Genomic DNA, 72,089 nt, shown 5'->3' on the forward strand with positions numbered 1-72,089 from the left:
GCTTTATTTGAAGGAGAGTATAATGGAAGTAGTATTACTATCATGGGGAGGAATCCTGTTTTTGATAAGGTTAGAGAGATGCCTGTTGTTGGTGGGAGTGGACTCTTCAGATTTGCTAGAGGCTATGCTCAACTTACTACTTATTCGTATGATCCCAAAAATGCAATTGCTGTTGTTGAGTACAATGTTTATGTTTCTCACTAATGATTTCATGTTTAATTTTAGGATTTGTGTTTGTGTTGGTTTTACTATGTTTATGGTTCTTATGTGTTGTTGGATTTGGATTTGCTGCAATTTAAGGATTTGTGTGCCTATTGTTTGTAAAGCTTAGCTTGGCTTGGTTTTATTTTATTTTGAAACAATGGTTAAATTCAAATGTTTCATTGTTGTTGTTTTATGGACTAGTATTTATTATGCTTTCTTTTTGCCCTTTGTCAATGTTAATAATAGAGCATTGCTATTCTAACACCAACATTCTAACAATATCTACACCTACTAAAATACAACAAGGACATATGAATTTTTCAATCACTGAACTTTTAAGGTAATTTAGTGAGGGAGATGAGCAATGGTTTAATTTGAGAAAAGAAGTTGGATCCACATTATTACTAGTAAACTATTTTTTAAACAATAAGGTATTAAAACTCTAACAATATCTACACCTACTAAAATACAACAAGGACATATGTTAATTTGCATTAGAAAAAGTAAAAAATGATAATTAAATATAATAAAGAAACAAAACCGTATGAAAGTACAGTATAACTGTCAAGTTTAGTGTAGGAATATCATTCCTCTAATAATATTAATATAATGTTTGAGGTAAGAACCAAATCTTCTACTACCTTCTTATTGCTTTATCTTTTAATAATTTCGTGGTTTGAGGTCGTGGTGGCCAGAAAAATAGGAGATGGAAATACGACGGTGATATCGTGAAATCACAATTAATTTAGTTCTTTAGAAAGGCTATGAGATGAAAAATATGTATAAAATTTGTTTCTTATTGGAAGAGGTGGTGGCCAGATCAGTTAGGTTCAGAGAAGATGTGGCGTCTAGAGTTTTGAAGAAAAGGAGAAGTGAGAGTTGGTTTACGTCTGACAAAAAAGAAAAAATTGAAGAATATTTTATATTTTATTATAAAAAAATATTTTTCACCAAAAAAATTATATTTTAAATTATATTATAAAAAAATAATTAATGAATTCTTATTACTTATTGACTAATTTAAGTTATTTATAAACTATCTATATATATGCAAGAAATAAAATATCTAGATATATAGTGCCTATACCTACGGTTATTAACATTGTCACAAAATATGGACGTCACTATATGGCAAATTTTTTTATGGTATATCTAGGGCTTTTAATTGTAACTATGAATAAGAGAGTGTCGATATTAGGGGTGGCAAACGGGCATGTCCGCCCCATTTAGGCTCGTCCTTAAAAAGCTCGAAAAAAAAGGGTGAGGCAGGGTAAGCATAGCTGGGGGTGTGGGCCTAAAATCTTGACCCATCCCGCAAGGCGGGAAGGTGGGGCGGGATAAGCCTGTGACCATTGCATTTTTTAAGCCTAAAAATACAATGTGCCCGTAAAAGTCTGCATAAAAAATAGAACAGAGCGGGACGGTAGTATTAGAGGGTGGGAGCATAAAACCTTGACTCACCCCACACTAAAGTGTAAGCAAAACGGGCATACTCAACGGACCGGACCCATTTTGCATCCCTAGTCGATATCATGTTATTAGAATTCATGAGATATATATAATTTTAATAGATCTTAGAGAAAGTAAGTGTAATTTCTCAAAATTTTATGAGTTAAATAGGCATTATAGACATTACAATTGTTTTAAGAATTAAATCCACAACCATTGCAATTTCAGTATCATTATTGTCATTTCAAAACAAAATGTACCAATGATATTGTTGGAAGCGTTTGGTATGTTGTTGGGAGCGTTTTACCAAAAAAATAAAGACATGTTGGTAGCGTTTTACCAAAAAAATAAAGACATGTTGCAATACCTTTAAAGTTCATAAAATGTTTTTGGCGTGTTTTGTTAAATTGATCAATAATTGTGTAAAATTATGGATGCGTTTGCTATGATGTCACATTCTGTTAAATAGAACTAGTGTGATACCCGTGGGTTTGCACTAGGGGTGTTCGCGGTGCGGTTTGGGCGGTTTTGACGAAAAAAATCATCCGAACCGCAAGAGAAAAAATCGTGCGGTTTGGTTTGGTTCGGTTGGCTTTTAAAAAAAATCCGAACCAAACCAAACCAACCTAATGCGGTTTGGTTCGGTGCGGTTGGTTCGGTTTTTTAGAAATATTTTATTGAACCATTCATATACATATAGATGATAACATAACTTTGTATTTAGACATTCATACACTATCAAATAACAACAAAACCCGTCATATATTTTGACAATAACTTTCTATTTAATATGTAAAAATTAAATTAGACAAAAGTGAAATAATAAACATAAAATAATAGTATAAAACAATATAAAAATTATTAGAATGAAACAAAAAATAGAAGATACGAGAGATTAGTGAAGGTGAAAAAGAAAAAACAAAAGAGTTGAGAGATTAGAGAAGAAGATGTGCGATAAAGACGAAACTGAAATAGGGAACATTTGCATAAAAATGAGAAGGTGAAAAAGAAAGAATATAAGATAGTAGAGATTATAGAAAAAGAGGGAAGATGTATGTGGCAAAGAAGACGCGATAATGCTATTAGAGATTTGAGAAGATCGGGACTAAAATCATGTGTAAGGATGAGAAAATTGTTCGTAATCATAAGGTTAAGGTATTATAGATTTAAGTTTGGGTTGGATGTGAGTTAAGTAAAAGTTAGGTTGTAACATAATGCGGTTTGATTCGGTTTGGTTCGGTTTATAAAATACAAACCGCAAACCAAACCGAACCATGCGGTTTTGTTAAAAGATGACCCAAACTAATCCGAACCAAATGCGGTTTTTTGCGGTTTCGGTTTGGTTTGGTTTGGTTTACGGTTTTCTATTGGGTTGGTTTGGTTTTGATCACCCCTAGTTTGCACGGGTATCCATTTTCGAATGTTTATTTTGTTCAATATTGTATTTTTTTATAGAAAAAAATGTGTTTTGTTCAATTGATCAATAATTTTATGTGGTCGTTAATATTTAATATTTTGATCAACAATTTTAGATTACCGTTAATATTCAATATTTCGATCAGTAACTTCAGGTTCCCGTTAATATTCAATATTTTGATCAGTAATTCATGTTCTCGTTAATAATCAATATTTTATTCAGTAACTTCTTATTCCCGTTAATATTCAATATTTTGATCATTAACTTTGTAATTCCCGTTAGTATTCCAAATTTGTTCTCGATAATATTTAATATTTTAATCAGTAACTTCATGTTCCCGTTAATATTCATTATTTTGATCAGTAACTCCGTGTTCTTCTTAATATTTATTATTTTGATCATTAACTTCGTGTTCCGTTGATATTCCAAATTTGTTTCCGTTAATATTCAAAAAAATTATTAGTAACTTAATGTTTTTGTTAATATCCAAAAAAATTATTAGTAACTTCGTGTTCTCGTTAATATTCAATATTTTGTCAATAACTCTGTGTTCCTGTTAATACTTATTATTTTGATCAATAACTTCATGTTTCCGTTAATATTCAAAATTTGTTCACGTTAATATTCAAAATTTGGATCAGTAACTTATGTTTCCGATAATATTCAAAATTTTGATCAGTAAGTGCTCCCGTTAATATTCAATATTTTAATCAATAACTCCGTGCTCCCGTTAATATTCAATATTTTGAATATTAACGGGATACCCGTGCATTCTCACGTGTACCAGTGTGGTACGCTCATTTATTTTAAATGTTTTATTTTACATAGAAAATTAAATAGGATAGTTAAATTAAAATTATATAAAAAAATAAATATGAAGATATAAAGGAAAATTGATACGCTCATTTGTTAAAAAAATATAATAAAAATAAAATGAGATTTTTTTAAAAGATATAATAAATCGGTGCATATAATTCTCTCAATATATAAAAATATTTGAATCATTAATATATATATATATATATATATATATATATATATATATATATATATATATATATATATATATATATATATATATATATATATTGAAATTATTGTCAAAAATATTTAAACCAATAGTAAAATTGTTCTATTATTATTCAATATTTTTATGGAATAGTTAAAAAACAATAAATTTTTTTCGTGTTTGAATTCATACATTTTTTGAATATTTTTATTATTTTTAATTTTTCAAGAAAATGTAATAACTTGTCGATTCGCAGAAATTCTGATCTAGACACTCGTGCGTTCGTATGGGTGGTGACCCATTACACTCATATGTTTCTAAATTGTAAAAAAAACGTAATAACCCGTCAATTCACACGAATTTTAATAGGAAGAGAGAGATTTATATTTTATCAAAATGTAAAAAATAAAATTAGATATACTATAAACTTCATAGTTTAGAAACAAAACAAAACCAAAAAATTGAATGGAGAAATAAAATAAAATAGATTTTAAATGAGAATAAAATAATCAAGCAAAACATATGATCTAGTGATGGTGAATCCAAGTATCCAACTAAGAAGATTTAGTTTCTCTTCAACTTTAGCATGCAGTCCTACAATCGTATGTTTGCATTTTTAATTGCTTAAACATGTCTTTTCGTGAGGATGTGGTAATGTTGGAGAGTGAATTTTAATTTTTCTACATCATTACTTTTTTTAGGGTCTCTTTGTATCTATCTCTTTATCTCTTTTTGTTATGCAAATAGAAAATGAATTTGTATCACATACAATAAAGTTTTTTAGAAAATAGAATTTAAAACTTATAAGAAAAAATATTAATATTAAAAACGGTAATTAAAAAAAGTAAAACACTAAACATAATAGTAGCGACAAACTAAAGTACACAAAGGTTACTAACGGGATGACATCTCACTCTCCACATATTTTGTTTTAAACTAAAACTAAAAAGAATTGTACTAATAAAGTGTTTAAGTTACTTTTGAATAGAAAATTTCTTTATCCACCTCCCTATGGGGTCACCCCCAGCGAAAAACCAAAACTGCCGCTGCTTCGGAGATGCATCTCCGAAGTTATTTTTTTTTTTTGAATTTTCATACATTTCGGAAATGAATCTCCGAAGTTAAAAAAATTTAAAAACGTGAATATTTTCGGAAGTTCATTTCCGAAAATATTCCTACATATACAAATTTCCCTCCTTCACTATTTCATCATTTTTCTCCAAAACATCTCAAAACCCTCTCCAAAACCCAATCAATCTCCATCCATTTTTCGCCCTAAAATCAAGTTTCAAACCGTTGATCACGTTAAAGGGAGCATAGAAAGCTACAATTTCAGGTAAACATCACTCATTTCATCCCCTATTTCACTACATTGATTGATAAATTTTATGCTGAAACTGATATGGTTCGGAAGTGCATTTCCGAAATATATTACCTAATAAATTTCATAAATGAACTTCCGAAATATGCCATGGCAGTTAAAAAAAACAGTTTTGGCCAATTTTGCTAATTTATTCATTTGTTAGGTATGGTGCATCCGGACAACATTGTGCGAGACGATGGAGTATTAGTTCCGGAAATTGTCAACGTTAATAACGATCCGGTTATTGACGTTACTCCTATGATCAATGCGGTCGATGTTCTGCAACATTTTACAAATGATCGGAGCTTCGGTAGTCGCGAACAATTGATTGATTGGGTTCGGAAGGAAGCTAACAAACATGGATTTGGAATTGTTACTTTAAGGTCGGACAACGGAAATAGTAGGCGGAAAGCTTTCGTTGTTTTGAATTGCGAACGGGGTGGTAGTTATGTACAATCAAACCGGGTGCTAAAACACGAGGACACGGGATTGAGAAAGTGCGGGTGTCCGTTTAAGTTGCGTGCTACTCGGAGGGTTGATGATTTGTGGCGGTTAACCGTAATTTGTGGAATTCATAATCATGCCTTGGATGTCAAGTTACACAGACATCCAATGGCGTGTCGTTTGTCCCGCGAAGAGAGGAATGTGATATCAGACCTAACGATAGTCAAAGTGGCGCCTCGCAACATACTTGCCGATTTGAAGCGTAAGAATCCGGATAGCGTTTCAAATATCAAGCAAGTTTACAATGAACGGCACAATCTCAAAGTATTGAATATGGGCCCTCGGTCGGAAATGCAACAACTTTTGAAACTACTAGACGATAACAAATATGTTTCAAGCTTCCGAACCTCCGAGGATAAAGTTACGGTGCGTGATATTTTTTGGACTCATCCCGAAAGTGTCAAATTATTCAACACATTTCCAACCGTTCTAGTCATGGATTCGACGTACAAGACAAACAAATATAGGCTTCCGCTTCTAGAGATAGTCGGTGTGACCTCGACGGACAAAACTTATTCGGTGGGGTTTGCTTTTTTGGAGTGTGAAAAAGAAGACAACTTTACGTGGGCCTTGGGAATTTGCAAGTCTTTGTTAGTTGATCAAGAGGTTATGCCAAACGTCATTGTCACCGATCGGGACAATGCTTTGATGAATGCGGTCGATACCGTCTTCCCGACATCTACCGCTTTACTTTGCCGGTATCACATAACTTGCAACGTGAGAAGCAAGTTGAAACCCGCGGTTGGGACAAAAGATAGGCCGGATGAAAATGGTAAAGTTGTCAAAGCCGGTGTTGTGGTTGATAGGATAATGGCGGCATGGAGGAAAATTTTGAATGCATACTCCGAAGAGGTGTATACCGAGAAATTGGTACACTTTAGGTCTTTGTGTGGTTCCATTAAGACTTTTTGTCATTACGTCGAATCCACCATTCTTGACAAAGTTAGAGAAAAAGTCGTGTGCGCTTGGACAAATCGGGTTAGACATCTTGGTTGCACCACGACTAACCGAGTTGAATCCGCACATGCGGTCTTCAAGAGGTGGTTGGGTGATAGCAAGGGAGATTTGTGTCGGGGATGGGACACCGTCAACCAAATGCTCCAAAATCAACACAATGAAATTCAAACATCGTTCGGTCGGAGCAAGACGGTTATGGAACACCGGTATAAGGGCCAAATTCTATTCTCCCAATTGATTTACAACATATCTCGAACGGGTTTGAATTTTTTGTTTCATGAAGCTAAGCGGTCGGAGACCACGGGGACGGATAGTTCATTATGTGGGTGCACCATTAGAAAGACATAAGGTCTTCCATGTGCTTGTATACTTGCAAAAAAGAAAAAGTTGAATTCACCCATACGCATGGATGAGGTAGCCGACCATTGGAAGAAACTTCGTTTTGATGATTTTAACCCGCCGAAAGAAAATGACTCCAAAATCACCATCTCCGACGAGTTGGAAGTGATAATGGAGAAGTTTGCTAAAGCGGATGACACAACAAAAATGCATATAAAAGAACAATTGCGAAAGATCGCATTTCCGGAGACCACCGATTTGAAATCGCCATCTCAACCGGTTAAGACGAAAGGTGCACCGAAAAAGTCCAAAATTACACAAGATGACACGTCAACAAAACGATCTCCTTCCTACTTTAAACATGTTGATGCATCGTTCCCGGAAATTCATGAGACACCTAAGTCCAAGTGTAGTGGTAACAAAGGTGCCCGGATTTCGAAGCCACCTCGCACACCGCCGATAAAAAAATCACCCATTGTCTACATTAATGAGATGCCACTTTTTATGCACAAATATATCGATAACATCGTTGATGTTGGAGGCGACGACAATTGTGGATATCGGGCCGTTGCGGGTTTGCTCGGTAAAGGGGAAAATAATCACACTTTAGTCCGACGGGAACTTATTGCGGAGTTGACTTCGTAACGGGACATCTACGGCCGACTATATGAAAATCCAGAAAAGTTTGCGAAAATTCATGATTCACTTGTTCCATCACTTACCGGTATCGCTCCGGTCTCGAAGTGGATGTCATTCCCCGATATGGGTCATCTAATAGTAAGTGCATATGATATTGTATGCGTCGATTTGACGAGGTTTGGACTAAGTGAGACTTTCTTTCCACTTCATAGTCGACCGCCATTGGACTCGTCAGGCCGGATCATATGCATCGGGTATCTACGATCGCGGCACTTCGTCCAAGTGTTTTTGAAACCGGGGTGTCCTATACCGGCTACTTGTTGTCGATGGACCGCACATCCTTCAAATGAGGCGGAGACTTGGCCGGATCCTTTCGTTTCAAGAATGGCGGAGTTTGAAGAAATGATGAGCCAAGAGCGCGGGCAAAATAGAGAGCGGTCGAAGAACGTGCCTATTTTGGACTTAGGATCCACCGATTGGTTCGGTGAATTTTAGTTCGTTCCGGATCGTTTTTGGTTTGTAATGACCATTTTTGTATGTATTGTTGTTTATCATGTAAAATCGGACCGATTCAATACATATATAATATAAGTATGTTTTATGTCATCTTTGTCTAATTTATGTTTAATGTACCTTCCATTTGTTCAATTTACACAACACACTAAGCAATCAACAAAATGCAAAATTTATGTCTGTTTCTGCATAATTCGGAAATGAACTTCCGAAATATACATCTCTGCCTCCTATTTTCGGAAGTTCATTTCCGAAAAGTCCCCTGAGGCAGGATAAGGTTTGTTGGGCCATCAATGCTCCAATAAGTCTATAAATACCACACACTCTTCTTCATCCTCTTCACACCACAAAACACAAATGACACAAACCTACCCCCACCTAGCATTCGTCTACTTTGAAACCGGCTACCCGATGCCGTTCCAATTTCGCTTCTCGCGCGACACGCCGTTTGCGGAGTTGATAACGTCGCTTAACACGCTTTTGCACTATCCCGAGAATCGAAAGGTTGTCAAGCTCGAGTACCGCTCGCGATCGCTTAACGACGAGGGAGGCATTAAGTTCACACCTTTTGAGACAAGAACGACGAAGATTTAGCGGTTTTGTGGACAACGTTCGACCGATTTTCTTCGAAAGGCCCGATCGAGTTGGACGCGAAACTTCAAAGATCGGCGGACGACGTTATCAAAATGTTGACTCATCCCCACCTACCCGTGTTCAACAATATGTAACTTTAATTTTCAGTAATATTATCGTTGTAATCTTCACTCGATTAAATAAAGCGAATCGTTGTTGTTTTTCATTTTTCTTCTGTCCAGACATAAATTCGGAGGTTCATTTCCGAATTCCCTCAAGGGGGGTGCGTTCGGAGATGAACTTCCGAAAACACCACATTTTCTGAAAAGTAACTTTATTTCGGAGATGCATCTCCGAAATCAATATTTTATATTAAAAAAAACACGTTTTCGGAGATACATTTCCGAAAACACCTTTTTTTACAAAAAAAAGTACCTTTTCGAAAATGAACTTCCGAAACAAAGGATAGTGTGGTAAATTCACCAGGAGTGGGCAGGAAGGTTAGAAGGTGGGTGAAGAAATTTTCTATGAATATTGGCCCCTTATCCAATATTCACAATGCTAATTGTGTTAGTAATGAGATAGGTAAATATGGTGGTATTTCTTTGTTGGGAGCAAATATCTAAACCTTGATTCTAATTGAAATTTGATTGATTTCTATATCAAGTATGTTGATTCTAATTTTGTGAGGAGAGGTAATAATATATATGGTTATCCTAGAAGTAACCTAAAAATTCTTACTTGCAAATTTATTAATAATCTAGCCCAAATGCATGGTTATCTTATATGGATTACTTATGGTGATCCGAATTTTGTCACTTGTGATGAAGAGAAAATTGGGGGCAACCATATTCATACTAATCTTACTTATTTGATTAACGATATGCTTTCTGCCTGTCAGTTGTTTGATTTATGTTTTACTGATAATATCATAATTTGGTGGAATAATAAAAAATAAAAAAAGGAATATTATATCACATCCTTAATGGATCAATTTTTGGCCATAAAAGACTGGACATCTATGTTCCCTCTCTACAACAATATCCATCTCCTTAGAATCAAATCAAGTCACAACCCAATCCCCTTGGAAATTAATTATATGATGCTCAAGTGCATTAGGAGAAATTCTAAAGATACACCAAAAAAACTTGAAAAGCTTTGGATGGAAAACACTTAGATTGCACATATTATCAAAGAAATTGGAGAATTAACCAGAACAAATACCCTAAATGCAAACTTTATCTTACTCTTGCGACCTTATCGGCTTGTGGAAGCAAACTTTTGGCTAGTGGGCACAAAGGGCTAAAATTTATTGGCTTAGATATGGTGATAGAAATATCAAGTTCTTTCATCTTAAAGATAACCACAGAAGGAGTAACAATAGGATCAGATTCATCTCTAAATGAAATAGAGACATCAACTATAATGAAGATGAAATTCAGGAGCCTGTAATTCAATTCTATAAGGTGCAATTGATGTTCCTTTTGTGATTGGCTGCTTTATGTAAAATAACATGGAGTTTGTTCAATCTAGTTCTGGTGCAGAGCGACACATGTGGAACCCGATGTTCCAATATGTGTGTTGCAACATCTAGTCTCTTACAACAGACAGATGGTATTGAAGTATGATACTAATTTATTCTATCCAATATTTACTCTACAAAGAAGATCTACATATTCATGATGAAGAGTAAATTTGGATGTATTGGTGCAACATGTTGAGCATGATGCTTCAACATGTGTGCAGTGCAACATCTGACCTTGACAGCAGGCCATAATGTTTGTTTGATTTGTTTGATGGATGTAGATGTTAATATCAAATTTAAATAGAGATTTAAATTTGAATTTGAAATATAACAAATCATATCTTAATGTTGAAGAAAAATATGAAGAAGATCATATCCAATAGAATCTGCTATTTTCTAGACTAAATCAAATCAAATATCCAAAGAAAAAAAATCCTGTGAAACATTGCTATATAAGGAGGCTCTAGTCTCATGCTTGAGACATGAATTTTGTGCGCAAGAGTTAGAATCTCTGTGCTAGGGAAATTACAATTTTTCAAGAATAACTATTTGTTAATAAATGGAAGAATATTTGTGTTAAGCAAAACATATTTAGTATGCATACACGTTTGATGAGAAAATTATCATTTTCTACTATAGTAAAGTATTGATATGAAAATTATCATTTTCTACTATAATAAAGTTTTGATTAATTGTTAACTTGGTATCCTATTAAGCTCTTTCTCATGTATATAGAATGTTTGTTCTATCTTGGAATGTAGTTGGAAGATCTCTTCGAAGTTATTTGAATATTGAAGATTGACAATGACATCATGCCTTTTCCTCTTGGTTTTAAATTGCAGTCCGCAACTGTAATTACGGCCGCAATATTGCTGATGTGGTGGCTTCCGCATCCGCATCGGGCCGCAATTGCGGTGTGATTTGTAATCACACATCCAACATTACTAGAATTCACATCAAACAACTTCACTCATGTTTATTCACATATTTTCATCATAACTCAACATTTGAGTACCCATAAACTCAATTTACAGATTTATAATGTAAGATATTAACATTAAGTGTTTTTCAATGGTGTATTTCAAATATTTTCCAATTTAAATTCACGCCGCAATATACATCGCAGCAACCGCAATAGCCGCAACCGCGACCGCATCCGCGATCGCAACTGCAATTTAAAACCATGATATATATGTTTTTTGATAAATTTCTAACTATGTAAATTGCAATCTATATATTCTTCTTTAGATATATAATAATGGTCCGGTAAGAAAGTGGCTAGCTCTTATTAGAAGACACTGAACATTCTTCCCAAAACAAGTTGTGAGTGCTACACTATGAGTGAGACTTTGAAATTGGTCATAGATGAACTATCTAATTCAGTCTGCGATAGTTATCTGTGTACATGCTTGTTTCCCTAGTGCAGAAAACACATGTTATATAGGTTAAAAAGGTCTTCTTAGGTCCATTTTGTAACTAATTTAAGAGTTGTCATTGTAAGAAATTATGAGTTTTTAAGTCAGAATATTAACCGATTTTATAAGTTATTTGTTAAATCTGTTATTTTTAACCGACCTATGATGTCATATTTTTTTGTTCATATAATTTTTCCAGGTTTAATTTTATACTTTCACAAAATTCTATAATATCATACTAAATTTTTTATTAATTTGGCTACTTTAAGCTTTGAGTTTCAAAGTCTAAAAAACCCAATGATAGGAAGCTTGAATCTGTAGTTCCTTTAATCTGTAGTTTTTTGTACGACATATTTCTCTGAAAATTTTTCTTGTGTTGTTTTGAAGGAATCACAAAGAGTTTGAATTTGTTCTTTACAAGCAAGCTGTGATGCTTTGAAAGAGTCACTCAAACGTTGAATCTGTTCCTTCAAATCTTCTCTAGATTTGTTTTCTATTTTTTGAGTTTCAATTTGAGAGCTTCTATTTGTGAATAGAAATCTTGAGGTTTGGGTTGGTAGTTAGGGTAGCTTGAATGTGAAGGGTATGAGTTTATGGGTGGTGGATATGGGTTAGATGATATAAGTGGTGGATATGGGTTAGATGGTATAGGTGTAGTTGTAACAATGGAGTAATAAGGAGAAATGGAGGAATGATAAAATGGTGATGTAGCAACATATGGAGGGATGAAAGAGTGATAATATGGATATGCCATGGGAGAGATTGAGTGCAAGAATGAAAGCACCAATTGATAGGAAGCTATCCTACCAAAACTATAAAATTAGGGTTCAACAATAAAAAGAGAAAGACATTAAAAATAAACAAAAAATAGAGATAAAAATAACTTTGATTTCTTTTTTATTGCTTTTCAAGTGTCAAAGACACTACATATATATAATAATACTAATGGATAATAAACTAAAGGCCCAATACTAATTAAAGCCCAATTCAACAATATCTTAAGAACATTCTAGAGAACATTACAAAATATAATCCTAATATAAATTCTTCTCCTAATTTAATATCTAAAATATTTATTTAATCATAATTCTTACTCTATCACCCAAGGATCATCAGGACTTCAAAAACAATCACAATAATTTTAATTAAAAATAATTTGTAGTTCTTGTACTCGTTTGATATAACACATTTAGAGAGGGAATATTTCTGTCACTAAAATATATAACATATTTCCGTTCAACATCATCATCATTGTCACAAAATGATGACAACACTTTTGATTTTGTTCGTACTATGAACCGCAACTTAAACTTAAACTGAAAATTAAAGTTAAAGTTAGGTCATCTAGATTCTCCTGGCATGACATAAAGAGTGAAAAAAGCCCATAATTAACATTCCTTTAAACATGTTGGAAAAGTTCTAGGGTTATATGCATCTGCCACTAAAGATGAGTTTGATTTGATAGAGGCCAGGGAGATGCCTGTTGTTAGTGGTAGTGGACTTTTTAGATTTGCTAGAGGATTTGTGTTTGTGTTAGGTTTTACTATATCTTTGGTCTTAGATTTGGATTAACAGAGGTTATTAATTTGATAAATTTGCAGTTTTTGTACTCGTTTGATATATTTATGGATTTGCGATAATGTGGTTTTTTCAACAAAACTAAGTAGAATTGAAAGCAGCTAGTAAGTCAAAGTGATAAAAATCTAAATTTTAAAAAACCGTCGTGATCGCATTACGGACGCGTTAAGGCTTTTGCGATTTCGGTCGGGACAAGTGTGACGACCATGATTGCGGTCGTCGCGATATGTATTAATCAAAATTTATTCAGTAACATATAAAATGGAGATAACGATATCGGTATTAACAATTACCGATATCATTTTGTCGCAGCTGTTTTCGCGGTCGAAAACTTATTAAAAAATCCTAATAAAAACTACAACAAAAAGAGAGAAAAATACTAACAAACTCCCATATGTTTCTCATTTCTGACAACAAGAGTTATTCTTAAACTTAATTTTGTCAATCCAATAGGGAACATATAATATTTGTGATCCGCTCTTATAGTTTGGAAAATCTCTCAATATCTCTATATATCCTTAATCATGTATGACAACTATTTACATGTAAAATACCACAAAGAAACTATGTTTGATCTGAGACAAGAAATCGCACACAATATTAAATAATTGTGAGATTACATAATCTAAAATACTAGATGAATGTTGAAACAAAGTAGTAAATAAACCATTAAAAAAACCTGTTAAGCTAGTTTGATGCAATTGTCACATAAGTCTGAAGGGCAGTAGTCCACTAATAATTAATAGTTAATATAGTCGATTTTCCTAGATTAAGACTTTTTTTCTTAATATTACATATGAATTTCAACCCAGCCTCCCGTGATTTTGAAATTCTCTCACATCCACTCAAACATTCTTCCAAGTGTTTATAAGTCTTCAACAATTAAAATATTATAAACTTCACGAATGAAAATGACAACTCTATCTTTCACATAATGCACTACGCCAAATTTTGCTATTAGCAGCACAGCTACGAAAACGCTTTTAGGCAAAAGCGCTGCTATAGGTTTCGCTAAAAACAAAACTAAAAAACAAAAGAAAAAAACGCTGGTATAGGGTATCCTACGAAAGCCCAAGCGCTTTCTAAGGCTATCTTAAGAAAGCGTTTTATAAAAACGCTGTTATAGGTAAGATATGAAAGCGCTTTGAAAAGCGCTGCTATAGGGAAAATGATGTTATTGACCAAAATATTGAAGATTAATGGGAACATGAAGTTAGTGATCAAAATATTGAATATTAACGATAATCTGAAATTATTAATCAAAATATTAAATATTAACGGGAACATAAAGTTATTAATCAATTGATCAAAATATCTTTTTTCTATAAAGAATATAATATAATATTGAAACAAATAAGCGTGTCAGAACGGGTACCCGTGCGTTCGCACGGGTATCACACTAATTGTATTTAAGGGTGTATGTAATAGGTCATATGTGATATGAAATAAAATTCACAAATTGAAGGCCATAATTTTGTACATTCCCACTCCATAAATATTGTCCTTTGTCTCTTCACTTTACGCAAACAAACGAACTACAATCACAGCACCCGCCACAATGCTTTCCCAACATTTCCTCACTTTCTTCTTCTCTCGTACAACACCATCACTTCAACATCACGATATCATTGTCACAAAATGATGACAACACTTTTGATTGTTCGTACTATGAACCGCAACTTAAACAGAAAGTTAAAGTTAAGTCATTTTATTAGATTCTACTGGCATGACATAGTGAGTGGAAAAAAAAACCTATCTTTAACAGCCCTTTAAGCATGTTTCAAAAGAGTCTAGAGAGATTCATGTACTTGGTGGCAGGCAGTGGTCTTTTCAGATTTGTTTAATTTTCTCATTGCAATAGGCACATGCAGTCATGCACATGTAATCTTTGTGTTCCATTCTTATAGTTTGGAAATTCTCTCAAATCTTAATATCTCGTATATATATCCTTAATCAAGAATGACAACCATAAGACTTGTAAAATACCACCATGAAATTTTGTTTGATGACAATATATAAGACACAATATTAGATCGATAAGTTGGACGATGAAGCATAGTAATAAATAAAAGAAATGAGAAATTGTTAATTCATTTCGTTGTAAGAGTCACCGACATCTAAAGAGCATTAGTCTAGTAGAAGAGAAATTTACTAATAATTAATAGTTAATAGTACGCGACGATCTTATCGAATCCTAAATTTAAAGTCATTTTTATAATATTACTCGTGAATTTCAACTCAAACTTTTCTTGAATCGGTGGTCCACTCACTTTCACTCAGATATTATCCCAAATGTTTTAAAGTCTTCAGCAATAAGAATGTGATAAACTTCGCCAAAAAAAACCACAACTCTTTCTCGAAAAGAACACATTTAATCAACAAAATATCTAGTACAAATCATATTGATGAGTGTATGTTTCCTCTCTTTATATAGAGCTAATTCGGCTAGAAGATTCATTACGTTTTTACAAAAGTATCTATTACATATTCAATCTTTAACAAAATAAATATTTTCAAATGAAATTTTTCTAGAATATCTCATCCAGATTCTAGAACAAAATTAATTCTTTCCAAAATGAATCCCTCAAAATAAATTATGCATATATTGCTACAAAATAACATAAAATTCAAATATAATTCATTCTAAAAAAACGCACAGAACTCGAAAGAAAATAAAATCTTTTAAAAAAAAGCACCAATAGATAATAGAGCCAAGATGTCTCATATGTAATAACAAACTCTCATTTGAATATTTTTAAGAAAAATAAGAGTTTTAGTGCTTCTAGCACGACAATCAACATATAAGGCTAGCAACAACAAAAATTAACCAAAACACAATCCATACATTCAATTAACATAACCAAAAAAACTCATAAACAAAATTGTCTCTTCTTCCCCTAATTTCCTCAAAAGGGATAAGGGCAAATAAGTAATCAACATTCAAAATAGAAAGAGGGTACAAAACTTACAAACCAACCGAACAAATATTCAACCAACCCAAAAAAAAAAGCAACAATAAAAAAATATAAACAAACTAAATCATAGTGAATGAGTAGAAAAGTCATTGTCAGAGGCGTCCTCATCCATAGCAACATCCACTTCTTTATTTTTAGAGTTTGACACATCTTTAGGGCAAGGCTGTTCAAAACGAGTTGTATCATTTTCTTTGCTAGAAACACTAGGCCGAGAATAAGAAGCTACAACAAATTGTGGAGTCAGAATCTTGAAAATCCCTTCACTCGAAATCTTCCTTGTAGAGAACGTGGTGATGATCTCTTGTAAATTCGTTGCCATATGAATCAAAGCTTTGAGAATGTGTCATTCACGGGCTCTAAAACATGAGCAATATCTAACATGTCATCATCAAAATTCAAATTAGTTTCATTAGTAGTCACAATGTTATTCTTTTGGTCAACAAAATACCACAAATCAAATAAGTAAAACCAATGGACAATTTCACAGCTTAAGACTCGATGTGCTTCACAAATTTTTCAAAAACATACACTCTAAAATAAAAAGATGCACGAGTTCCTACTTGATACAAAAACCCAGCAAGACTATAATTGATATGTGAAAGACTAGAGATTTACTTAGGGAACAGAAGCGAAAAATTAAAATGAGTACACTTTGGAGATATAAATCGAATGACATATCCTAGTTAGGATGTAAAAAGAAAGTGACGTAGACATTGTGATGCGTGGATTAATAAAAAAACCAATGGTCCCAAAAAATACATCTAAGACAAAAAAAGTTATTAATGTCTAAAAATTGATGATACGAAGACCCAAAGTAGATAAGAGATTCTCAAATTGAACCAAATCAAGGATTTTTGTAAATATATTAACATATTGTTTGTCCATTTGAACATGATCAATTGCGATCTTTTTACCTTTAACAAGCTCTCTAACGAATTGATGGCGTATATCAATATGCTTGGTCCTATTGTGTTGGACATGATTCTTAGAGATATTGATATCTATCATGTTCTCACATTATGATGTCATGACATCTTATGTGACATCATACTCTTGAAGTATTTTCTTAATCCACAACAATTGAGTCCAAATTCTTCCGCCAATAATATATTTTTCTTCTAGGGCATAAAGGGAAACACAATTATGTTTCTTTCTAAACCATGAAATCAAATTGTTTCCAAAAACGAAACATCCACCAGATGAGTTTGTTCTATCATCAGCCTTCTCGGCCCACTAAACATCATAACAACCCTCAAACAAGGAGTTTGTATCAAAAGAATACAAGATGATGTATTTATAGGTTCCATTTATGTATTTTATAACACATTTGACTTACAGAAGATGGCTAACTTTTAAATTGGTTTGATAGCGAGAACACACTCCCACAGAAAATGTAATATTAGGGCGGATGGTGGTGAAATACAAAAGAATACCAATCATAATCCTTTAGTGGCTTTGATAAACATAAAATCCTTTTTCATCATTTGACAACTTTACATGAGTGGCATCAGACATGCGTTTGTAGCAAGCATTCTTTAAGCCAAAATTCTTCACAATGTTCTTGATATATTTACTTAAGGAAATAAAAAATATAATCTTCCATTTGATTCACCTGAAAGCCAAGGAAAATGTAAGCTTATTGGCCATGCTAATTTCAAAATTCACCTGCTTTTTTTTGAACAAAATGATCTACCATCTTGCTTGAAATCCCTCCAAAGAAAATATCATTAAATTATATTTATAAATTAATTAACTCACAAATGAAATTGTGAATTAAGCATGAATTTCTAAGAGTAAATTACATGTACCTTGATATTTTGACGAACTAAGAGAAACAATGTCCTTTTCAAGATCATCATGCCATAAATAGAGATGAATATGTGATATTTTATTCATCAATTTCATCCAAAAAAACCAAGTTATCTCCTTATCTTGTAAATTGGATCCTTGGGTAGAGATTTCATGAAAATATCCGTCAATTGATTATGAGTGCACACAAATGTAACTTCATCATCTTCTATAGGAACATGATTTCTTAGGAAATGATATCGGATGTCTATGTATTTAGTTCGAAAATGCATGATCAAATTCTTTGTCAATTTGATAGCATTTGTATTATTACACCTAGGGGGATGAGTCCTATATTCAAGTCGTAGTCACAAAGTTGTTGCTTTATCCATATAATTTGAGCACAACAGCTTCCAGCCGTAATGTATTATGCCTTTGTTGTACTAAGAGCAACGCACCTGCTTTTTACATGACCGTGAAACTATGGCATTAGTAAGAATACCATAGACTGTTATTTGTGGCTCCCTTTAAGTACTTCATGAACCTTTTTACTAAAGAGAGGTGGGATTCCTTTGGATATGCTTAATATCGATCACATAGACAAACATTAAATATTATGTCTGGGTGACTCACAGTTAAATAAAGTAAAGAACCAATCATACCTCGATAATTTGCTATATCAATATGGATACTAGATTCATTTTGATCAACATAAGTGCCTGAACCCATTGAAGTCGCAATCTCTTTGCAATTTTCCATATCGAATTTCTTTAAGAGTTTTGTGCAATACTTGGATTGATTGATGAAAATACCATTCTTTGATTTCTTGATTTGTAGTCCAAGAAAATAGTTTAGTTTACCCATCATATACATTTGAATTCTCCTTGCATCATCTTTGAAAATTCTTCACACTAGGCTTCATTTGTTGATCCAAAAATAATGTCATCAACATATATTTCATCAAATAATTTGTGATCTTTGACATTCTTGATGAACAATGTTGTATCCATATTTCCCTTTTTAAAATATCTTTCACATATAAATATACAAAGTCTATCATACCAAGCCCTTGGTTCTTGTTTTAAGCCATAGAGATCTTTCCTCGACTTATACACCTGTGAAGGATTCTTGAAGTTTTCAGAAATAAGAGGTTGATTGACATAGACTTCTTCATTGATTTATCTATTCAATAATGCACTCTTGATGTATATATGGTATAACTGAAAATTCAAGGAACAAGCATATGCAAGAAATAATCTAATAGTTTCTAACCTTGCAACAGAAGCGAATGTCTCGTAAAAATCGATTTATTCTTCTTGATTATATCCTTGAGCCACCAATCTTGTTGTGTTTTAAACAATTATTACATTCTCATCAAGCTTTGTTTTGAATACCCATTTAGTGCCAATGATGTTGTTAGGGTTTGGTTTGTTGGCTCCATTTTGGTAAAACAATATGTTCAGCAAGATGTTGGACAAGATGTTGTAAACATGTTGCTACGACATTGCAACCTGTGGTGTTTATATTTTTGAAAAATCAATAACTATTGTTCCATATGATTTGTTTTGTTATTTGTGAATTAAGAAACACATTGAAGATTGGATTCTCTGAAGATTTGTTTCAAAGCTGAAGAGATAACAAAATATTTTATTTGCATGATTGGATGTTAAAACATTGTGCCTTGAATTTGAAGATTGATTAGATTTTATATGATCTGATTTGATTTGCATAATGTTATAGCCAGATTGAATATCCAAGCCCAATGGATATACTGGCTTATTAAAGGAGAAAACTAAACCTAAGAAGAACACATGAAGAAACTAAGGAGATTAATTATTGAAAGAGTCTTAGGATTTTGTGAGTCTTTTTAGAGTATTGTTTTTTATTATACCACTTATGTATCTTTTGATTCATAGAGTTTGACTGATTGTTCATTGTGATTCACTCATGAGCTTTTAAGCAAGAGTGTAATCTGTGTAATTGGAAGTATGTCTTGTATCAATTGTTTTTGTTGTTAACAATCACAGGGGTGTGAATGAAGGAAATGAGAGAGGATCTCATATCTAGGAATGTCGTAAATACCCAGTTCTATTGTTCAATTCTAGATTTAAACTTTTTTGGGAAAACTCCGTTCTATCTAGATCCTTCAAAGTAATTAAATTAACGCTATCTAGAGATGTTGACGTTTGGAGCCAAACCAATGGTGCGTTTACTATGAATAATCATAATTTGAAACATTATATAATAGAGGATGAATTTGAGAAAGATGTGTTTCCACTAGGAAACACCTTCTTGATGATAGAAAGTGATACGGTCAAGCTAATGAACTTAAAGAAGCTCTATGTGAGAGTATACCCATGGTCAAGTTAATGATGGTAAAGAAACACCTTCTTGATGACAAAAAATCATATGGTCAAACTAAACTTTTTATCCCATTTTTCACCTTACCTACTCTTAAAACTTCCAAAAAAAAACCTTAAATTCCAAAAATCCATAACTCTAAAAAGTCATTTTCTTCTCTATCACATTACCCACAACAAATCACTTTTTCCCTGCCAACAATAAGAATTACAAACCATTCATCTTACGATACCTATCCTTACCCTAAAATCAACTATTTTTCATATCCGTCACAAAATCTTCACCAAACCTAAATGGCACAAAAAAAATTGAAAAAGGGAAGGAACCATCAATGTGACAAGCAAATCCATTCTCCTTAGTTAGGCATATAAGTGGGAGAGGAACAAGTTGGAACCTCCTTGGGATATAGTTTTCAGCATTGGAGAAACATGAAGGTTAAAGTTCTCGCTCTACGAATATTTACATCAACAAGGTATATTGGCAAAAACTTCATTTTGGTGTAGTTTTAAAATGGAGTTTTGACTATTCAAATGGTCATGCGACCCGACAAAACTTATAAAATCCTTGTCATAAGTGTAGAATATGTTTTCTTTACGAAGCCAAAAAGGACAGAGGTCTAAAATCGTAGTAAATGGTGATACACACATCATATTATGTATCTTAATGACTTGTTAGGAGAAGAAGACGAAGATTTTCTTGTTGTAGAGACATCTATTATGCCCCTGCTAGCTCCTACCTAAAGACCATGTGAGCATTTAGAGAACGATCAAGAATGGTATGCAAGAATAGAGGTAGAACAGTTAAGGAAAGGCCAAATGATTAAAGCGGTATATAACTTGAACATCTCTCAAGGATAATTCCCTCTTTATTAGTGATTTTCTAAGTTTTCTTCTCTTTCCTTTTACTTTTTGCTTTAACATTAAGGACAGTGTTTGGTTTAAGCATGACAGAGAGTATTATATTTTTTTTTGATTTCTTGTTTTTCTTGTTTTTGTTTGTTGAATAAAAATGTTAAATTCCCATGTTTTTGAATCATGCTAAACTTATGTAAAAAATTAATATTATGCATTTGTAATGAAAAGGCGAAACTTCTAAAGAAAAATTTAGCATTTGTTGTTATTTAACGTCTAGTGTCTCCTAATTTATCTATTATATATATTAAAACAGACTTCTAGTATATTTGCCACATAAAATCATTTTTGCCACATCAAACTATTTTTGTCACATCACTTATAATCATATGTGGCATTTTCTAAAATTTATCTTCATTTTTTAAAATTTATAATCACATAGAGTCTCTATTTGAGGTCACGAGTTCGAATCCTGAAAAATACAAAAAAATATAGTAACTTAATAGCTACTTACATATTTTAATAAAATTTATAAAACAATATTTATATTTTTCTTGCAACAATTTTTTAATTATAGGCCTCACAACTACTTTCTTAACATTCTTTGATGAGATTTCTATGAGCATTGGACAAGATTTTGTAAAAAAAAAAAAAAAAAAAATAGGCTTCAAATGCTTTTTTTTTAGGTTCTCTTCTTTTTTTAGTGTGTTTTGGTATAGTCCCTCATTTTTTATGTATCTTTTCCTTTCTTAATATACCTTCTTTATGAAAAAAAACTTACATATTCTCATAAAAACTTATAAAACAATATTTCTATTTTTCTTGCAATTACTTTTTGATTAATAAAATTAAAATAAAAGAAATTTTACATAAAATTATTTTTGTCACATCAAACTATTTTTACCACATCACTCATAATCATACGTGGCATCTTCTAAAATTTATCTTTTTTTTTTAAATTCAAAATCAGTCACTATTTTTCAATTAATAAAATTTAATAAAAGAAATTTTACATATTTTTTTCATATAGTATATCTAAACTAATTTTAGCTTTTTTCTTTTTTTTTTTAAATGTTATACTACTCTTTCATCATACTATTTTCAACAAATAATATTCATATGACAAGCCAACTGTTAGTTTTTTATACAATTTTTACCATATATCTTCTTCTGTATTCGCTTTTTTGTTTGTTTTATTTAACTGTATATGTGAGATCTTACTTGTTTGGATACTAAGCAGTGATAGTGTGTATCAGTGTTATTTTGTGTTTATTACATTCTTCCAAAAGTATTCCTTGCTAAATTAAGCTGATAAAATGGACAGTTGTGTTTCATTTTTTATGTTGAGAATCACATCAGTCTGTTTCCCTTCATTTTCCAATTTATTTATGTTTTTTAAGCAATTTTAGATGAAAAAAAAATACAATATAATGCATATATCATTTTCTTATATATCAATAACGTACCCCAAATTCAACTCACTACAATATTTTATTCTTAGTATAAGAAGTATTTTTTAAAACTCATTTTAAACTAAAAATTCTAACAACACAATAATAACTCCAACTAAATATACTTAGTTAATTGAGTATATTTTTTAAAATTCATCATTTCTTAAAAAACAAAATAACGTATTGAGTTTCTATTTGAGGTCAAAAGTTCAAATCCCAACAAATTCAAAAATATATTATTTCAAATATCATTTTTTTTAACATTAGAATAATAAAAATTCAAAATTTAATAGTGATATATCTATCTATGTATAACAAATTACTTTTTTGAGAAACAATTTAATTTCTACACCAATAAAATCATTTTAATTATTTCAATTACATAAAATACAAATAAACAAACAAAATAGACTTAATTGCAATTTTAGTCCCCCTATTATTCTTTTTTTTTTTGTTTTGGTCCCCCTATTTTAAAATCCGTAATTTTAGTCCCTATATTTTAGTTTTTTGAGGATTTTGGTCCCCCTGCAAATTCGAAGGCAATTTTAAATGAAAGGACGCACACATTGATGATATGTTAGTGTCAGTTTAGCATTGAAATGTTCAAAAAAAAAACTATTTTTATTTAAGATTTATGTTGAACATGTCATCAATGGGAGTTCCATTTCATTAAAAATTGCATTCGGATTTGCAAGGGGACCAAAATTCTCAAAAAACTAAAATAAAGAGACTAAAATTTCGAATTTTAAAATATGGGGACCAAAACTCAAAAAAATAAATAATAGAGGGACCAAAATTACAATTAAGCCAACAAAATATTAAACACATTCGCACAACGCGCATGTGTCATATTCTAGTTAGATCTTAATTCTACTAAAACTTGCTTATAATCTCTATTACTACCAAATTTCATATTAAAACATGATTGGATGAGGTCCAACTGAATTTTTACTGTGATCAATACCATCTTAAAATTGTCGTTCAACCTAACTCAATCATTTAAAATGGATACCTGATAGAAAAAGGCCCAATAGATCTTCGATAGACTATATTGAGATACTTAAAATCTTTTGACACATTAATAAACATTGACATGAAATATAGGTATTACATATTATATGCATGAAAGAAATAATTGTTGTATAATAAGATAAGACAAGTTCTTAACAATATGAAATTAATATAAAACAATAATATCTTCACTCATGTGTTAAAAATATGAATCAAAATAGTGTATTGGCAGCCTTATTGTTCTATAAAAAACCCTTCACCATCACTTCAATTCACTCACACCCTCTCATTATTTTCTTGTCTCCTCACATATCATCACAACAATGTCATCCCAACATTTTCTCACTTTGCTCTTCTTCCTTCTCCTGTCATGCAACACCATAACTTCTTCAACATCATCATCACAAAATGATGACACTTTCGACTTTGCTCGACCAATAATAGATCGCAAATTGTTAGGCCTAAACAAGATGGAAAAACTAAGTCATTTAAAATTCTATTGGCATGACATAATGACTGGAAAAAACCCAACATCATTCAATGTTGTTCCATCACCTTTGAAGTTGAACTCAACCTTTGCTTTTGGTTTAGTCACCATGATGGACGACCCTTTGACTTTAGGACCCGAATTGAGTTCCAAACTTGTTGGAATATGTCAAGGTTTTTATGCGTATGCATCACAGGATAGTTTAGCTTTTCTCATGGCTATGAACTTTGCTTTCGTTGAAGGAAAGTATAATGGAAGTAGTATTACTATCTTGGGGAGGAATCCTGCTATGAATAAGGTTAGAGAGATGCCTGTTGTTGGTGGGAGTGGACTCTTCAGATTTGCTAGAGGATATGCTCAACTTTCTACTTATTCTTTTGATCCCAAAAATGCAATTGCTGTTGTTGAGTACAATGTTTATGTTTCTCACTAATGATTTTATGTTTAATTTTAGGATTTGTGTTTGTGTGGGTTTTACTATGTTTATGTTTGTTTAGTGTTGGATTTGGATTTGCTGCAATTTAAGGATTTGTGTGCCTATTGTCTGTAAGGCTTGGCTTGGCTTGGTTTTATTTTATTTTGATTTGTGATCACGGCTAAAATATTTAGACAATGGTTAAATTCAAATGTTTCATTGTTGTTGTTTTATGGACTAGTATTTGGTATGCTTCCTTTTTGCCCTTTGTCAATGTATGTTAATAATAGAGCATTGGCCAAAATAAATGTATGTTAAACTAAATGTAGCAACAATAGCCTCAAGTGTCATCACTGGCCAAAATATATGTTTTTAAAGAAAAGAGCCTCATACCAAATCATTGGCCAAAAACTTTGTAAATCATTTTGAAAAAGGGAGGCCTCAGTTATAATCATTGGCCAAAAATATTGTAATTCTAGTTAAAATATTTGAAACATTTTTTTAAATAGGGGAGGCTTCATGAGAAATCATCGGCCAAAACTTAAACCAAATTGAAAAGAAAGGGAGACCTCATATGAAATCTGTTGTGAATTCAATGCCAAGAACAAAGTATAAACCAAGGAAGAATAAAGGACAAGGAAGAAGCGGAACACAATAATTGGTTATAACTGCTATTCTTTTACTTTCTCTTAGAACAAGATTACAAGTTTACAAGAATAACAAATAACCTCTCTCACCCTAAATTAGGATTTGCAGCTTAGCAATGACGAGAGACTAGTATGCTATTTATAATAAAACCAAACATACTAACTAATGGGCTTTTTCAGCAAGGCCCATTACACAAGCCAACTTAATAAACAAGCTAACTTAACAAATTAGGGTTTAAACATTAAACCTAATTTAACATGCTAACAACCCTAGCATCTTCGACACAAGCATGTGAACAACCTTCGACTTCATGCTTAATCCTGTCGAACCAAGAAGCTACCCTTCGACCATACTAGAGTTCGATCCAATATCTCACAAATCTCCACCTTGGACCTAACTCTATAACATCAAGGGAACAACTAGCTTTCTTCATGCAGCTTTATCAACTGCATATAGTGGAAAAACTTGCAACTCGGTAATGTCTTGGTGATCATATCAGCAGCATTGTCTTCAGTCGAAACCTTCAGCACTTGGACTTCTCCACGCTCGATTACTCCTCTGACGAAATGCAGCCTCACATCAATGTGCTTAGTTCGCTCATGATAGGCTGAATTCTTCGACAGGTGTATTGCACTTTGACTATCACATTTAACAGTGATACCTCGACCTTGAAGTTTCAGCTCCTTCGCAAAACCTTCAAGCCACAATGCTTCTTTCACAGCTTCAGTTAATGCAATATACTCCGCTTCAGTGGTTGATAGAGCAACAACCTTTTGAAGTGTTGCTTTCCAACTAATTGTTGTGCCAAACATAGTGAAAACATATCCAGAAATAGATTTCTTGGAATCCATACAACCTGCATAATCAGAGTCGACATATCCTTCGATTACTACTTTACCATCTTCACCCAAGGCTCCACCATAAATTAGGACTCTATTCATAGACCCATTTATGTACCTTAAAATCCACTTCAATGCTTGCCAGTGAGCCTTTCCAGGATTCGCCATGTACCTGCTTACAAGACTTACTGCGTATGCTATGTCGGGTCTAGTACAAACCATAGCATACATCAAAGAACCGACTATATTAGCATATGGGATGCTATTCATATAGGCTCTTTCGACATCAGTACTGGGACACTGATCAATTCTCAACTTGAATTGAGGGTTTATCGGAGTCACAACTGGCTTCGAATTCGACATACCAAACTTTTCAAGAATCTTCCGTAGATATGCCTCTTGAGATAGGCATAACTTCGACTTCTTTCTATCTCTTCGAATGTCAATTCCAAGAATCCTGGAAGCAACTCCCAGATCCTTCATATCGAACTCCTTATTGAGTTCAGCCTTCACCCTCATCACATCTTTGACACTGTTGCTTGCTATGAGAATATCATCAACATAAAGCAACAAAATAACAAATGAATTACCAGGTCGAAATCTGAAGTAAACACAATGGTCGAACTGACTTCTAATGAAACTTATGTGTGCCATGAACTTGTCGAATCTCCTATTCCACTGTCGAGGAGATTGTTTCAGCCCATATAAAGATCTTTTTAGCTTACACACATGATCTTCCTTTCCCTTTTCGACATACCCTTCAGGTTGCCTCATCAGGATCGTTTCATCTAAATCACCATACAAGAACGCAGTCTTCACATCCATTTTTTCCAGTTCAAGGTCGAACTGTGCCACCATGGCAAGCAACATTCGAATGGACCTATGCTTCACAACAGGAGAGAACACATCATTGAAGTCGACACCTTCTTTCTGAGTGAAACCCCTTGCGACCAGTCTTGCCTTGTATCTTTTCGACGTCACTCCTTCAATTCCTTCCTTAACTTTGAAAATCCATTTACAGCTGACTAACCTTGCCCCAACAGGTTTCTTGATCAGTTCCCAAGTGTGATTGTCATGAAGAGATTTCATCTCATCATCCATGGCCTTCAGCCATTTAGTCTTATTTCGACTCCTCATAACTTCCTTGTAATCTCTAGGTTCTTCGTCTAGAACCTCACTTGCAGAGATTAAGGCATAAGCTATAAGATCTGCATACCCAAGTCTCTGAGGTGCCTTGATAACTCTTCTCGACCTATCTCTCGACAATAGGTAGTCATCGACAGTTTCCTCATCCTCAGCATCTTCTGCTTCTTCTTCGACTTCATCTGGGATATGCAATTCAGCATCAACATGCTCCACCTCAACAGGAATCTCTACCTGTTCCAGCTCTTCGTCAGATGTTTCTGTACTTCGACCAACATCATCAGTTTTCTTAAAAGCCATTTCAGCTTCATTGAAAACAACACCTCGACTGGTGATACACCTCCTGTGACCAGGCTCTAGGCACCATAGCTGATCGGTCACCAATTTTACTTACTTTCCATCGATTATTTGGTAAGAAATCGCTCATTCCGGTAACATCATGGTTTAGTTTTCAATCGCTTTATTTAGTTTTCTTCACATTTTGCAAATGAGTTCTTGTTTATTTTTATTGCTAATTAGATGCTTTCAAGACTTGTTTTGGTAGTGTTTATTGATTTCAGGAAATAGGAAAGTTTCTAAGAGAATTAGAACAAGAGTGGAAGACAATGTGGACAGCCAGTGTCGTTTGACGCGGCCAGTGTCATTTGACACGGGCAGAAGCTGAAGAAGAATGGCATGGGCAGAAGCTGACACGGGCAGCCAATGTCATTTGACACGGCCAGTGTCATTTGACACAGCCAGTGTCATTTGACACGGGCAGAAACAGCAAGAGAAGGGCGTGGGCAGAAGCTGACACGGGCAGCCCGTGTCAGCGTGGATTTGAGGCATTAGAGCCTTTTTGCTGATTTTTACTTTGGACTCATTAAGGGCAATTTTGTCATTCTGCACCAGATGGAAACATAGTATCACTACTTAAACCTATTTTTCATGAGAAGAGGGCATCTTTTGGCAATTGAATTTTTATTTTCACGTACAATTTGGGAGAAGAGCAGATACATGCAATTGTTGGGAAAACGGAGATCTCTCAACCGCGGAAGCTATTGAAGATAAAAGTCATCCTAATTATATTGTAATGATTTTCTCTTTCACTATGTTTGTTTTTAATTTCATGAACATGAGAGGCTAAACCCCCCAATGCTAGGGGGGTGTCCCTGATTTCCTATTGTAATGACAATTTGCTTATTTTATTAGTAATTTCATAACTTTTTCATTATCATCTTTTTATATAGTGTTCTTAATGCAAACCATTATTGGAAAATAAGGTTTCGATTTATGGTTAATGTTAGGTTGGAAAACCAAGGTTAATGCCTTTGTATAAAAATATAAATCTGTATAGTCAAGGAATTGAGATATAGATTTGTAACCGTAAGTTTTCTGTTGAAACAAAGAGATTAGTATTCTTATTATACCACGAAGGAATTTGGGTATAAAAGAAATATTAAATGATTTTCTTTAAAGGAATTTTGGAAAGTCTCACTCAAAATCTGGTGATGATATGAATTAGTGATGATCTGACTAATTTTAAGAGTATTGTTATTATAAGGAATTTCATACACAATCCCCTAGCATTACTTTCTTATTTGTCTAATTCAAGTTTATTTAGTTGTTATTTTTTTTAATTCATATTTTATAATTTTGCAAACAACATTGAAACAAACCAAGGAGTTTTTGTTCAATTGAATTTGTTAAAACACTTAAGTTTCTGCGCAGTCCTCAAGAGATCGACACTGGGGATAACCGCAATTATTACTACATCGAGAAAATAGTACACTTGCTATAATTTTCCGATCAATAGCCTATAAGCTTTGACTCCTTCTGGGTATCCCATGAACATGCATTTCAGAGCTCTAGGTTCGACCTTGTCTTGCCTAATGTGAGTATAGGCTACGCATCCAAATACTCTTAGTTTGTCGAGATCTGGTGGATGTCCCGACCAAACTTCTTCAGGTGTCTTCATATCTAACGCTGTCGAAGGACATCTGTTTATCAGATATGTTGCTGTCGAAACAGCCTCAGCCTAGAACACCTTCGTTAACCCCGCACTAGTCAACATGCATCTGACTCTCTCCAAAATAGTTCGATTAAACCTTTCAGCCAAACCATTTTGTTGTGGAGTACCTGCAGTAGTTCTATGCCTTGCAATACCAGAGGCAGCACAAAAACTGTCGAATGCCTCATTGCAAAATTCAAGGCCATTGTCGGTTCTCAACCTCTTGACCTTTCTGCCAGTCTGATTTTCAACCAGAGTCTTCCAACTTTTGAAATTCTCAAAAGTTTCATCCTTAGTCTTCTGGATGAATACCCATAATTTTCTGGAATAATCATCTACTATGGATAGAAAATACCTTGCTCCTGAATGTGATGAACACCTTGCAGGCCCCCAAAGATCAGCATGGATGTAATCAAGGGATCCATGTGTTCTTTGTTTGCCTTTGTTGAACTTCACTCTGCAGGATTTTCCAAGTACACAGGGTTCACAAAACTTTAGCTTTTCGACTTTGTCTCCACCAAGCAGATTTTGTTTCCCTAATTCGACCAGACCCCTTTCACTGACATGGCCCAATCTCATGTGCCAGATTTCTGTTTTTGACAAAGGTTTCGTGGATGCAACATTTGTCGAACCACTTACAACTTCAGCCTCAAGGGTATACAAGCCTTGTTTCTTCACGCCTCTCAAGACTTCCTTCGAACCCTTCATGACTCTTAGGATACTTTTCTCTCCTTGGAAAACATATCCTTTCTTGTCGAATTCACCAAGAGAAAGCAGATTTCTCTTCAAATCAGGAACATACCTGACTTCAGTCAACAACCTTATTGACTCATCATGGAGCTTGAATCTCACAGATCTAACACCTGCAATCTTGCAAGCCTTGTTGTTTCCCAGCAATACTGATCCACCATCTTGATCACATAATTCCTCGAACAAGTCTTTGTTTGGAGTCATGTGCCAAGTGCAACCTGAATCCATAATCCACTCCTTCTTAGAGTCACTGCTTGAAACCACAAGAACATCAGATGATTCGAAATCATCTTGAACAATGGCAGCGTTACCATTATCCTTACCTCCATGATATTTCAGGCGTTCAGGGCACACCTTTCTTGTGTGACCCTCCTTCTTACAATGGTAGCATCGAATGCCAGATGCTTCGCCACTATAAGACTTCGACTGGCTTTTGCCTTTCTTCTTGTCGAACTTACCATCCTTTCTTAAGAGTTTTCCTTTAACGGCCAAACCTTCGCCAACAGTCGAAGGTTTATGCTCTTTTCGTTCATTCAAGTCCTTAGAGTACAAGGCTGATTGAACTTCTTCAAACGTCAGGGACTCCCTTCCATACAAGAGAGTTTCTTTGAAGTGAGCATGTGATCGAGGCAAAGAACACAATAGTAACAGCGCTTGATCTTCATCATCGATCTTCACATCAATATTTTCAAGATCAAGAATCAGCTTGTTGAACATATCCAACTGCTCAGCCAATACTTTGTCTTCAATCATCTTGAATGAATACAAAGCTTGCTTCAGGTAGAGTCGATTTACCAGCGATTTGGTCATATACAAACTTTCAAGTTTCACCCATAACCCTGATGCCGCCGTCTCCTTTGATACCTGCCGGAGAACCTTATCACCAAGGCTCAACAAAATTGCACTGTGTGCTTTCTCGATCATATTCGTCTTCTCCGCTGCCGTCAATTCTGCATTCATGGCTGCCTCTCCCTTCAACGCTTCCAAACAACCCTGCTGAACCAGTAGGGCTTTCATCTTTAAGCGCCACAGACCGAAATCATTCACTCCGGTGAACTTTTCAATCTCATACTTTGTTGAAGGCATCTTCTCCACGCTCACCGCACCAATTTGTTGTGAATTCAATGCCAAGAACAAAGTATAAACCAAGGAAGAATTAAGGACAAGGAAGAAGAGGAACACAATAATTGGTTATAACTGCTATTCTTTTACTTTCTCTTAGAACAAGATTACAAGTTTACAAGAATAACAAATAACCTCTCTCACCCTAAATTAGGATTTGCAGCTTAGCAATGACGAGAGACTAGTATGCTATTTATAATAAAACCTAACATACTAACTAATGGGCTTTTTCAACAAGGCCCATTACACAAGCCAACTTAATAAACAAGCTAACTTAACAAATTAGGGTTTAAACATTAAACCTAATTTAACATGCTAACAACCCTAGCATCTTCGACACAAGCATGTGAACAACCTTCGACTTCATGCTTAATCCTGTCGAACCAAGAAGCTACCCTTCAACCATACTAGAGTTCGATCCAATATCTCACAAAATCATTGGCCCCCAAAAGCATATGATCTTTATAAAAAGGTTTTAAAGAAGTTTTCAATAAAAAGGAAAAGGTTTGTCGGCGGTTGTCACCCATATCCAAACCCACATCCAAAAGCCCAAAATTTGATATGTTGAAAAAGGAAAAAAAAATAGTAAAAATAGAAGAAAAATGAAAAAATGTAACTTGTGGGATTCAAACCCTTGACTTTGTGTTTACAAACTTCAGTCCTTTACCAATTGTGCTATATTATTTATTTGAAATAAAAAGTCAATTAAAAAGTATATGAAGTTCAAGCAAGTATTTGCTATTTAGAAAATACAAATAGTTTTAAATAATTTATTATAATTTTTTCATAGATAAATATAAAATCCAAAATATTAGTGTAAATAAACTAAAGATATTAAAAAACCAAGACGTTAGTGTAAATAAACCCAAGTAATTTATAAAACCCAAAATGTAATTATTGTAAATAAACCCAAGAAATTTAAAACCCCAAAATATTAGTAAATAAGCCAACGAAATTTTAAACCCAAAATTGTTAGTAAATAAACTAAACAAATTTTAATACAAAAAAATGTAAATAAACCAAAGATTTTTGTAAAACCAAATTATATGACTTTTGAACCGGGGCGGGCAAATTTGGGGTATGACACTAACAAAAACCCAATGTTCTAACAAAATACATCTAAGACAAAAACTTTTATTAATGTCTAAAAAATGATGATGCGAAGACCCAAAGCAGATAAGAGATTCTAAAATTGAGCCAAATCAAGGATTTTGTAAATATATTAGCCTGTTGTTTGTCCATTTGAACATGATCAATGGCAACTTTTCTATCTATAACAAGCTCTCTAATGAGTTGATGGCGTATATCAATATGCTTGATCCTTCTGTGTTGGACATGATTCTTAGAGATTTGATATCTATTCTATTCTCAAAGTATGATGTTATGCCATCTTGTATGATATCATACTCTAGAAGCATTTTCTTAATCCACAATAGTTGAGTCCAAATTCTTCCGGCAACAATATATTATGCTTCTAGGGCAGAAAGGGAAACACAATTATGTTTCTTTCTAAACCATGAAATCAAATTGTTTCCCAAAAAGAAACATCCACCAGATGTGTTTTCCTACCATCAACATTCTCAACCAACTAAACATCACAATAACCCTAAAAAAATGAGTTTGTATCAAAAGACTACAATATGACGTAGTTATAGGTTCCATTTATGTATTTTATAACACATTTAACTTACGGGAGATGGTTAACTTTAGGATTGTCTTGATAGCGAGAACACACTCCCACAGAGAATGTAATATCAAGGTGGATGGCGGTGAAATAAAAAATAATACCAATGATAATCCATTAGAGACTTCGATCAATAGAAAATACTTCTTCATCATTTGACAACTTTACATGAGTGGCATTAGACATGGGTTTGTAGCGAGCATTCATTAAGCCAAATTTTTTAACAATGTTTGTAGAAAACCATTAGAAATAATATCCTTTTCAAGATCATCATGCCATAAATAGATATGAATATGTAATATTTTATTCATCAATTTCATCCAAAATACCAATTTATCTCTTTATCTTGTAAATTGGATCCTTGGGTAGAGGTTTCGTGAAAATATCTACCAATTGATTATGAGTGTCCATAAATGTAACTTCATCATCTTTTATAAGAACATGATCTCTTAGGAAATGATCTCGGATGTCCATGTATTTAGTTCGAAAATGCATGATCAGATTCTTTGTCAAGTTGATAGCACTTGTATTGTTAAACCTAGGGGGAATGAATCTTATATTCAAGTTGTAGTCACAAAGTTTTTGCTTTAGCCATATAATTTGAGCACAACAGCTTCCAACCGCAATGTATTTTTCCTTTTTTGTACTAATAGCAAACAAAGCCTGCTTTTTACATGACCATGAAACTATGGCATTAGGAAGAATGTGGCATGTACCACATAATATATTTATCTATTTTACAACCAGCATAATCTGAGTTAGAATAACCAACTAAATCACATATACTATCTTTAGAATACCATGGGATAACATTTTTGGCTCCCTTTAAGTACTTCATGATCATTTTTACTAAAGAGAGGTGGGATTCCTTTGGACATGCTTGATATTGATCTCATAGACAAACACTAAATATTGTGGTTGGGTAACTCGCTGTTAAACAAAGTAAACAACCAATCATACCTTGATACTTTGTTATATCAATATGGACACCATATTCATTTTAATCCCATTGAAGTAGCAATCTCTTTGCAATTTTCCATATAAAATTTTCTTCAAGAGTTCTTTGTAATACATAGATTGATTGATGAAAATACCATTCTTTGATTTCTTGATTTGTAGTCCAATAAAATAGTTTATTTTACCCATCATATATGTCTTGAATTCTTCTTGCGTCATATTTGAAAATTATTCACACTAGGCTTCATTTGTTGATCCAAAAATGATGTCATCAACATATATATCATCAAAATAACGTGTGATCTTCGATATTCACGATGAACAATGTTGTATCCATATTTCCCTTGTTGAAATATCTTTCACATATAAAGTTACAAAAGTTTATCATACCAAGCCCTTGGTGCTTGTTTTAAGCCATAGAGATCTTTCCTCGACCTATACACATGTGAAGGATTCTTGAAGTTTTCAAAACCAGGAGGTTGATTCACATAGACTTCTTCATTGATTTATCCATTCAAGAATGCACTTTTGATGTCTATTTGGTATAACTAAAAATTCAAGGAACAAACATATGCAAGAAATAATCTAATAGCTTCTAACCTTGCAACATGAGTGGATGTCTCGTAAAAATTAATTTATTCTTCTTGAGTATAGCCTAGATCCACCAATCTTGTCGTGTTTCAAACAATTATTCCATTCTCATCAAGCTTTATTTTGAATACTAATTTAGTTCCAACGATGTTGTTAGGGTTTGGTTTGTTGGCTCCATTTTGGTGAAACAATATGTTCAGGAAGATGTTGGACAAGATGTCGTAAACATGTTGCTACGACATTGCAGCCTATGCTGTTTCTATTTCTGGAAAATCACCTACTATTGTTCCAGAAGATTTGTTTTGTTATTTGTGAATCAAGCAACACATTGAATATTGGATTCTCTGAAGATTTGTTTCAAAGGTGAAGAGCTAATATAATATTTTATTTGCTTGATTAGATGTTAAAACATTGTGCCTTGCATATGAATATTTGATTAGATTTGATATGATCTCATTTGATTTGCAGAAAGTTATAGCCAGATTGAATATCCAAGCCCAATGGTTGTACTGGCTTATTAAAGGAGAAGACTAAACCTAAAAAGAACACACAAAGATAATAAGGAGAATAATTGTTGAAAGAGTCTTAGGAATTTGGGAATCTTTTTAGAGTATTGTGTTTTTGTATGTCACCCGTGTATCTTTTGATGCATAGAGTTTGAATGATTGTTCATTGGTCATTGTGATTCACTCATGAGCTTTTAAGCAATAGTATAATTTGTGTAATTGGAAGTATGTCTTATATGAATTGATATTGTTGTTAACAATCATAGGGATGTGATTGAGGGAAGTGAGAGGGGGGTCTAATATCTAGGGATGTCGTAAATAGCAAGTTCTATTGTTCAATTCTAGATTTAAACTTTTTTGGGAAAACTCCACTCTATCTAGATCTTTCAAAGTAAATAAATTAACACTATATAGAGATGTTGACATTTGGAGCCAAACCACAAGGGTGTTTACTATGAATAATCAAAATTGGAAACATTATATAATAGAGGATAAATTTGAGAAAGATGTGTTTCCACTAGGAAACACCTTCTTGATGATATAAAACAATATGGTCAAGCTAATGAACTTAAAGAAGCGTTATGTGAGAGTATACCCATGATCAAGCTATTGATGGTAAAAAGACACCATCTTGATGACAAAAATCATATGGTCAAACTCAACTTTTTATCCTATTTATCACCTCATCTACTCTCAAAACTTCCAAAAACCCCTAAATTTCCAAAAATCCATAACTCTAAAAAATTATCTTCATCTCATTACTAACAACAAATCACTTTTCCCTACCAACAGTAAGAATCACAAACCATTCATCTTATGATACCTATCCTCACCCTAAAATCAACCTTTCTTCATATCCTTCACAAAACCTTTACCAAACCTAAATGGCACCAAATTATTTTGAAAAAGGGAAAGCACCATCAATGTGACAAGCAAAATGAATCTCCTTAGTTAGGCATATAAGTGGGAGAGGAGCAAGTTGGAACCTCCATGAAATATAGTTTTCCGCATTGGAGAAACATGAAGGTTAAAGTTCTCGCTCAACGAATAACTACATCAACAAGGTATATTGACCAAAACTCCATTTTAACTAGAGGAATTAATGATGATGTTGATAGGTTATTTAATAGGCAAGGAATGAGATGCATTACTTCATTAAGAAGTCTTGCATACGCTCGAATTACTCTATAGTTTTTGAGTACTCTAGATGTGACTATTAATAAAGTGGTAGGCACGAATGGAGGTAGAACAGTTAAGGATGGGCGAAATGATTGAAGCGATAAATAACTTAAACATCTCTCAAGGACAATTCCCTCTTTATTAGTGATTTTATGAGTTTTCTTATCTTTCTTTTTAGTTTTTGCTTTAACGTTAAGGACAATGTTTGTTTTGAGTATGGGATGGACTATTATATTTTTGAGAAATTCTAATTAGTGTCTTTGAGGCACTGTTTAAGTGATTAAAGTGGTAAATTTTTTAAAACATACGTGTAAACAATTGGAAATTGAAATATTGATTTTTGTAAATAATATTTTCTTTATTTAGTATGCTTAAAGAGTGTCCCGAAGAAACTCGTTAGCATGACCCTATATTTTTTTTATTTTTCGCTTTTCTTGTTTTTGCGTGTTGAATAAAAATGTTGAATTCCCTTGTTTGTAATCATGCTAAAATTATGTGAAAAAATAATATTATGCTTTTGTATTAAAATACTAAATTTCTAAAGAAAAGTTTAGCATTTGTTCTTATTTGTTATCCTAAATAGATCTTAATTCTACTAAAACTTGCTTATAATCTTTATTACGACCAAATTTCTTATTAAAACTTGACTGTGTCTGTATATATAAGGTCTAACTGACTTTTAATTGTGCTTTGATACCATCTTAGAATTGTCGTTGAATCTAATTCAATCATTCAAAACAAATACTTGATGGAAAAAGGCCCAATGGATTTTGGATAGGCTATATTTGGATAGTTAAAATATTTGACACATTAATAAACATTGACATGAAATATACATATTATATGCATGAAAGAAATAATTGTTGTATAATAAGATGAGAGAACAACTTCGACAAGCTCTTAGCAATATGAAATTAATATACAACAATAATTAATCTCCACTCACGTGTTTAAAATGTGGATCAAAATAGTGTATTTGGCAGCCTTATTGTTCTATAAAGAAACCCTTCACCATCACTTCAATTCACTCACACCCTCTCATTATTTTCTTGTCACAACAATGTCATCCCAACATTTTCTCACTCTTCTCTTCTTCCTTCTCCTCTCTTGCAACACCATCACTTCCTCAACATCATCATCACAAAATGATGACACTTTCGACTTTGTTCGTCCAATAGATCGCAAATTATTAGGCCTAAACAAAATGGAAAAGCTAAGTCATTTAAAATTCTATTGGCATGACATAATGACTGGAAAAAACCCAACTTCATTCGCAGTTGTTCCATCACCTTTGAAGTTGAACTCAACCTTTTCTTTTGGTTTAGTCACCATGATGGATGACCCTTTGACTTTAGGACCCGAATTGAGTTCCAAACTTGTTGGAAAATGTCAAGGTTTGTATGCTTCTACATCACAGGATAGTTTTTCTTTTCTCATGGCTATGAATTTGGCTTTATTTGAAGGAGAGTATAATGGAAGTAGTATTACTATCATGGGGAGGAATCCTGTTTTTGATAAGGTTAGAGAGGTGCCTGTTGTTGGTGGGAGTGGAGTTTTCAGATTTGCTAGAGGCTATGCTCAACTTACTACTTATTCGTATGATCCCAAAAATGCAATTGCTGTTGTTGAGTACAATGTTTATGTTTCTCACTAATGATTTTATGTTTAATTTTAGGATTTGTGTTTGTGTGGGTTTTACTATGTTTATGTTTGTTTAGTGTTGGATTTGGATTTGGATTTGCTGCAATTTAAGGATTTGTGTGCCTATTGTTTGTAAAGCTTGGCTTGGCTTGGTTTTATTTTATTTTGATTTGTGATCACGGCTAAAATATTTAGACAATGGTTAAATTCAAATGTTTCATTGTTGTTGTTTTATGGACTAGTATTTACTATGCTTCCTTTCTGCCCTTTGTCAATGTTAATAATAGAGCATTGCTATTCTAACACCAGAATATATCCACACCTACTAAAATACAACAAGGACGTATGTTAATTTGCATTAGAAAAAGTTAAAAATAGTTACTAAATATAATAAAGAAACTAAACCGTATGAAAGGACAGTGTAATTCTTATGTTTAGTGTAGGAATATCATTCCTCTAATAATATTAATATGAGGAATCTTATTCTTATACCCAACACTTACACTAATACTTATATCAAACATTATTTATCCTATTTATACGGTGAACAGTGTTTTTTAAAATAAAATAATAATATTTATTTTTATTTTTAAAATTAAGGACGACACTGTTCATGTACGCACGTACATTAACCAACTTGATTACTGCATTAACCAAGTTTTTACACTGCATTAACCAAATTTGATGACTTTCTAAAAATTATTTTTAATACCTTGATATTGCATTAACCAACTTCATTACTGCATTAACCAAATTTTTACATTGCATTACCAAATTTGATGACTGCTAAAAATTATTTTGATTGTGTCCATATGAGCATGCACTTTATATCAAAGCGCAAAGTGGAGATATTTTGATTGTGTGCTTGTATGTAGATGACTTGATTTTCACAAGGAACAATCCAAACATGTTCGAAGAGTTCAAGAAAGACATGTCAAATGAATTTGAGATGACAGATATGGGGCTCATGGCGTATTATCTCGGCATCAAACTAAAGCAAGGAGACAAAGGAATTTTCATCACCCAAGAAGGTTATGCCAAAGAAGTACTTAAGAAATTCAAGATGGATGACGCCAATCCAGTTGGCACCCCGATGAAATGTGGAAGCAAGTTAAGCAAGCATGAAAATGGAGAGATTGTGGATCCAAGTCTTTACAAAAGTTTGATTGGAAGTTTACGTTACTTGACGTGTACAAGGCTGGATATTCTCGATGTCGTAGGAATCATAAGTCGCTACATGGAAGCTCCAACAACAACTCAGTTCAAGGCGGCAAACAGAATCCTTCGATACATCAAAGGTACAACAAAATCTGGCTTGCACTATTACTCTTCTAACAATTATGACATTGTTGGCTATAGTGATAGCAATTGGAGTGGAGACTTGGATGATAGAAAGAGCACTACTGATTTTGTGTTCTTTATGGGAGATACTGCTTTCACTTGGATGTCAAAGAAGCAACCTATAGTCACACTATCAACTTGTGAAGCTGAGTATGTCGCCGCCACATCATGTGTTTGTCAGGCAATTTGGTTAAGGAACTTGCTGAAAGAGTTAAAGATGCCACAAAAAGATCCTATGGAAATATGTGTAGACAATAAAACAACACTTGTTTTAGCAAAGAATCCCGTCTTTCATGAAAGAAGTAAGCACATCAACATCCGTTACCACTTCATAAGAGAATTCATCGAGAGAAAGGAGGTAAAGTTGAAGTATGTGATGTCTCAAGCTCAAGCTGCCGACATTTTAACCAAGCCACTCAAGTTAAAAATTTTCGTGAAGCTAAAGAGTATGCTTGGAGTCACAAATCAAGTTTAAGGGGGATGTTGAAATATAAACTTGATTTGGGTAGTGTTTCTAGAGAATTCTTGTAGTATTTGGATAGTCTAGATATTTCTTATTATTGTAATATTCTCAAGAATACTCTTTGAATTTCTAGGATTATGAACTCTCTAGAATTAGTGAGTCTAGAGTTCTCCTTAGAGTAGTATAAATAGAGATGTAATCCTACACATTTGTATCAAGCAAAATACAAAGTTCTCTCTTCAAAAAAGAATTCTCCTACCTATCAAGTTTCTATTCAAGCCTCTAATATTTCTAAACACTTGTCCTACACAAAAACAATCATAATTCCAACAAGGATTCCTCTCCTTCCATATTTCACAATGAGTAACAGTACCCGAGCGAATTGTTACTCGGTTTTGAATATGATTTGCAATATTCATAGCTTCAATAAAAAAATGATATGATGCGCATTTGGTGTGAATCATAACTCTCTCCATTTCTCATAAGGTACCATTGTTCCTCTGAAAAATCTTGTTCTACTGAGGTGTGATAGGGGTATAGAACTCATGTATAATTCCCTCAGTAGTGTTGTTGGATAAGAAACAGGAGTTCTCAAACTCTCAGCCTAAATAAACTCAACCTAAGTGAGTATATCTAAAGTAGCCATCAAGAAAAAAACATGTCTCTCTTCCATCCATGAATATCAACTTTCATGGGACCTATAAAATCAATATGAGGAGAGTCGAGAACAGAAGCAGTTGTAAGATGGTGAACAATTTTTTGAGACATCTTGGTTTTCTTCCTAATGTAATAGTCTCCACAGATTTTCCCCTATTCAATCCTAAGATAAAGTATTTCGACAATATCCGTTTCAATAAAAATATTCCTCGTACTTCTCATATTTAGATGAACAAGCTTCGTACACCATAACTTTAGTTTCTCCAGTTTAGAAATTTTCCATGATTGAAGTTAATTTATTGTTCACAGGGATGACCAAATGTAACAATTTCTAATGGATCTAGCACCCTTCATGATTTGAGTGTGTTGTTTATTTGTTACAAGGAACTCTTCTCTAGTTAAATTGATATTAAATTTCAAATCACAAAGTGGGATAATACTAATCAGATTAGGGATAGGACCATTAAACAACTAGGATAGTCCAAACAATACTTACAAACATGTTTTCCTTTTGCACTGTAACCTAAGGTAAAATAGCTATTGGAATAGAGCTTGATATTTTTAAGACAAATTTTTCACCAATCATGTGTCTAGCTTTGATGAAGATTTCTCCCACATAATCTATAACAGTAAAGACAAATATGACCATGTCGACCGCACTAATGACATGTTTAATGAGGTCTATTGATTAGAGGCCGTACTCGGGCGTTAGTAATAATATGTGGCATATTTTTGAAATATTATACGAGACATTTTAGTTTCACTTTTGAGTAAGAGGAACAAATGTAGTCTTTAGAATGGATGGATCGCCAATATATCTAAGTTCTTTCATGTTTCTCGCAAGTTTACTAATACTCAAAATAACATTGAAGTTATCAACTCCAAAATTTTGGACACAAATTTGGTAATTATTTCAAGTTCATAATTGAGACGCCTAACTTTTTGCTTCAAATAAACAATAATAAGCAAGATCCTAGTTTTTTCTTGAAGAATAGTTTCAAATTTGTCATTATGCTTCTTATTCACTTGAGATTCTTCAATCCACTTTATTGAAAGAGTTTCATATGATTCAGCAAGGACATCATCAGATAGCTTATCTTCATCAGTTATATGCTCATTATCAATTTATCATTAGGTAATTAAGTATCAGAAATATCTTTGATACAAGTAGTAAATGTCAATAATATTTTTCTAATCGGATTCACTTTCTTCATCAAACTCATCATCTAAAAATGCCACGTTTTAGCTGTTTCTTTGTTTTCTCAAAAAATAGGATATCGAGCTTGAATATGTCTAAATCCTTCACATTTTCAAAATTGATACATTTGTATGTGTTAGGATAGCTAGTGTTTTATCTTTAACTTTTTCTATCTCTACACTGAAAGTTGGAGTTCGTTGGTGATTATCTTTGAGATTTGGAAAAATATGGTTCTCAGATCTCTTGTCAAGACTTTCCATAATCCTTCTCTTTTTTTGCAAGCATAGAATAGTTTTAAAATATTTTCATTAGTACAATTGGGTATCTGGCCTTCATGGTCAACTGTATTTTCTTTAAACGCTATAATGTTGTATTTCTTTTCAGGATTTTCATTAATATCCATCTCAATAATGAGCAAGGAGCTTAACAGTTTATCAGCATTTATTGTGGAAATATTTCTTGCTTTCTCAATGAAAATATCCTTCAGGTCAAACCTCATTGGAAGAGATCTCAGAATCTTTCTCACAAACTTCTCTTATGACATCTTTTCATAGTAAATTTTTTTTTTGCAATGCCACAAAGACGAACATTGAACTCATCAATAGTTTCCTCTTCAATCATTTTAAGGTTTTCAAATTTGGAAGTGAAGCCTTGACATCCGAACTTTGGAGGTTCCCTCATGAATCCCTTAGAGACTTTCGGGTGCATCTTTAGCATTAACGTAAGTGTTAATGATCCTGAAAATATTGTAGTGGACTCAAATGTAAATAAAATAAAGAGCATATGAGTTTCCTAGAGAAACTTTGACAAGCAGAAAGCGTATGACAGTATAGAAGCAGTAAAAGAGTTATCGAACCACTGAGACCAATTATCTAATTGCGAATTTCTATCTTATTGTTGTTTAGCTAAAGGGATCCAAACAAAGTTTGGGTTTCATTTTTATGTTTGAAAATAAAATGATTAAAACAGACAGAGTTTAGGACCTCTGATTCATGTCTCAAAACTCTTGTAGATTCCGGTTCATTATGAGAATGATATGTTAATTTTGTAGAAAAATGGAGAAGGGGGACAACACCCACTTTCCTCAGCGTATTGTTCTATTTAGATCAAATATGCTACCTATGTTTGGCAGCTCAGTATATTGGTTCAAAACCAATTTAAAACCTAGCTTGTAAAACTTTCTTAAAAATAGTGGACAACACCCACTTTCGTCGGCATGTTAGCTTACACTACAACACGGAAGCCCTACAAGAGTGCTTTTTTTTTGGGCTTTAAGAGCGCTTAAAAGCGCTGTTAAAGGCTGCGCTGGCGTAGCCTACAAAAGCGCTTCTGAAAGTGCTCCAGTAGGCCCCTCCTATAAGAGCGCTTTTCTGGAAAAAGCGCTCTCGTAGGTCCCCCTATAAGAGCGTTTTCCTGGAAAAAGCGCTCTCGTAGGCCCCCCTTTAAGAGCGCTTTTTCCAGAAAAGCGCTCTTATAGCCCCCCCTTTAAAAAAAAAAAAGCAACATACGAAAGCGCTTTTGGAAAAGCGCTCTTATAGGGTGGCCTTTAAGAGCGCTTTTTTAGGAAAAAGCGCTCTTAAAGCCCACCCTATAAGAGAGCTTTTCCAAAAGCGCTTTCGTATGTTGCGTTTTTTTTTTAATTCTTTTTTATTAATCTTTGGCAGCGCTTTTACTAAGAAGCGCTTTAGTAGGTTGGAGAGGTTTTTTAATGTGCAGCCTGTAATTTAATCCTCCCAGTCGACCTGTAATATTTTCGACCTGTAATATTTTCGACCTGTAATTTATTTTCGACCTGTAATTTATTTTCGACGATATTATTTCAGCCATCAGTAAGACAATATATATACCAAAATAATATCCAAAAATATATATATACATCATATATTACAACATCAATAATATTATATAAAATTGTAAGTAAATCGACACAAATCCTACATGAAAAAGTGCTTAATATAAAAATGACTCAAATCCTCTTTTATTTCTTCCAACTTAAGTTTCGGGTATGTAGCGGCACGGAATTCATCAAGGTACTACAAAACAAAAAAAAATATGAATGATACATTTAGTTAAATGTAATAAGTTATATGAAATTATCTTAAGTTATAAATTCATACCGTGAGCGGAATCTCTAATTGATTTGCCTGAAGGATTTCTTTTATATACCTCAATACAAAGTATCCGCAATCGTAACTGTTTCGCTGTTGCGGACACTACATAGAAAAACAAATAAGATTCTATAGTTGTGCATTGTTTTATCAAGTAGCATAAATATATTATAAGCAACATTGTGAAAAATAATGTACTTGCACTTGGATCCAAGTAATGTTGCTAGATTTAGTTCGGGATACCTGTGCGTCCCGTTGACTTCGGAACACTTGTATTGATCTAATTAACAAATATATAAAAGCATATGTTTAGATCAATCCCACAAATAAGTAAATATATATATAAATATACACGAATATATATTTAGAACGATCCCACTTACAAATCAACGATGTCCTTTATGGCCTGATAATTGGTCCATTCACCATTTACCGAATTCAGATAATACACGACTTCCCTTATAGGGTTGATAGCAAGCAGCAACCAGTGTGCTCTATAAATAAAAACAATAGGTTATATGAAAATTTTGCTATACACAAAAGAAACAGAGATTAGATGAACAAAGAATGAGAAACTAACCCTACTGGTCGGGTATTATACGCCCAAAGATGCAGACATTCTGTGTTGCCGGTGGACATGAATCTATCGACTAATCGCTGTCTAACTGATTCCCGTTCCGAAGCAATTGCCATTCCGCTGCAGTGGGCGGAAGACACGAAACGGAATCTGTTAGACAACGGAGTCCCGCGCAACACTCTGTCATACAACAACCTTAAATAAAAACATAATAAACATTAGATTATTTTCATTGAAATGTGTAAATAAATTATATTGTGGGACTAATTAAATAATATATCGGATGAGGGAATATTACCGGATGTATGAGTGCATGTTATTGACGCCTAGTTGATCATGCTTAAAAATCTCCTCCAAGTCACCAAGTTCAATAAGTGACTTGAATTCAATACCGAAGACACTCTCATCCATAACGATTTCACGTAAAGCACCGTCCTTCAAATCGGACATATCAACCATTGTTGCGAGCGTCGACCGGTACCGAGGCACAAAAGCACCGCCTTTTTTTCCCGCTGGCTTCGGAGGACCAGTGGGTGGTACGGTACGAACTTGCTGCGTCACTTGTTGTGACTCCCGAGCGGATGCCTAAAAATCATATAAGTTAGGTAAAATATAAAATCATGCAGATTTAGATTCAGATTAATTATTAACACTTTAAATGTACCTCTTTTAGTGATGCAACAGACTCCTCCTCCTGTAAAATCCCTTTACCCTTATTTGCGGGTTTTATAGGAGCAATCTAAAATTAAAATGTAAAAAATAGTTAATAAACGGTTTAGAATTGACATTCGAAAACTAAATGATTTCTTAATCGTTTTCAATATACCTCATCACTAATGACAATGAGCTCCGAGGGCCATGTAACAAATGATCCTATTGCATCTCGCAGCAATGTCGTCTCTGAGACCATGTCAGGTACCGGTAGCATCGCATCATGATCTACTACAACATCCACCGATACTTTCAGGTGTCCATCCGGGAGCGGTCTATGGTGAAGTAAATCTCCCACAGTGTTGTGCACTTTTCCCTTGCCAACTAGGCGATAACACGGTGCCGATAAGAATAGTTGGCAAGAAGAAATGCCCTAAACCAATAGTAAATATAAAGTCATTATCGTTAACAAAATAGAACAATTTGTAAGGAAATAGAACAATTTGTAAGAAATACCTCGGGAAATTTTCTTTGACCGTTGAAACTAGCTTTATCACTAGTTTCTCTCACCGATGCAGTATTGCACTTTTCTCTCATATACAAATCTTTATCTCTTTGCAATGCAGAGACTTGTGCTTGCAATTCCTGCAATTTTTGCAACACTTCTTCATTTGAAGGATTTCTTCTCCTAGGATTCTTGTAATAAGAGGTTGGAGTCACACCATGACCCTTACCCCTCACCCGACCGGGATACTCAGGAGCATGTAGGGCTCTACTAAGTACGCTCCTATCATCATGATCCTCACCGGTGGACACCGATTGCGACAAGGTCTCCTGTAATTCATTTATATTTCAATAATTATTAGTGGAGATAAAAAATCATTTATATATTAAAAAACATTTGATTTAAATAAAGACACAATATTATACTTACACATTCAGTATACACTCTCTGAACTTCGGGATCGACGGCTTGATTCTTGCCCACCCGAGCTTCCCTCCACAACACATGTACAGGAAGTGAGGTTTCCTCACTTTTAGACTCCTCTAACTATGCATTGACACAAATCGCAAAATCGTCAAATAAAACACATTTAGACAATTAATTAAAACGCATTTCTATTTACTTACAATTTTATCCTCCAAGCGTGCATATCCCATACGCCCTTTTTTGTATGGATATGCGGGTTTTGATGCTCTCGCGCTATTTGTGACACTCCTTTTCCGAAAAGCTTCATCTCTTTGATTTACAAACTTAACCCAATCTTCTTCATCAATGAAGGTCTTATACTTTAGTGGTCTTCCCGGCGCCTCTTCAAGAAAGTTTCCATCTTTATCCTTAAGATAGTTATTTGTCAAAAAAGCTTTCCACCCTCTATATCTTTTTCCGGCCAAACTAAGCATGTACCGTCTACGCTCATCTGGTATGTCAAAGGTCCTCTGCAAAAAAACATACGCATAGTGTGTTAGGATAAGTAATGTAAACAATTTATCGTCAATATAATAACAACAACCATATATGGTATATACCTGAAGCTCTTCCCAAATCGCCTTTTTTCTATCATCCAAGTCGTCACTCTTCATATTCCATTTAGCTACGGAGATTGGAATATGCATACGAACAAGTGTACCAATGTAACTTGTCAACTTTGCAGAATTAGGACCAATTGGTTGGTTTTCAGAATTCCATTCCAAAGGGTATACTAATCCTTGGTCGCTATGTCGTATGATTCCCTTCATAATCGTGATGCCTCGTGCAACTTCTTTTGCTTCAGTATCAGGTGGAGCATTTGTATCCGGAGCATCTCTTTCTTGTGAGTTTTCTTGTGAGTTTGCAGGTGGAGCATCTTTATCTGAAGCCATTGAACCTGTATCAAACAAAGTAAAGCACATTAGTACACTGTTAATAAGCTTACAATCTATACAAGTCAAACCATGCATGAACAAGTGTATCGGAAACGAAATCGGTACAAATCAAAATGAGCGTCAAAAAAGAAAGTTGTCGGAATTGAACGAAATTTACATGGCTATGGTAAAACGTCCCCACGGACTCAAAAATAAAGTCGGTTTTCCGAAATTCAGACCCTAAGCCCGACTTTTGATTACGGGCAGAAGCAAAACCGATAAAAAAACAGTCCCGAAATGTAAAGATAAGTGCATGAGCAGCTCCGGAATCGTCAAAATAGTATATTTACATGTAAAGAAGTCGACAAACGGATACATGGTTCAAAACAAATTAGTCGGTACAAATTGAATAAAATAATCGGTACAAATTGAATAAAATAATCGGTACAAATTGAATAAAACAATCGGTACAAATTGAATAAAACAAATTGAATAAGTACTATACTATTGAATAAAACAATCGGTACAAAGTGAATAAAACTATTACCTTTATCACTAACGTCTCTTTCTTTTCTTGGTAGGATTGTGTTCAACGCGTCTCTTAACAACGCGGACGGTTGGATTAATCCAAATACCCTCATTATGATCATTTCTAGTACAAGATTCATTCTCATTTTGATCGCTTCTTGTACAAGAATCAATGCCAACACCAATATCACCTTGATCTTCAATGTTTTCATCAACTATTTTGTTAGATAAAAGCACTATAGACCATTTCGTACTTGAAGGATCATTGACATAGAACACTTGTTTAGCTTGAGAGGCTAGAATGAAAGGCTCATCTTTGTACCCTACCCCATTGAGATCCACTTGCAAAAATCCTGACTTATCCATTCGTATGCCACTATTATTTTCAACCCACTTGCAACCAAATACAGGAATCTGAAACTTCGCGTAATCAAACACCAAAATGCGCTCGATAACCCCAAAATATGACAAATTTGCAAATTTCGGATTTAAGTCATTCGCACTTGATATGTGCATTGCTTCAGCCACCAAGGTAACACCACTATTTTGCATAGTACTTTTATCATCCTGTTCTTTGGTATAAAATGTGTATCCATTAATTGCGTATGCGCTATAAGAAAGCACAATTACAGTTGGACCATAGGCTAAGCATCTCAACCTTTCTGTTACTGAAGCAGGATCTGAACGATACTTTGAATAAATATGATCCCTAAACCACGGTATGAAACTTCGATTGTGCTCTCGTACTATCCAGTTCTCATTTCTATTTGGATTTAAATCTCGGAGAACAATCTTGTGCATTTCAACATACGGCTCAACCTCAATCTCATTGTGCAGAACATACAAGTGCGCTTGATCCCGTTCGACCATTGATACTGTCACAACTTTATTTCCAATTAGCCTTTTTCCTTCTTTTTTTTCGACAATATGAGACTTAGGGAGTCCAATAGATTGAACATTTGACAGATATTCAGTACAAAACTCAACCGCTTCTTCAACAACGTATCGTTCGGCAATACAGCCCTCCGGTCGACTTCTGTTTTTCACGTACCCTTTTAATATTTTCATATAACGTTCAGCAGGGTACATCCATCTCATATAAGCTGGTCCGCACAATTGTGTCTCTTTCACAAGATGCACGACTAGATGAACCATTATGTCAAAAAACGAGGGAGGAAAATACATTTCAAGATCACATAAAGTAACAACTATCTCTTTTTGCAATGTTGGTAAGATCGCGGGATCGACCACCTTACTGCAAATTGACCTGAAGAAGAAACACAGCTTAGTTATTGCGCTTCTTACTTTTTCTGGAAGAATAGAACGTATACCTATTGGTAAAAAATGTTCCATTATAACATGACAATCATGCGTCTTCAAACTCTTTAACTTGAGGTCTTTCATGGACACAAGTCTTCTAATATCTGAAGAGTAGCCTTCTGGAACTTTAACTTCACTGAGAAACTTACACAATGTTTTCTTCTCCTTTCTAGATAGAGTGTAAACAGCAGGTGGCAGAAATGTTCGTCTTCCTTTCGTCACGGGTCCCAATTCAGTTCTCATTCCCATGTTTACCATGTCCTTCCTTATGTTAAGGCCATCCTTAGACTTTCCTTGTATATTGAGTAACGTACCTATGACGCTGTCAAATACATTTTTTTCAATATGCATAACATCCAGGAAATGTCTTACGTACAACGACTTCCAATATGGAAGTTCAAAAAAAAATTGACTTCTTCTTCCACCCACCCTTGACAAGTGAATGTGCAAAAGGCTTGCCAAACTGAGTGCTCACATCTTTCACCTTTTCAAAAATTTGATCACCTGACAAAAAAGGCGGGGTTGTACCGTGTTCGGCCTTTCCGTTGAATGCTTTTCTCCACCCACGGTAGTGATGATTAGAATTTAAGAATCTACGATGGCCGAGAAAGACATTCTTCTGACAAAGCTCCAATCGTGTCGTATCGGTTTCATCTGTTAGAACAAGATTGGTTCTGATCAATTATATTAGTTTTGATGATAACAATAATATGAATTTTGCTTAAGATAATATGGTACTCTAATCCAATGCAATTTCCTTTTCAGGAAATATATAAAGAGTATGCATAATTCAGCGCTCAGAAGCTTTGTCTCAAAAGGGTTCAGCATGCAACATCAGAACATGGTCTGGCAAGACATCAGAAGATGGTCGAAGCAGAATCAGAACATGGGTCTATGGAAGCATCAGAAGAACATGAGATCAGAAGCACTGAAGTTCTGATGGTATCACGCACAGAAGCACTTCAAGGTCAGAAGATCAGAAGATGCTATGCACCAAGCTGTTTGACTCTGATGATATTCAAACGTTATATTCACAAACATCAGATCAGAAGGAAGTACAAGTGGCAGGCTACGCTGACTGACAAAAGGAACGTTAAAAGCTATTAAAGGCAACGTCAGTAGACACAGCGTGAACAAGGCTCGAGGTAGTTGACAAAAGCGTATAACATTAAATGCGATGCTGTACGGAACACGCAAAGCATTAAATGCACTCAACGGTCATCTTCTCAACGCCTATAAATATGAAGTTCTGATGAGAAGCAAGGTTAACAACTCTGAACAAGATTATTCAAAAAGACTTGCTGAAACGCTGTTAAACCAAAAGCTCAGAATCTTCATCTTCATCAAAGCTCACTACATTGCTGTTGTAATATATTAGTGAGATTAAGCTTAAACGTTAAGAGAAATATCACAGTTTGTGATTATAGCTTTTAAGAAGCAATTGTAATACTCTTAGAATTGATTACATTAAGTTGTAAGGAACTAGAGTGATCGTGTGGATCAGAATACTCTAGGAAGTCTTAGAGGTTATCTAAGCAGGTTGTAACTAGAGTGATCGTGTGGATCAGAATACTCTAGAAAGTCTTAGAGGGTATCTAAGCAGTTGTTCCTGGAGTGATCAGTGTGTGATCAGAAGACTCTGGAAGACTTAGTTGCTGACTAAGTGGAAAACCATTGTAATCCGTGCGATTAGTGGATTAAATCCTCAGTTGAGGTAAATCATATCTGCGGGGGTGGACTGGAGTAGTTTAGTTAACAACGAACCAGGATAAAAATAACTGTGCAATTTATTTTTATCTGTCAAGTTTTTAAAGCTACACTTATTCAAACCCCCCCTTTCTAAGTGTTTTTCTATCCTTCAATTGGCATCAGAGCGCCGGTTCTAAGGTGCAAGCACTTAACCGTGTTTAGAAAAGATTCAGGAAGAGAAAAACGCTTCAGTAAAAGATGGCTGATGAAACTGCAAAATCTACATCTACATCTGGCTCTGCTGAGCAACACAACGGTAACAATGGTTATACTAGACCGCCGGTATTTGATGGTGAAAACTTTGAATACTGGAAAGATAAACAGGAAAGTTACTTTCTGGGTCTAGATGGTGATCTATGGGATCTTCTGATGGATGGTTACAAACATCTAATAAATGCCAGTGGCGTAAAACTGACAAGGCAAGAAATGAGTGATGATCAGAAGAAGCTTTTCAGGAATCATCATAAATGCAGAACTGTTCTGCTGAATGCTATCTCTCATGCTGAGTATGAGAAGATATCTAACAGAGAAACGGCCTATGACATATATGAGTCCTTGAAAATGACTCATGAAGGAAATGCTCAAGTCAAGGAGACTAAAGCTCTCGCTTTAATCCAAAAGTATGAAGCCTTCAAGATGGAGGATGATGAAGACATTGAAAAGATGTTTTCAAGATTTCAAACTCTTACTGCTGGATTGAGAGTTCTTGACAAGGGATACACAAAGGCTGATCACGTAAAGAAGATCATCAGAAGCTTACCCAGAAGATGGGGTCCTATGGTGACTGCATTCAAGATTGCAAAGAATCTGAATGAAGTTTCTCTGGAAGAGCTTATCAGTGCCTTGAGAAGCCATGAAATAGAGCTGGACGCAAATGAGCCTCAAAAGAAAGGTAAGTCTATTGCATTAAAATCCAATATCAAGAAATGCACTAACGCTTTTCAGGCTAGAGAAGAAGATCCTGAAGAATCAGAATCTGAAGAAGAAAATGAACTGTCCTTGATCTCCAGAAGGCTAAATCAACTTTGGAAGAACAAGCAAAGGAAGTTCAGAGGCGTCAGAAGTTCAAAGAAATTTGAACGTGGAGAATCTTCTGATGACAGAAGATTTGACAAGAAGAAGGTCATGTGCTATGAATGCAATGAGTCTGGACACTTCAAGAATGAATGTCCAAAACTTCAGAAGGAAAATCCCAAGAAGAAGTTTCATAAGAAGAAAGGTCTTATGGCAACCTGGGATGAATCAGAAGATGATTCAGACTCTGAAGATGAGCAGGCTAACTGTGCGCTGATGGCGACAGAAGATGACGGATCAGAATCTACATCAGAATCAGATTCTGAAGAGGTAATTTCTGAACTTACTAGAGATGAGTTAGTTTCCGGGTTAACTGAACTTCTGGAATTCAAGTCTCAGATTAGTCTCAAATACAAAAAGCTGAAAAAGCTATTTGAATTTGAAACAAAGAAGCTTGAGTTGGAGAATTCTGAATTAAAAGAAAAACTTTTAAAATTATCCAATAATGTTGGATCTCCTTCTGATTCAGAAAAATCCACTCCTAGTCTAAACCATATTCTGAAAGAATATGATTTAAGTTTCAGGAAGTTCTTATCTAGAAGTATTGGCAGAAGTCAGCTAGCTTCTATGATATATGCTGTGTCTGGAAACAAAAGAGTTGGCATTGGTTTTGAGGGTGAAACCCCATACAAACTTGAACCTGTTGATGAAATGAAATTCACATACAAGCCATTGTATGATCAGTTCAAGTATGGCCACTCCCATGATATTAGGCACACTTCACATGCTCAAAGTTTTCACATAACACACACCAAAAAGCATGTGACACAACCTAGGAAATATCATGAAACTCACATTAAAAATTATCATGTTGTTCCTCCTATTGCTTACAATGTCAAACCCAAGTTCAATCAGAACTTGAGAAAATCTAACAAGAAAGGACCCAAGAAAATGTGGGTACCTAAGGATAAGATTATTCCTATTGCAGATATCCTTGGCTGCAAAAAGGACAAAGCACAACATGTCGTGGTACCTGGACTCTGGATGCTCACGACACATGACAGGAAGAAGGTCTATGTTCCAAGACCTGGTGCTTAAGTTTGGAGGAGATCAGAAGGGCAAGATAATTGGCTCTGGAACTATAAAGTCTGGTAACTCTCCTTCCATTTCTAATGTATTTCTTGTAGAAGGATTAACACATAACCTCTTATCTATCAGTCAATTGAGTGACAATGGTTATGATATAATCTTTAATCAAAAGTCTTGCAAGGCTGTAAATCAGAAGGATGGCTCAATCCTATTTACAGGCAAGAGGAAGAATAACATTTATAAGACAGATCTGCAAGATCTTATGAGTCAGAAGGTGACTTGTCTTATGTCTGTTTCTGAAGAGCAGTGGGTCTGGCACAGAAGATTAGGTCATGCTAGTTTGAGAAAGATTTCTCAGATTAACAAACTGGATCTTGTCAGAGGACTCCCTAATCTGAAATTCAAATCAGATGCTCTTTGTGAAGCATGTCAGAAGGGCAAGTTCTCCAAACCTGCATTCAAGTCCAAGAATGTTGTTTCTACCTCAAGGCCATTAGAACTCCTGCACATTGATCTGTTTGGCCCAATCAAAACAGCATCTGTCAGAGGGAAGAAATATGGATTAGTCATCGTAGATGATTATAGTCGCTGGACGTGGGTAAAATTCTTGAAACACAAGGATGAGACTCATTCAGTGTTCTTTGATTTCTGCATTCAGATTCAATCTGAAAAAGAGTGTAAAATCATAAAGGTCAGAAGTGATCATGGTGGTGAATTTGAGAACAGATCCTTTGAAGAATTCTTCAAAGAAAATGGTATTGCCCATGATTTCTCTTGTCCTAGAACTCCACAGCAAAATGGAGTTGTAGAACGAAAGAATAGGACTCTGCAAGAAATAGCCAGAACCATGATCAATGAAACCAATATGGCTAAGCATTTCTAGGCAGAAGCAATAAACACTGCATGCTATATTCAGAATAGAATCTCTATTAGACCTATTCTAAATAAGACTCCTTATGAATTGTGGAAGAATAAAAAGCCCAACATTTCATATTTCCATCCTTTTGGATGTGTATGCTTTATTCTGAACACTAAAGATCATCTTGGTAAGTTTGATTCCAAAGCACAAAAATGTTTCCTTCTTGGATATTCTGAACGCTCAAAAGGCTACAGAGTATACAATACTGAAACATTGATTGTGGAAGAATCAATCAATATCAGGTTTGATGATAAGCTTGGTTCTGAAAAACCAAAGCAGTTTGATAATTTTGCAGATTGTGATATTGACATATCAGAAGTTGTTGAGCCAAGAAGCAACGCATCAGAAGCAGAGCTTCTCAGAAGCAAAGAATCTGAAGATCAAGTATCAGCTTCTCTGGACAATCTAAGCATTTCTGAAGAACCATCTGTCAGAAGATCATCCAGACTCACTTCTGGTCATTCAGAAGATGTCATTCTTGGAAAGAAGGATGATCCAATCAGAACAAGAGCATTCCTTAAGAACAATGCAGACTGTCAATTAGGTCTTGTACCTTTGATCGAGCCAACTTCTGTTGATCATGCTCTAGAAGATCCAGACTGGATAATTGCTATGCAAGAAGAACTGAATCAGTTTACAAGGAATGATGTTTGGGATCTTGTTCCTAAACCAGATGGATTCAATATAATCGGTACAAAATGGGTCTTCAAAAACAAGCCCAGAATGAGAAGATGAGAAGTTCTTATGTATGAGTATCTTCTGAAATGAAATTTCTTTTATAAGAAGTTCTGATTGAAATCAATTAGAAATTGTGATTCAGTTATTACTAACGTTTCATTGTCTAAGATGATTCAGAATCTCTTTAAAAGCAAAATAGCTGTAACTGGCTATCCAGATGGTAAACACGTGTTCACTATTCCTGGACAAGCGTGCGTGCAGTTGAGGGGACGTCTACTTAGGTAACTGTGCAAATCACATCTTTTGTCATTATTATCTCTCCTCACGTCACGTAACATTAAATGCTTTTCATCATTTACTCTCTTTCAGTTTTCTTTTTATATTCTTCAAACGGTTCTTTTTCCTCTTATATTACTCTCACTTTGCATTCAGTTTCTTTTTCGTTCTCTCTCTTTGCATTCATATCATAAACCCTAGCAGTTTCAAATATCTGCAACTTCATCATGAATCCATCGTCAAGCTCTGGGAATCAAGATAATGATCGGAAACAAAAGAGAAAGGCAACTGCTGAACCAGAAACCAAACCAAAAAGAGTAAGGATCACCTATGACCCTCTCAAAGTAAACCCGCTTGAAGCTATGATATCTGGAAATTACTCTAGACGTGTGTATCAACCCCTTGACGGTACCCCTCAATCACCTCCCTCTTCACAGACCTCCACCACCTCTTCCTCCTCATTCGTTATCTCGGAACCACCTTCTTCACCATCTGATATCTCCTCTCCTTCAACCCATCCATCAGATATTTCTTCATCTCTCTCACACCCTTTTCCCACCAGAACACCTAATCCCTATAGTGTTGTTTTTCCCGACTCCAGGTTCACTGTCAACCCTCCAACCCCTACCACTCAATCACTTCTGGAGCTTTTACATTCGGATGTAAATGGCTGGTTGGAGATTCTGGGTGCTGCTCACCTTAACCATCTGGATGAGTATGCTACAAACAACCTTTGGGATACCTTTCGTCAGGATTTTCTGGTTAGGGCTACAGATACTCAGAGAAGGATCATGTCTGAAGCTCCTGGTACTCATGGTCTTCGGTTGGAAGTTGGTGAAAGCAGCTATCACCATCTCATCAGGAACAGAAGTGTTCTTGAGAAGAAGATACCTGCAGATGAGTTGGAAGAAGAAAATCTCTGCAGAGACATCGTGGTGTGGAAACCATGGTTTCCTGTGCTGACTGGAGATTTTCAGTGGCTGTTTAACTGGTTCAGAATGAACCCTTCTGAAAAAGCACCTCACATGGTCTTTCCAGTAATAGTCTATCCTGCTGAAGTTGCTGGTCCTACTCCTCCAACAAACCTAGCAGCTATTCTTCAAGCGTTGGAAGTTGGAACTTCTGAGCTGCCTGAACCAGAATATGCTAAGGCTACTTCTGAGTCAGTCTCAGATGAGGAAATGGAAGATGCACAAGCTGACGATCTCCCAAAAGATCACCCTGCTGAGATTGCTGTCCCTTTTGGCAGAAATTCAGGTGCCTCTTCTTCTGGTGAAACCTCAGCTCTGATGGAGACCTTGGAAGCTCTTCATCAGAATCAAGCTATGCTGGCTTCTCGCCTGGAAGCCCAAGAAGCAGCCAATGCTGAGTTTCACTCCTTCATGGCAAGGAAAACTGCAACTAATGACAGGGTTCAAGACATGCTGGCTGTCATACCCCAAAATTTGCCCATGCTATTTTTCATACACAAAACCAAATCAAAAGACAAAGCTCCAAAACACAGTCTCCCACACAGAAGTTCTAAACTAGGGTTTGAATAATTCAGAGGAAAATCATTGAATCAATGGCTCAAGGTGGTTCCATAGGGTCACTAACATCCCAAAGTATCTCCCTATAAAGTTTCAAGTCAAACAGAGCAAATTTAGTCCCTCAAATCCTGATTAGGTCAACAGTCGACTCCCAAGGGCAAAACAGTCATTATACAGTCAAAACTCAAGATATTTGGCCAACAACATTCTCATAACCCTAAAATCATCATTTGATCAAGGGTTGATCATGATGATGCAAAGAAAGATCAGAAAAGTCAAAAGTCAAAAGTTACTATTTTGGGCATGAACTGAAAAAGTCAACCAAAACTTTGAAAATTCACCAAATATTCATACTTCATCAGAAAAATTCCCACCAAAGCTCATTTTGAAGGGAATTCATTCCTCTATCCAATGGTCCAAGAATCAGAGCCCATAGGTCAATGGTTTAAGAGATATGGCTTCATACATTATAGGTCTTTTCAAAAAGTCAACAAAAAGATACTTTTTTCAAAAGGGCATAAAATAAGAATGGAAAAAGATTTTGATGTGAGACCAAAGACATTGGTTAGAGGACTCTCTAAGGTTTCCAAAATGTCTTAGAGCACTTCCATACCTCAAAAATTAAAGGAGATAGACCTTGTCAAAGTTAGGTTATTTTGGAGGGAAAAATGTGAAGGAATCCAAATATTTTTGCAAATGGGCCTAAGAAACTTTGATTCAATTTTGATTCATAATCCATCTAGAACCTATAAATGATTTGCCACGAATTTATTTGGTTTTAATTAATTTTATAAGAATTTTATTCACTTAAAATTCAATAAAATTAAGGAAAATTAAAAAGATTTGAAAAAATTTTGTTTTGAATCAAATCCAAATCACAATCATGCTCATTTATATATATATTTTCGTGCAAAATAAGTGAAAAGAGAAAAGATGGAGATTAGAACCAAATTTGGAAACTTCTTGAACAAAATTCTCAATCAAATTTTTCTTAATGGCAATCTTTGATTCAATTCGATTCCTTCTATAATTGTTGACCTAAATCCTTCTAGTATATATACACAAGTGGAACAGATCATTAGGGGAGGAATTTTTTTGCTGTCAAGGAACCCTAATCCGAGATCAAAATTCTAGAAAATCTCAAACTAGAATTCTGAATAGCAAGCCAATTCTTGGTGTTATATTAATCCCAGCACGTGCCTTGAAGATCATTGAAGCTATTCCAACCTTCTCACGCAAGAAGCGCACTCAGAAACACACCAAATTCGCCACGGTTTGCACATTCTTATCCTTGTTCGATTACCATGATTTATGCATCATAAACAATTTTTGCTTGCATATTTGTGACCTACGTGATAATATGATGGATTCTGGATAATTAATCGTGTTTTCGTGCTGTTATGAGCGAACCACCATGTTAGGGTTCATAAGCTTCGAATTGGGGCTTTTTGTTTTAGCACGAATTAGGTTATAAAATTGGTACCATTGAAATCGTATGGAAGAAACAAATCTGTTCATGGCATCGCGCCAAATTTTCGTGGCCTTTTGCTGGTATTCGTTGAGCACAGGTGTTAAAGATCCAAGGCTTTTACAGCACCCTGTAAAAGAGCGCTATAAAAGATGTTCTGATGGAGAAGATGAAGATGTGTCCTCTCCTAATTGGACGGTTCGCGCGCGCTGGGAATTTTGAATGTCCAGGAATCTGGTGAATTAAGATGCACCATGTTGCAATGCTCCCTCGTTTGTCCAGCCGTCAGATCTCACTTGCCTTCCATCCGACGCGCATGAGAATGCCAGTCCACCATATACACGCGCGCGTTGATGCACCAGATCACCAGCTAAGTTTTTTTTAAAATTTTTTTTACTATTAATTATACAAACTCGTTTTTTGTTTTATTTATAAATGTATATACATATTTATTTGTTTTATAATAAAACCTTCCCTTTTTTCTTTTTTTTTTACATAATATATTGATATTAATTATATTTATTTATTTATCCTAGTCTTCTAGTCATTTATTTATTTGTATATTCATTCTATATATTTATTTATACTAATTAATATTTATATCCATTTTATATCTTATTTATAATTATATTAATTTTATTTTTTTTAATTAGATATCATTTATTATATATATATACTTATTTTAATTATACCTTTAAATTATATAGTTATTTAATTATATTTCTTTTCTTTTTCTCATTCTAATTTATACTTAATTATGTAAAAATTCATATTTATTTAATTCACAAAAATTCCTAACAAATGTATTTCACACTCGATTTTATTTTTTATCACGATTAAATTAATTAGGTCGCGAGACCAATAATTAATTCCAGTTATTCCTATTTTCTTATTTAAATTCGTACCCTAATCAAGGTTTACAAAGATCATGCCCTACACTGAGTATTTTTGTTTTGTGTCTTCTTTTCAGGTTTGACTTTTCAAGTACACTCCGATTACACGCCACGTCCGTCACAAAGCTAAGTATTCTATTTATTTTAATTTAAAAGTTTATTTGGTTTCCTTTTAAAAATTAGGTTTGCCTTGCCTTCATCATTTTGCCTTTGTCTTTTTCAGGGTTAACCCTGAGATCTCTCCTGACTACTAACCATATCAGATCAAATGCAAAAAGCTAAGTACCTGTCATTTATTTGCTCATTTCAATTTATTGTCTCAACCTTCTTATTTTAGGGTTAGAGATGTTCGCCTTTGAATTAGTCATACACTCACCCAATTTTGTTATTTATTTGCCTTTTCAGGGTTTGTGAACTGCCAAGGCTACAAGTTTGGTAACCCTAAACCTTATTTTATTTTATGGCTTTTATTATTACTTGTGTCAAACCCTATTAAGGGATCCGCTGGTTACAATTTCCCGCCCCCTTTATTGCTTTATATTATTATGTACTGCGTGGTTAGTAATTTAGGGAGTGCAACTCTGAATCAATTAGAATAACTAAACACAAGATAATATAATCTGAATTGAATCACATGATTGGTGCACACACGCACGCTTTTGGGTAACCTCTCTGTTGCCTTGTTGCCTTGTATTTTGTGCAGAATAGCCAGTCCCTCGAATATGAGGATACCTCAGCCATGTTGCCTCGATAAAAGGTCATGAGACCCTAAAATGATGCTGCCTTCGATACACTAACATGACCTCGACCCTCAGAAGTTGCCCACGAATAAGGCTGAGTTATCTTCTGGCTGCCTACGAAAGGCTATTCTGATCATTCCCTTAGACTACCTGCCTCTCTATGGCATGGGTCAGTCTTTGGGCGAATGATATCTCGACGACCCTTCAACCTCCAAACGAAAGGCTTCCTGCCCACTTATGGCAAGGATTGACCCTTTCATTCTGAAAGGCTAAAAAGAGACCTATCATCTGAGTTTAAGGTAATTGCCCCTAATTGCCTTGCCATGCTCTATTTTCTATATTCTTTCTCAAAATTCTTCAAAAACTGGCTACGCTCATTTACGAGCTAAAGTCCACTTTTTTCTTTCATCTACTTTTTCTAAAGACAAACGAGCAAGCAAAGCAATTAAGAGCCCATGGAAAACCATGGATGCAAAGGGTGCCTTACACCTTCCCTTTGCATAAATTACCCCCCGAACTTAGATTTCTTTAAAAAGGTTTTTTTCTGTTTCTTTTTGCCTTTCCGAGTTTGTTTGGATAAAATAAAAGTCGGTGGCGACTCTTGCTTACCGCGACATTTCGATTATTAAAAAGTCAGTTCACCGTATTACAGAACTGGCAACTCTGCTGGGGATAAAATTTGATAAAAGAGGGGTTACCTTAAAAGTTTAGGATTCACCTTAAATGTCTTCTATTGTTTGCTTTGTTTGCTTTAATTTTGCAGGGCTGTTTTGGGTATCTCGATGTGTGAAAGATCCTAACCCGGATCTGAGTACCTTAGGTATATGGCATGAGATCAAGGAGACTGCACAGCGTATACTGATGTGGTTGATCTGATGGCCATCGTTAGTGTGACACATTGGTTTGTCCTGGTGTTCCTCGGGATCCGACCTGAGGAAATGCTTGGCTGCCGCGTGGTGTCATTAAGCACTAATTTGCCCTTAGAACCTTAGTCGAACTTGACTTTGGCCTATTAGAAAGTAGCGAGATGGCCGACTTTGGTTCCGACTGAAGTTGGTTGATACTCGAAGCTACACTCATATGGACTGGACTTTCAGGACCTTTTCGGTTGGCGATTCGATTGCCGAACTGAGATAAGCGCCTTCGAGAAAGGTCAATGATATGAGCTCCTTAGAACCTGATCTGTATATAGGACAGGTTTGAACCGACTAAACTTCAGTGGGGAGGGTACGCGCCCCCAGACCACATGCAAGCCTAACCTTAAGGCAAAATTATGTGACTTGTTTGTGTTTGTTATCTACTTGACATCATGACATCATAAACATCATAAGCATCATAACATCATGACTAACCATTCGAGGACCAAGGAATTCATCTTTGTTCTGTTTTGTAGGTCATGGAGACTAGAAACACCATTCGAGTTAACTTTGTGAAGATAGATACCTTCCGAACTGAAAGAATTGGTATTAGAGATTCCTGGAGGTTCCCGATTCTCTGAAAGACATGGCCTCTTGCCCAGTTTAGTTACTTCAGGTTTTGATGAAGAAATGATGAGTGTACTATTTCAATTCTTCGATCCCGAGCATCATTGTTTTACTTTCCCGGATTATCAGCTGGTGCCTACTATGGAAGAGTTTGCTGACATACTTGGACTCCCCATCCGAGATCAGATTCCGTTCACTGGTTTGGAAGAAATTCCAAAATTAGAAGTTATCGCTCCCGCTTTACATCTTAAGAAGTCTGATATTGATGGTCATTGGGAAACCAGAAGTGGAGTCAAAGGATTCCTCGCTAAGTTCTTATTCGGAAAAGCTCGCATGTTTTTGAAGTCCATGAGTTATCAAGCCTTCGAAGACATATTAGCTTTACTCATTTATGGTTTGGTATTATTCCCTAATCCTGATCAGTTCATTGATGTGCACGCCATAAAGATATTTCTGACACGCAATCCAGTTCCTACCTTGCTTGGAGATATCCTACACTCTCTTCACACTCGTACTATGAAGAAGCGAGGGACTCTTATGTGTTGCATACCTTTGTTATCTAAGTGGTTTATTTCGCACTTGCCTCGCTCAGTAATGAGGAACGACCAAAGGTTGAAGTGGCACAAGAGAATAATGTCACTTTCACATTCTGATATCCGTTGGCTGTCTTTATCCAAGGAGAGTTTCACCATGATCGACCGTTGTGGACAATATCCTAATGTGCCTTTACTTGGCATACGAGGGGGTATCACTTATAATCCTTGCTTGGCTTTACGACAATTTGGTTACGCTCGAAGAGATGGTCCTCACCATATGCTTATACAAGGGATTGTGTTTGATTATGAAGATGATACTCAGAATCACCGCCGGAAGTTCATACGAGCTTGGGATATGGTAAATAGAGTTGATAACAAAAGCTTGGGACAAAGAAACTCCATTCCTTTGGGGCCTTATCTTAGATGGGTGCGCACTCGTGCTCAACGTCTCATCATGCCTTATCCGTATGTCTTACCTGTGATAGTGGAGCCTGATTGCGAGGAAAAAGTTCCTCAAGTTATTGCTCATCCAGACATGCCAACTGACATCGAAGAATTAAAGAGATCTTGGATTCAATTAAAGGAAGAAAGAGACACTTTCGAAGCTCAGTTTCGTGCTAAAGAAAAGAAAGTATTAGAGCTCACAAGGCTACTTCAAGCGGAGCAAGGCATCAACAACTTCATCGGTTCAAAAAGGAAGCGTCCATGGGAGACTTGAAGACTTTTATTTTTATTATTATTTTATTCCTAGTTTATATTTTCATTATTGTAAAAGATACAAATAAGACAAATTGCAGAATTCTTTCCCTTAAGTATTATTAATAAAATTTCTTTTGTTTTGTTTAAAACAAATTTGAATTCCAAGGTCCCCGAAACATTGCATATGCATAAATCATATCATTCATAAACATCGCATCACAGGTTTCGTAAAATAAATGCCTCTTCTTTGTGCTGTTTATTTCAGTAACAAAGATGAATCTCGAACAATCTGTGAAGAATCTCCAAACTCAGAACAACCAATTCCAAGAAATGATCCTTAACTTGGCCAAGGGGCAAGAAGAACTGAAGGCACTTCTGATCGAGAAGGAGAAGAATCAATACAAGTATCAAGGTGGTCAAGATAATCAGAGATCCAAGCCTAAGCGGTCATTTACTCCATTACATATGTCGCTGTCTCAAGCTCTGCAACAACTGCTCAATCAGAACTTGATAACTCTATTGCCTCCATATTCACTTCCTACTAATCCCGCTCCTGGGTACAAATACCATGCAAGATGTGCTTATCATTCAAACAGTCCTGGTCACGATACAGAGGATTGTGGACCATTGAAGCACATGATCCAAGACCTCATTGATTGCAAGATCATTGACGTCATTTCACCTGAGAAACCTCATATGGCCAGTACTGGGTACAATCGGAAAGGTCACAATGAACCCAACCAATCTGTGGGGACAATTCTGACCTTTACACCAGTTCCACAACAAGGACACAAGTCAGATACACCCAAGCGCCAATTCGCAAAGATCAATATGACTCTGGCCGAAGCGTTGCAACAATTGCTGAAGAAAGGGCTAATCACTTTGAAGGACCCTCCGAGGAATCCTAGTACTTCCTCTTCTCGTTATAATCCTAATGCAAGGTGTGCGTATCATTCTGATAGTCCTGGACATGACACTAATAACTGTTGGACACTGAAGAATAAGATCCAAGACTTAATCGATGACAAAATCATTAACTGCCAGTCTCCTGAGGAACCTCACGTTGTGTACGACCAGAAAGATCACAATGAACCCAACCAATTTGTGGGGACAATTCTGACCTCTACATTAGCTCCGCAACAAAGACGCAAGTCGAATACATCTAAACGCCAGTTTACAAAGATCAACATGTCACTGGCTCAGGCATTACAACATTTGTTGAGAAAGAACTTGATCACTGTGAGGGGTCCTCCTGTAAAGCCCAACACTTCCGCTCCCAGCTATAAGCCCAATGCGAGGTGCGCATACCACTCCAATAGCCCTGGACATGATACAAATGATTGTTGGCCATTGAAGAACAAGATTCAAGACATGATCGATGCTAGTGAAATTGAATTTCCTCATCCCCAGACTCCTATAGTGATCCCTGCTCCCAGGCACAATCACGACAAGAATGATTAATGTCATAGTGGATGAACTTTAGATCATTAGTTTTACTTTCATTTGCAATTTCTATTCTGTTTGTTTAAACATTCAAATTATGATAGACATTATTTGTTTTAATAATCATCATCAGTGCATTGCATATATTTGTCTTGAATAAATTATTTCGTTTATCACTCATTTTAAATTGCGTATTTACTTTGCATATGTTTTATGATTATTCAACTCTTGCTAAGTTGTAAGCCTTTTGAGGGAGGATGACGAAAACGATACCGCAACCTCATACAGTATGCTTTTGAATGGACTATGCTGATGATGTACAGGCATTATTTTAATTCCTAAACAGTGGAGATATAAGGATGGTAATCCCTCGTCAACCCCTTTGAGCCTAAGGAGTAGAAGTTTCTTTTTGTACGAAACACCCGCATTTTTAACCTGGGGCAGGGTAGTTCTCAGTTATTTTGGTTGTGTATTCTACTTTAAGAGAATCATTCAAGTACACCTTTCAACAAAGGTTTCAATCACAAGCGTTCATCCGCACACATCAAAGAAGTGTTGGAGATGTCAATCAAAAGACAATGGCAGTTCATCAATCATTAAACAAGGCAGTCAATATCTTTCAAAAAAGGAAGAAAAAAAAAAACATATATACAAAGAAGCCTGCTAAGTCAAAAATCAAAAGATGACTTAGGTAAAAATCAAGGCATCCCGCTGACTGTAATCTCAAAAATAAACAGTTCAGGCAAAAGTTAGGGATATCAAAAAGATGAAAACAGAGAAGTCAATAAATTCCTGAACAACACGATATTGTGACTACCAAAAGGAAGAAGTGACTGCCATCTCAAAAGTTCTCCCTGCTTGTGAACCATCATCATCAAAGGTGCAAATCCAAAAGTCTCTTGGAACCTGAATGCATAAGTCGAATCAATTGAGCTTAGGATTGAAGATCATCACGAAGAGGGGTGGGTACAATCAAATTTTGAGCCTTTATCCTTTGTTTCTTAAAACCGTGAACCAAGCCACGTTACAACCCTTGAAAGTCCTAACTGAATCATGGTTAGTTCGAAAGCATACTGTCACAACAAAGGTATCCCGACTCCTTAAGGTTTACCACAAACGCTGAGTTGATATTTCATTTTCATAAATCTCATGTTTTTACAAATATCACGCTTTTACATCTAACGTTTTAATGTTTTTTAACAAAAATCAAGACAAACGTATGCATTGCATCTCATGAATTCATTATTAAACATATTCTGCTACATAATTTCAAATGTTAGCATCAGAAAGAACTTGCACAGGGTACAACTAATAACTGAAAGTTATCCCGACAGACAAGATTACTCCAAGAAGCAACGTCTCCTACGTATACAAGGGGCATGGCACGTTTGCTCAATCAATCAGGGGCAATCAAGTCAAGATTCCAAGAATCTCTCAAATGCCAAACAATCAAAAGCATGTATCCCAAGTGGATTTCAAACTATTTCCCGATCAATCTGGGGCAATCAAGTCAAGATTCCGAGAATCTCTCAAGGATGCCAAAATAATCAGGGGCATGCATCCAGGTAAATCTGAACCTATTTCCAATCAACATGGGGCATTGTCATGGGCCTATGATTACGAGGGGCATGACGCCCATAGTTCATATCTCGTAAAGTCCTCGCGAGGCGAGTCTTTCCACAGTTCCTACTAACTGGGGCAAATCTATGCAAGTCCAGTTTGACCTCTTGATCAACATTCAGTGGCATGTCCTAATTAAAATCCAGGAATGGTAGGTACTATAATACTGGGGGCAACATTCAAGACATCTGCGTCTTCCCACAAAGCTGATTTTGCAAGATCATATCCCCACAGAGTAATCACTAAGAAGATACCTTCAAATACTCTCGTCCCGACAAAGACATGGCTCCCCAACAGAGCTCACATCTTCAACACTGCTGGTTCTCCAACACTTTGCTCTTCTCCAACATAGGTTACTAATACTTTTGTCCCCAATCAGGGTCCATCAAGTTACTGATCATCCCCAAGCAGAAATCATAAATTCCCAGCTGAGCATCTTCAAGACAAGATCAGACAGTACAATTACAAGGACATAAGGATCTACTTTCTTAATCAAAGACAACATAAATCATATTCACATATCATATGTCATAAACATGTTCATACACTACATACATTACCTCATAATGAACTCATACATAACATGCAAAAGCTCTCATTTATTTTGAGGGATTCATTACATAACCCATGCATCATGACATTGCATAAAGATTAACCTTACCTTTTTCAGAATACAGGTACCGACAAATGAACGAAATCTCCAACTTTCCAAGATCTAATTCAGCTACTACGAATGGTACTGACACGATCAACGCTCGAAGATCTAATTCATTTACCACGAACGGTAATGACACGATCACTTTCAAAGTCTAATTCAGCTACTACGAACAGTACTGACACGACAAAAGATCTAATTCGGTTACTACGAACGGTACTGACACGGTCAACTCTCAGAGATCTAATTCTATCATCACGAACGGTGTAGACACGGTCACTGACCTTCTCAGTCTAATTCAGCTACTACGAACGGTACTGACACGACAGAAGATCTAATTCAGATACTACGAACGGTACTGACACGATCAAATTTCAGAGGTCTAATTCTATCATCACGAACGATGAAGACACGATCACCTTTCCAAGATCTAATTCAAGTATCACGAACGATACTAACACGATCAATTTCCAAGGATCTAATTCATCTACCACGAACGGTAATGACACGATCAACGCGCGAACGACATCTTCTCAAAAGTCAACTACCAGATGGCATCCACAAGCCCATCTCCGACAAAAGTCCCTACTTCAAATAGGGCAAATTTCTTGGTATTCTTATGTTCAATCATCTTCCACCTTCAGATGCCGACTGGCGCGCAAACCACTCTACATCTTCAGGTTTAAGATAATTGAACAGGGGCAGCTGTCATACCCCAAAATTTGCCCATGCTATTTTTCATACACAAAACCAAATCAAAAGACAAAGCTCCAAAACACAGTCTCCCACACAGAAGTTCTAAACTAGGGTTTGAATAATTCAGAGGAAAATCATTGAATCCATGGCTCAAGGTGGTTCCATAGGGTCACTAACATCCCAAAGTATCTCCCTATAAAGTTTCAAGTCAAACAGAGCAAATTTAGTCCCTCAAATCCTGATTAGGTCAACAGTCGACTCCCAAGGGCAAAACAGTCATTATACAGTCAAAACTCAAGATATTTGGCCAACAACATTCTCATAACCCTAAAATAATCATTTGATCAAGGGTTGATCATGATGATGCAAAGAAAGATCAGAAAAGTCAAAAGTCAAAAGTTACTATTTTGGGCATGAACTGAAAAAGTCAACCAAAACTTTGAAAATTCACCAAATATTCATACTTCATCAGAAAAATTCCCACCAAAGCTCATTTTGAAGGGAATTCATTCCTCTATCCAATGGTCCAAGAATCAGAGCCCATAGGTCAATGGTTTAAGAGATATGGCTTCATACATTATAGGTCTTTTCAAAAAGTCAACAAAAAGATACTTTTTTCAAAAGGGCATAAAATAAGAATGGAAAAAGATTTTGATGTGAGACCAAAGACATTGGTTAGAGGACTCTCTAAGGTTTCCAAAATGTCTTAGAGCACTTCCATACCTCAAAAATTAAAGGAGATAGACCTTGTCAAAGTTAGGTTATTTTGGAGGGAAAAATGTGAAGGAATCCAAATATTTTTGCAAATGGGCCTAAGAAACTTTGATTCAATTTTGATTCATAATCCATCTAGAACCTATAAATGATTTGCCACGAATTTATTTGGTTTTAATTAATTTTATAAGAATTTTATTCACTTAAAATTCAATAAAATTAAGGAAAATTAAAAAGATTTGAAAAAATTTTGTTTTGAATCAAATCCAAATCACAATCATGGTCATTTATATATATATTTTCGTGCAAAATAAGTGAAAAGAGAAAAGATGGAGATTAGAACCAAATTTGGAAACTTCTTGAACAAAATTCTCAATCAAATTTTTCTTAATGGCAATCTTTGATTCAATTCGATTCCTTCTATAATTGTTGACCTAAATCCTTCTAGTATATATACACAAGTGGAACAGATCATTAGGGGAGGAATTTTTTTGCTGTCAAGGAACCCTAATCCGAGATCAAAATTCTAGAAAATCTCAAACTAGAATTCTGAATAGCAAGCCAATTCTTGGTGTTATATTGATCCCAGCACGTGCCTTGAAGATCATTGAAGCTATTCCAACCTTCTCACGCAAGAAGCGCACTCAGAAACACACCAAATTCGCCACGGTTTGCACATTCTTATCCTTGTTCGATTACCATGATTTATGCATCATAAACAATTTTTGCTTGCATATTTGTGACCTACGTGATAATATGATGGATTCTGGATAATTAATCGTGTTTTCGTGCTGTTATGAGCGAACCACCATGTTAGGGTTCATAAGCTTCGAATTGGGGCTTTTTGTTTTAGCACGAATTAGGTTATAAAATTGGTACCATTGAAATCGTATGGAAGAAACAAATCTGTTCATGGCATCGCGCCAAATTTTCGTGGCCTTTTGCTGGTATTCGTTGAGCACAGGTGTTAAAGATCCAAGGCTTTTACAGCACCCTGTAAAAGAGCGCTATAAAAGATGTTCTGATGGAGAAGATGAAGATGTGTCCTCTCCTAATTGGACGGTTCGCGCGCGCTGGGAATTTTGAATGTCCAGGAATCTGGTGAATTAAGATGCACCATGTTGCAATGCTCCCTCGTTTGTCCAGCCGTCAGATCTCACTTGCCTTCCATCCGACGCGCATGAGAATGCCAGTCCACCATATACACGCGCGCGTTGATGCACCAGATCACCAGCTAAGTTTTTTTTAAAATTTTTTTTACTATTAATTATACAAACTCGTTTTTTGTTTTATTTATAAATGTATATACATATTTATTTGTTTTATAATAAAACCTTCCCTTTTTTCTTTTTTTTTTTACATAATATATTGATATTAATTATATTTATTTATTTATCCTAGTCTTCTAGTCATTTATTTATTTGTATATTCATTCTATATATTTATTTATACTAATTAATATTTATATCCATTTTATATCTTATTTATAATTATATTAATTTTATTTTTTTTAATTAGATATCATTTATTATATATATATATATATACTTATTTTAATTATACCTTTAAATTATATAGTTATTTAATTATATTTCTTTTCTTTTTCTCATTCTAATTTATACTTAATTATGTAAAAATTCATATTTATTTAATTCACAAAAATTCCTAACAAATGTATTTCACACTCGATTTTATTTTTTATCACGATTAAATTAATTAGGTCGCGAGACCAATAATTAATTCCAGTTATTCCTATTTTCTTATTTAAATTCGTACCCTAATCAAGGTTTACAAAGATCATGCCCTACACTGAGTATTTTTGTTTTGTGTCTTCTTTTCAGGTTTGACTTTTCAAGTACACTCCGATTACACGCCACGTCCGTCACAAAGCTAAGTATTCTATTTATTTTAATTTAAAAGTTTATTTGGTTTCCTTTTAAAAATTAGGTTTGCCTTGCCTTCATCATTTTGCCTTTGTCTTTTTCAGGGTTAACCCTGAGATCTCTCCTGACTACTAACCATATCAGATCAAATGCAAAAAGCTAAGTACCTGTCATTTATTTGCTCATTTCAATTTATTGTCTCAACCTTCTTATTTTAGGGTTAGAGATGTTCGCCTTTGAATTAGTCATACACTCACCCAATTTTGTTATTTATTTGCCTTTTCAGGGTTTGTGAACTGCCAAGGCTACAAGTTTGGTAACCCTAAACCTTATTTTATTTTATGGCTTTTATTATTACTTGTGTCAAACCCTATTAAGGGATCCGCTGGTTACAATTTCCCGCCCCCTTTATTGCTTTATATTATTATGTACTGCGTGGTTAGTAATTTAGGGAGTGCAACTCTGAATCAATTAGAATAACTAAACACAAGATAATATAATCTGAATTGAATCACATGATTGGTGCACACACGCACGCTTTTGGGTAACCTCTCTGTTGCCTTGTTGCCTTGTATTTTGTGCAGAATAGCCAGTCCCTCGAATATGAGGATACCTCAGCCATGTTGCCTCGATAAAAGGTCATGAGACCCTAAAATGATGCTGCCTTCGATACACTAACATGACCTCGACCCTCAGAAGTTGCCCACGAATAAGGCTGAGTTATCTTCTGGCTGCCTACGAAAGGCTATTCTGATCATTCCCTTAGACTACCTGCCTCTCTATGGCATGGGTCAGTCTTTGGGCGAATGATATCTCGACGACCCTTCAACCTCCAAACGAAAGGCTTCCTGCCCACTTATGGCAAGGATTGACCCTTTCATTCTGAAAGGCTAAAAAGAGACCTATCATCTGAGTTTAAGGTAATTGCCCCTAATTGCCTTGCCATGCTCTATTTTCTATATTCTTTCTCAAAATTCTTCAAAAACTGGCTACGCTCATTTACGAGCTAAAGTCCACTTTTTTCTTTCATCTACTTTTTCTAAAGACAAACGAGCAAGCAAAGCAATTAAGAGCCCATGGAAAACCATGGATGCAAAGGGTGCCTTACACCTTCCCTTTGCATAAATTACCCCCCGAACTTAGATTTCTTTAAAAAGGTTTTTTTCTGTTTCTTTTTGCCTTTCCGAGTTTGTTTGGATAAAATAAAAGTCGGTGGCGACTCTTGCTTACCGCGACATTTCGATTATTAAAAAGTCAGTTCACCGTATTACACTGGCACAGATTTTGTCTTAGCTAGGGTCTTAGTAGTTTTCTTTCCTTGTTGCATCTGTTTTCCTGCATTCCTCCTTTTGTAATCTTTCCTTTTGATTATCAATGAAAAGTTTCTTTGTTTTTACATTCCAGTGTTTTTATTTGTCGTTTTATTCATCTGAATCTTTTGAAATATTCTTTTTGATGTTATGACAAAAAGGGGGAGAAAGATAAATGATAAATGATTTGATTAATCTATCAGTTGCTGGGTAAAGCTCCGACACATTTACTAACAAGAACTGCAAGTTCTATATGGTTTAAGTGTTTTGCAGATATAAAGAAGTGAAGACAAGAAGCAAACACAAGAAGCAAAACCATAAGAAGTGTTATTCTGTAAAAAGAATAAGCTCATGGAAACTGAAGCAAGCTGAGTGCTATCAAGCTTCAGAAATCAGAAGCAAGAAAGAAGAATGAATCAGAAGCACTGATAATAGAATTTGATCCATATTTGTCTATTTGCTTTGACAAAATTCTATTTGCTCTGACACATTATTTTAGCCTATATGGCTCTGATACATATCATGTGTTCTAATATACATTTTATGTTCTGACTCGTTCATGCTGACTTTTGTCGTTTAGTTTTTGTTCTGTAACATTTCAGGATGTAGAGATGCTCTGATGATGCTCTGGTACATTCAACAATGTTCTGATACAAATCTAGCATGAAGTGATGTTGGTAGAAATTCAAAGCTCTGAAGCTATCCGAGGGAAGCAGAAATCAGAAGCTGTGAATGTTCTAAAGATCCAGAAAACTCAAGTTCTGAAGCTGTCCTAAATGGAAGCAGAAATCAGAAGTTGTGAATGTTCTGAAGATCAAAGAAATTCAAGTTCTGAAGCTGTCCTAAATGGAAGCAGAAATCAGAAGCTGTGAATGTTCTGAAGATCAAAGAAATTCAAGTTCTGAAGCTGTCCTAAATGGAAGCAGAAATCAGAAGCTGTGAATGTTCTGAGGATCAAAGAAATTCAAGTTCTGAAGCTGTCCTAGATGGAAGCAGGAATCAGAAGCTGTGAATGTTCTAAGGATCTAAAGAAATTCTAGTTCTGAAGCTGTCCAATGGAAGCAGAAGTCAGAAGCTATGAATTCTCTGAAGACAGAAGCTTATGTGATCGTCTCTACCGAAATAATCAGGGAAGTCTTTTATTAAAGTTCTTCGAGTATTTATTTCAGGGGGAGATTATTTATCTCAGGGGGAGATTGTTAATCTCAGGGGGAGACATATTCATATGCTTATGCTATAGCTGTGTAATTTGTCTTTTGCCGTCTGCTCTTTCTGATCGCAAATTCATATCATTTATATATGTTTTTGTCATCATCAAAAAGGGGGAGATTGTTAGAACAAGATTTGTTCTGATCAATTATCTTAGTTTTGATGATAACAATAATATGAATTTTGCTTAAGATAATATGGTACTCTAATCCAATGCAATTTCCTTTTCAGGAAATATATAAAGAGTATGCATAATTCAGCGCTCAGAAGCTTTGTCTCAAAAGGGTTCAGCATGCAACATCAGAACATGGTCTGGCAAGACATCAGAAGATGGTCGAAGCAGAATCAGAACATGGGTCTATGGAAGCATCAGAAGAACATGAGATCAGAAGCACTGAAGTTCTGATGGTATCACGCACAGAAGCACTTCAAGGTCAGAAGATCAGAAGATGCTATGCACCAAGCTGTTTGACTCTGATGATATTCAAACGTTATATTCACAAACATCAGATCAGAAGGAAGTACAAGTGGCAGGCTACGCTGACTGACAAAAGGAACGTTAAAAGCTATTAAAGGCAACGTCAGTAGACACAGCGTGAACAAGGCTCGAGGTAGTTGACAAAAGCGTATAACATTAAATGCGATGATGTACGGAACACGCAAAGCATTAAATGCACTCAACGGTCATCTTCTCAACGCCTATAAATATGAAGTTCTGATGAGAAGCAAGGTTAACAACTCTGAACAAGATTATTCAAAAAGACTTGCTGAAACGCTGTTAAACCAAAAGCTCAGAATCTTCATCTTCATCAAAGCTCACTACATTGCTGTTGTAATATATTAGTGAGATTAAGCTTAAACGTTAAGAGAAATATCACAGTTTGTGATTATAGCTTTTAAGAAGCAATTGTAATACTCTTAGA

At 35.0% G+C, this 72,089-nt stretch overlaps 3 protein-coding genes and 1 non-coding gene across 4 annotated transcripts in view; all 4 read left to right on the plus strand.

Moving 5' to 3' along the window:
* Nucleotides 1–397, plus strand: part of LOC131606190 (dirigent protein 22-like) — a 933-nt gene extending 536 nt beyond the window's left edge. Inside the window, exon 1 of the mRNA XM_058878459.1 lies at nt 1–397. This exon is cut by the window's left edge and continues 536 nt beyond it. Coding sequence (XP_058734442.1) covers nt 1–204 — 204 coding nt within the window. The 3' untranslated portion in view covers nt 205–397.
* A 22,296-nt stretch (nt 398–22,693) lies between these two features.
* On the plus strand, nt 22,694–22,836 carry LOC131608515 (small nucleolar RNA snoR135). Its single transcript, XR_009285770.1, has one exon. It is a non-coding gene; the product is annotated as a small nucleolar RNA snoR135 (small nucleolar RNA).
* Nucleotides 22,837–24,219: 1,383 nt separating this feature from the next.
* Nucleotides 24,220–25,053, plus strand: LOC131606191 (dirigent protein 22-like). The gene has a single exon (XM_058878460.1). It carries the CDS (start codon nt 24,246–24,248, stop codon nt 24,840–24,842), a length of 597 nt encoding a protein of 198 aa, XP_058734443.1. The 5' UTR covers nt 24,220–24,245; the 3' UTR covers nt 24,843–25,053.
* Nucleotides 25,054–37,283: 12,230 nt separating this feature from the next.
* LOC131606192 (dirigent protein 22-like) lies at nt 37,284–38,097 on the plus strand. Its single transcript, XM_058878461.1, has one exon. The coding sequence runs from the start codon at nt 37,294–37,296 to the stop codon at nt 37,885–37,887; it is 594 nt and encodes a 197-aa protein (XP_058734444.1). The 5' UTR covers nt 37,284–37,293; the 3' UTR covers nt 37,888–38,097.
* Nucleotides 38,098–72,089: the final 33,992 nt, after the last annotated feature.

The sequence above is a fragment of the Vicia villosa genome, linkage group LG5, assembly GCF_029867415.1.
Source record: "Vicia villosa cultivar HV-30 ecotype Madison, WI linkage group LG5, Vvil1.0, whole genome shotgun sequence".
NCBI classification, from domain to species: Eukaryota; Viridiplantae; Streptophyta; class Magnoliopsida; order Fabales; family Fabaceae; genus Vicia; species Vicia villosa.

What these genes read in the sequence shown, in the direction of transcription:
- LOC131606191 (XM_058878460.1), top strand. Translation starts at nt 24,246, where the DNA reads ATGTCATCCCAACATTTTCTCACTTTGCTCTTCTTCCTTCTCCTGTCA.
- LOC131606192 (XM_058878461.1), top strand. Translation starts at nt 37,294, where the DNA reads ATGTCATCCCAACATTTTCTCACTCTTCTCTTCTTCCTTCTCCTCTCT.